The following is a 72089-nucleotide window of genomic DNA, read 5'->3' on the forward strand; positions in this document are numbered from 1 at the left end:
ACTGCATGTATTTCCATAAATATATAATTTCAAGATCAACATATTAATTAATACAATTTCCAGCGTGGACCACAACTCCCCAAATCAAAGCTCACAAGTAGAAATTAAATGAGCTCTAGAGTTAATCCTCACTGCTAAACACAAAATTGTATATCAATACATTTTAAATTTGGCACCAAATTGCTTGAGCAAATATTTCCCTACGCTGCACGCTGATAATCTGTGCCTCATGGATATAAATTAGATATGTGGAATTGTGTAAAGATCAGAGAATAATGTGGCACGTGCAGAACTGTGCTTTGTTGGAATACGTGTTATATTGCTCTAAAGTAGCATTCGTGATTTCTTGTTACTTGCAGTACATGCATACAGTGGGACCTAGATCCAGACATGTGTTTCAATTGAGGTGTTGGCCACCCCCAGCCCTTGTAAGGTCTGTGCGACCTTTTCCATTGATACCTGCACCATTCTTGATTTCTTCACTCTGGTCCAGCCTTGCATCATACTTTACCCCACTTATAAAGCGGCCCCGGATATAGTTGTGGAATTGATAGTCCATCCTATAGAATCCTCTGCATGTTTCATAGAGGTTATAGCCATCTCCATGTTAGCATTTGCTTGATTCTCCTCTCTCTCTAAAAGATGACAAAGGATGTGGAAAATTGTGGGACTTCACTTCCATTATATTGTGACATATACATTTTTTAAACTTCACAATCTTCGTAAACTTTACAAAGGTTGTAAAGGTTATTAGTTAAAAAATAAAAAAATACATTGTAAAAACCTAACAAAAGCGTTTTTGCTAGAAGAATCATACAGAAAAAATACTTTTTGTGGAAGATTGCAGAACTAGACACCCGCACCTTTTTGAGGGTAAAGCTCCAACCACAGTTGTACGAATGTGCCCAATTTCACAATAAAATCTGTCACCTCACACAACATCGCTGGAGAATTTTAAATTTGCACATGACAATGACGTCTCAAAAGTTAACAGGATTATTGGCTGTTCCTGTGCTGTGCAACAAACCCATGCTGTCAAACTTTCATTTGTGACCTTAAGTGCCACACCTTAATGTTTTTGTGGTAGATCACTGTTTATCAAATTATAAAAAGAGTGCATTCGAGGAACTGTAGGGGTGCATGCCTTCATGTCACCTGAGTATTTGACCCACTGAGGATGGAATTAGCTTATGTTTCTAGACAGAGTGGGAGATAAACTCTGCTACACCGGTGGAGTTGGCAGAATCTTGGCAACTCTGCATTATGCTTGTAACGAAGAGTTCCAGCCAAATTCTGCCAACCACCACTTTGTGTCATGAGCAATTCTCCAACTGTAAATTGGAAAACACAAATTAGTATCCCCTAGCGCAATTTTTAGGAGGTAGGAAGGCACCCTGTGAGATTTTCCCAACGCAGGCAGCCACGGGTAGTCACTACCATTCGTGGTGAGAAAGCTACTGCTTGAGTAGAAAATCTTCTTGAGCGGCAGCAAAATCAACTCGAACAACAGCGCCCTATAGTGCACTATGTGGTGCCGTTTGGGTTGACGGGATGAGCTTCTGGCACCAACAATCAGCCCAAGCAGCTTGACATGCCGATTTACTCCTGCTTGCAGAACCGCACAGAAACTCAGGGAGTTTTGCACCCCTCTAGTTTCTAGTAAGCACTGGCAAAGGCCATTGTACTGTACTGTACATGCATTTCATGACTTAAAGCTACAGTTGTGATTGTTCAGTCAGCTCATGGGAGCCAGAACGAGAGCCTGCCCTGGGTGATGGGGTCCATTCAGAAATAATATATACAGTTTCTGCCCAGACAACGCAGAAACATCACAACATTTACAACGCATGTTTCTGGCTCAAGGCTAAGGGGGAGCGATGTTGGGCTGGCAGGATTAGTTTTTTTGCAAGCCCCACACTGGTCTCCATGTCTCTGGTAGAAATGTGTAGTTCTATCACAGTTAGGGAAGTCGGTGTAAACTCAGTAACTCCAAGTAAAGTATTAAAGTATTTAGCCGCACTGAATAGACCTGGCAACACCTATGAAATATACACATAGAAATAAGAGGTACGTTTGGTTTTTAAAGCAAAAAGGCAATAATGTGCTTTTGTTACTTTGTGAGATGAAGTCTCCCTTTCTGCAGCCTCAAAAATTGCTTTTATTTGATCAATTACATCCTTTAAAGTATGCACATTTACAAACCTCAACAAGCTGGGGCTGTCTGCCCCGGGACTCTTTGCTCACAAAAGCCCAGCTTTGTACAGTATGCGGGTGCGCCTGCACCTCCCCGCCCACCTAATCAGTGGCGCGCAGGTTGCACAATGAGCAGTGTGTACCACAGCCCCGCACATGGTTGGGCCCACCACTTCCGTGGGAGCCGCTTCCATCCGCGGTAATTGACCCTATCATTTGCACGCGGCAAGCAGGAAATTGCAAAGAAGAAAATGCAATTGATATCGCAGTGACCTGTAGTCCGAGAGAGTTATCTGCCCCGTGCTCACGTGTATCCTGCTCTGGAAAAATGGTAGTTTGACAGATGAAATCAAGAACTGCTGGAGCGTTACTCCCGGTGTGTGATTACAGAAACAGTACTCAGTGGCGTAAATGAAACTTAAGGGGGCCCAGCTGCAAAGTACCTGTAGAGACCCCCCCGCCCCACCCTCTGGGCCCAGTCAGGGGCCTGCCGCCTGTACACTCTGTACTGTGCTGAGAGGGGGCTCCTGAGGCTCGGGGGCCCCACTGGGCTGCGGGGGCCTTTGTTACGCCACTGACACTACTAGCACGGAGGAATTGCAGGAGCTTCGGGCAGTCTGGGTCAGCTTGAAAGGGCAAGTGTGTGTGGTGTTTTTTTGGTCCTTGGCCCACCCGGGGGCTATTGTGCTTTCATTCTCAAACATATGCTGGTCATTCACTTGCAGCTGAGTTGTTACCAGGGCGTTTGCGGGTCGGCTGCTCAAGTAATGACCAATCTGTGCTAAGCAATGCATGTCTGTATGATGGTGTAATGGGCACAGGACACTGAATGCTTAACGTCTGAGGAGCAGCAGATGTGTTCTCTTAGGTAAACCAAAGGTACGTTTGTCTGGTAAATTAGAGACTAGGAAAATGATGGACTGCACATTTTGTTCTTAACCACTATACTCTTGATTAAACCTGACTACTGGTCCACGGTCCCTTTAAGACAAGGGCCCCTGCAGCTTGCAAAATTGCACATGTTCACGCATTGAAGTTTCACCGAACGGAAAAGCAGTTTAACATAAGGTGGAATGTGGTTTGGTAGTCTATTAGTTGGCCTTATTTTGTGTATTTCATGGCAGCTACCAACCTTCAAGCACTGCTACCAACCAGCACGCCAGCAACTGGCGATAAGAGATGCGTTTGTCAGCTTAAGATTGCGGCATAGTCGAAAACCATACCATTCCTGCTGCACAACTATCAGGCCTCAAACATACTTTGATGTAAACCATGGAGAGCGTTGTTCATTAATTATTTCCAGGTCTATTGGAATTATGCAGCAGTGGAGGACCAAATTGCATGAGATTGTTGACTAAATATGTGGCAAGAAAATGCAAATTATGTGGAGCAATATGGCACTATCTGTGGCAGTATTACTTGATTAATTAGTCCTTTTACGCATGTTAACCCTATTTCGGCAAAAAAATCCACCTAATTGGTATCAGTTAAATACTTAAATAGCAACTGAAAGATCAGCAGTTAACCTTTGCAAAGGGTCTTCCTTTGAGGGGCAACCCAAGTGGCAGCATTTCAAGAACATCCTTTGAGCTAGATTTATTTTGGTCATAATCTGCAAATTGGAAAGCAGAGGACGCATTATTAATCAAGTGTAGGAAATTCATAACCATGCAAGAAATGCTCCTGCTACACAATAGCATAATTCGAGTGGTCCAGATTATATCTCGGCCATAATGGAGACTGAAGAAGCAATGGTCCTGCTAAACGGGAAAACAGAACAGGTTCGAGATGTACGTGTGATGATTCCCAATCAAGTATAACAAATAATCATGCTGTGCACACAGCATCACACCTGTACTTCAGGCCAAAAGTAAACACTGATTATGAAACATTTGTATGTTGCTGTTTCGTCAAGGACTGCGTAAAACATTGAGGGCCTGATTTACTGTAATGATGCTCATCACTCATGATGCGCCAGTATGCTTGCGCTGCCCTGTGCCTCCCTAAAGACACCATGGTAGCGCTGTATTTACAATACAGTGCACCATGGTGCTCGTTAGCACAGCTATGTCAGAATTTCTGACGCAGTTGTGGTGCTATGCTGAACTAGCGTAAAAAATGTTGACGCTAGCTCAGCAAAGCCCGGGGAGGCCCATTGAACAAAACACAGTATCACTTTAATGACTGTCCTGAGCAGGTGTTAAAAAATTATGCTAGCATGATGCAGTGAAATCTTGTAGAAGGTCCTCCTTGCAGGGGAATGCCTCTCTTACATACATTATACCGGGCGCTGGTATAATGTGGTGCAAGGGTTTACAGACTTGCGCAATGGTACCATTGCGCCAGTTTGTAAATATGGCACAGGGTGGGGGACTGTTCTGTGCCGCCATAGCAGAGAAAAAATTATGCTACAGCGGCACAAGGGGCTTATAAATGAGCCCCTTAATCCCTTCAAAAATGGACCAGGTTAACTGACGAACACGTGCAAGAGGTCTTGCATCAACTAAGACAGGGTTGTCACATCCATATTACCAGAGTATTCTAAGAGAATCTAGAATTCCACACAGTGGTGAAAGAACAAGTGGTGTACATGGAGGTATTTGTACTCACTCCCACAACTGTAGAATGCATGAAACAGGTCAAACACAAAGGAATGAAATAGGATTGGAGGCCAGCTGTCAAAGGCAAAGCAAAATGCTCTGTGGACAAAAGTGCTCTATCTACTGTAATGCACAAGAATGTTCACAGATATGTCCATACCTGGCCACATGTGTGGACATGCAGGGAAAGACTACATTTGACATCACTGGGCAGACCTATTCCAGAAGATCCTGGCTGTAGGTATGATGAAGAAATGCTTTCCATATCCATCACATAAAGACACCCGACCAAGGAAAACACATTCAAAGTGAATGTCATGATCAGTGGCCTTGAATCACCCACCCTCATCATTAAAGGCCTTCAAGGCCCACATCATTACCTCAGCATAATACAGTCAGCAGAAACCTGCCATAAGCATAATCATACATTTCTTATGGGAGCCATTACCCATATCCTTATGATGTACATTTGAGAGCCAGACAGCAGAAGTAAGAAAGTGAAAATGCTGGCCACTGAAACCTTAACCAGAACACTACCTACCTATGCCACCATGATGAAATAAAAGGTATCTATTTTGTACTTAGCAGTGGAAGATAACCTTGATGAATAATGAGATCTGCACACTAGCATGGGGTACCACAAGAGAAAGGCTATAAAGTTTCACACAGATCCGGTCACAGTATGATCCTTTTAGCATCACCGGGCTAGTGGAATTTAGTTCCACAAAAGTAATAAATGTATGTCATTGCACCATTTTTATCCACGATAATGGCCTTTGACTGGCTTGCCACCATGACCACTAGCTCATCAGAAATCTTGATCTTCCTCGAGTCTTTGTCAGCATTGGTGGTGAAGTTTTGAAGAGTGTATATCGTTGGTTTTCCCACCTTCAGTTTTTTACGTGCATGCATTTTTTTGCTTAGAATCATGCCTCTTCTTTGTTTAGCTATATCCCAAATGTCGTCCTTCAAATGGAATGCAGTGTTTTACAGAAATCCTACATGGAACTAATATACTGATGAAATTGAATTAGATTATATTGGCCACAAATAAAACCAAAATCCACAAGGAGAGGTGTACTTCCATAGTAACATGCACTGCTCCAACAAGGCCGTACAGCAGGACTACAATGATCCGGCCACAATTGATGAAATCTTCGCAGACCAGAATGGAACTAATTGGTGTTGAAAGAGGGAACTTAACTCTGTAGTGCCACCACCTTAAACTCCATACAGCTGTGCCACTTCATAATATTCTCCAGATGTGAGGCCAAAAAAAACACAGAGGCCTCAATGTTGGTATATCATCAGCCTTTCAAGAGATCCAAGGCAAGGTTTTGGAATACTTAGCAGGAGTGATAAATATCAGTGAGACTGTCTTCAAAGAATAAACAGCATGAATCTGTGTTACAGTCTGGAGAGAGTAGAAAGATGCAGCCTGACACTTTCCTGAGAGAAATGAGAGTTCAAGAACTTAACTCTTGAAGTCTTCGGGCACAGCTTTTCACAAGAGGGTATCAAACCAGATCTCAGGAAGAGAAATGGCATTTAAGCATGTTCATCCCCTATGCACACCAAGGAATCCCACTGCTTCTCAGGGATGGTAACCTACTATGCTAGGTTCATCACAGACCTACACACGTTCAAGAACCTTTACAATTCCAGGTCACAAAGGGCCCCCCTAGAGAGTATAATCAGGTTGTATTGCTGGGGGAATTGCTAAATTTGTAAGAGGATGAGTCCTGATGCCAAAAGCTCTGCTCAGAAGCCTATGGCCTGCACCATTATATGTCAGCATGCCAAATAGCAAGTCTGCTTAGGCTTGAATCCACCCTAGGGCTCTTGACACTCCCTGTTTCTTTATCTCACTCTTGGGTTCTTGTTTACTCTGTGACGGGTTTTCCGTTGTTCTCTTTCTTCTTCTTTTCCCATTGTGTGTTTTACCCTTTCATGCTCTGGGGAAGTGTCTGAATAGGAAAAATAAATGCCAGCCCAGAGAAAAATGAGTGCTGGTGGCCCCCACTAGCAACCATCATCTCAAATGAAGCACTTCCTGAGGGACATTACTTCAGAAAACTTCAGGCTTTGTGGTGTGTTATGGCAATGTCTGCCTTACATGTTGAGCGTGTGATCTTTGTAGAGGTAGTCAGATGGCTGAAGAACCAAACATTGATCTCATCAGGTTTATACTTACATTTATTTCATCTATCATATTTTATTTTTTTGCTACATTTGTTGAATGCATTTATTGCATTACATAACTGCATTATTTCGAATGATGCACGATGTTGTATTTGGGTGTGTTGTTTAAAAGTAAAACTACTTGGTGTAACACTAGCCCTTTCACAGGAAGAAGGGCAGCCCAGAAGGCCTTACAACAATGGCTGCCTCATAGTCTATTGTTTGGTGGCTGTGAAAGACCTGCGAGCTCATGGGTCAGATGTGGAGAGTAACATATGCAAGCGATGGTGGGGCAAAGAAAAAAGTGAGAGAGCAGGACTATTAGTTACATATCACGAAGCCTGAAATTCAAAAAGTAGGGGGCAACATAAAGAGTCTCAAGAAAAAGAACCTGTCACCAAATCTATGCCCCCCAAAAAATGGCAGCACCAATAGACTGTGGTTCAAAGGACATAAGGACATCCTGAGGTGAAGCAGACGAGGGACTTCTTTAGCACTAGGGGGGATTTTTCCAAATAAGCATTTATGCACTATGTATTCTCACTAAACACAATGCGCGCCTATATTGAGAGCTAGTGAAGTGTTTTTGGAAGAACATGCAGAATGGACATCAGATAAAAACAGGGATTTACAATCCAATGTGTCTCGCATTTGCTCTTGTTCGAGCTGTTAACATTGTAAGTTCCTAACTGGACTTTTCTTGCCACTTAATTTGAAAATGAAAAGTAAAACAGTTGACATAAGAGAACCGATTCAAAATGCCATGGCCGCTATGAGCACGAAGGAGAGACACAAAAGGAAAAGAAGTTCGCTCGCAGTCAAACAGACCGGCAAACGAGCAATTATCCATGTAACAGGGTCCATGTCCAAGTCGGTAACTAAACCGCCCCAAGGAGGAACAAACATAAAGCATTTACAAATTATAAAAAAGGATTTTGAAAGGCAAGTCCACGAACGAGTGATAGTGATGGGCGTGTGGTGGGTTTGGTTAAAAGCCCACAGATAAATTACAACAGACATAATTTGATAATGGCTGCAGCAAGGGTCTGTTAGCGTCTACTGTCAAGTGAGGAATCATTTTCTGAAGTTGTTGAAGGTAGAAAATACACGCAGAGGAACCTGAGATGACTCAAGCAGATACGTACAGCTCAGAAGCATACCTGAGGCAAAGAGTTTCCACCCATTTAACTCTTTAAGACAAAGTTCTAAATTCAACTGGCCAGAGCTTAGATTTCCAGAGATGTTTTCACACATGCAACCAACACTCCGATTTTTTTGAAGTTAAGTTTTAAGTCCCTTTTACTATTTGACCTTCTTCAGGAAAAGTTGGAAGGACTTCCTCGCAGGATCAATACTGTCCAGGCATTTGGGGATTTGTCAGCATACACAAAATACAAGAAGTCATGGGATCATATGAGCCTCACCAGAAGCTTCACATAGTGGTAAAAAATGTGTGGTAACAGCATCGCTGCCAGAGAAACTCCAAATAAGATGGCTAGGTTGCAACACTAGAGGACCCAATAAATCATGACTGTTTCTGATTTAAATGATTTGGGTGCCCAGGGGTTCCTCTTTAAATACGCTTATATGTTTTCATGCAGTGAAAAATAAGAAAGGTGCAATGCCCCTATCATGTGAGCATCCCAATTAAAATAGGTGGTATTTCATACATACATTGGTTGGTGTTAGTAGCTATTGTGTTATTGTAGGATTGTGCACATAGAGGCTGGTAAGTTCAACAGTATCAATAACTGCGATGTCATCAAGGTAATGTGAAATCACGTCCAGGTAGAATAAAGTGTAGTGACATTGGAGCAAAGAGAGGGTCTGTGATTCCACTCCCACTCCCCCAGGCATTTTGGTGAATCAACATGCATGGAGTAGTCTGATAGGCAACAGCATAGCCAGCTAAGAGCTTTCTTTCTTCCACACCTATAACCGTAAGGCTGTACATTAGGATGACATGGTCTGCAGAATCAAATTCCTCCGGCTGATTTACCACTGGAAGGCAGATATAGCAATCAATTGCGAATGGGGAGCTTGTTTGAGCATCATCTAAATTCCAGGCATCTTCAAGAAAACCTCTAAGTTGGCTAGCCTCCTTAACTTTAGTTACATACTCCACCACTGGGACAATGACATACTGGCAATGCTGAACAGGTTCCAGAGGGTCCAGAAGAGATGTTTTGAGCAGAGACACCATCATCACTTCCTTTAAAGGACCAGGAAAATATTGATTTGATATAATTAAACAAAGTGCATGATTACCAAAGGGTGTCTTTGTGCTATCGAGGTAGGAGAAAGCATCCAACTTACTGCTGAAAAGATAAGTTTCTAACAACGTTTAAAAATGTAAGAGATTTGATTCGGCATGAATGGCTGGCAGAATATTGTTTTATGCCTGAGCAGCCAGAACAGAAAAGACACTGCCACCAGTACACATTCTGCTAAATCTTGGAATATTTACAAGATGTGAAAAGCTAGAACGAAGATATCTGACAGATACAAAGATGTCACATAGGTACTAGGCACAAAGCCATGCATAGCTTTAGGAAAAAAGCAAAGGGCTTTAAAAAGATGAAGAGCCTCATTTACAAGAAACTGATGCATCGTCATCAATGCATCAGATGTTTTGTGCCTGCCTCACATCCCCTAACGATGTCATGGATGTACTCTATTTACAATATAGAGCTCCATGGAGCTTGCTTTTACAGATGTGTCGTTAAGCTGATGCAACTCCAGCAATGCAAGGAGAGTCCCATTGGAAAACGTCCTGCGCCGATTGTACACCTGGTCTGAGCAGGTAGTAAAATTCGGATGCAGTGAAGTCATAGAGTGACGCAGAGAAAAGTTGTAAATTTCACTGTGTCAGTTCTACTTGGCGTTTTCCATGGGAACACCTACGTTTCATACATTATTCCTGGAGAAGGTATAATGTGACGGAGGCTTTGCAAACGGACGCATTGGGCCCAATGCGTCAGTTTGTAAATATAGAGCAGTGTAATGCACTGCTAGTGGCACCGCTGCATTAACAAAAAATGATAGAGCGGCAAAGCAAAGGGCTTGTAAATGAGGCCCGGAGTTTCTTAAAGGAAGCTAATGAAGTGTGAAAAGATGAGAAAGGATCCTGGTGTTATTTACAAAGACCTAAAATAAGCCAGCCCGCCGCATTCTATGTGAGTTCTACCCAGGGGAGAAGGTGGGTAGAAGGAATACAAACAGGAAGTTGCTATAGTGGTAACTGCTGGTAATGAGAGATTGAACCAGTGGGACTTTGAGTCAGAGATTCTTTCACAATGTTACTGATCATGGAGGGAATTACCAGGACTGTCTGGCTGCAGTGGTATGAGGGACCAGGACGTAAGGGAGAAGCACTGGAGCATCATTTTTTTTAGGTCCAGTGGCGCAGTGAGCCGGCCCATATTTACAAGGCCACGCAAAGGCACCTTACGTGGCTTTTCATGGCCTTGTAAATATGGACCCCTTTCATGCATAACACTGCATGAAAGGGGCATTCCATTGGTGTTGCTTAGGGTGTTTCCAAGCAACACCCATGGAACCCGAAGGAATCTGGTGCAATCCCATATTTACAAGTCTGGGAATGTGTTACATTCCTACGTCACCTCAGGAGTGGCGTAAGAGTGATGCAATGGGGAGAAATATTTTTTATTTTTCCCTCTTTCTGTGTGTGGTGCATTTTTCAGCATACTTAAAAAGAGGAAAACACCTCCAGTGATTGTTTTTTGTGCAAGAAGGTGTCCCTTCCTGCACAAAAACAATCATCCCCCCAAGGCAAGCATCCTTGCACGATGGTGCAAGGGTGCCTGTGTTGGTGCTAGGCACTGCTTACAGCACCACCACAGGTGGAAAGGACACAAATGCGCTGTATATTGTACATAAGGTGCATTTATACCCTTTCCAGGTGGTGCAAAGGAGACGCAGCAAGGTTCTTGTTGCTCCGCCCTGCGCCACCGGCCTCGTAAATGAGACCCTCAGGGCTGTATTTATACTTTTTGGCGCACAACTGCGCCAACGCAGTTGTGCGTCAAAAGATTTAACGCCGGCTAACGCCATTCCAAAGCGCCATGCGGGCGCCGTATTTATGGAATGACGTTAGCCGGCGGAGCTGCCTGGTGTGCGTCAAAAAAAATGACTTACACCAGGCAGCGCCGGCGTAGTGGAAAATGGAGCTTGGGCGCCAAAAAATGGGGCAAGTCAGGCTGAGGCAAAATTTTCGCCTCAACCTGATTAGCACCATTTTTTTTGACTCCCAACCCCCATTGAAATGACTCCTGTCTTAGCAAAGACAGGAGTCATGCCCCCTTGCCCAATGGCCATGCCCAGGGGACATGTGTCCCCTGGGCATGGTCATTGGGCATAGTGGCATGTAGGGGGGCACAAATCAGGCCCCCCTATGCCACAAAAAAAAAAAAAGAAAATACTTACCTGAACTTACCTTAAGTTCCCTGGAATGGGTCCCTCCATCCTTGGGTGTCCTCCTGGGGTGGGCAAGGGTGGCAGGGGGTGTCCCTGGGGGCATGGGAGGGCACCTCTGGGCTCCTTCCGAGCCCACAGGTCCCTTAACGCCTGCCCTGACCAGGCGTTAAAACATTACGCTAAAACGGCTGGACGTCATTTTTTTGGACCCGCCCACTCCCGGGCGTCATTTTTGCCCGGGAGTGTAAATACGGCGCACATGCCTCGGAGTCATTTTTTAGACGGGAACGCCTACCTTGAATCATCATTAACGCAAGGTAGGTGTCCACGCTAAAAAATGACGCAAACTCCAAGATCTTTGGCGCTAGACGGGTCTAACGCCAAAGTATAAATATGGAGTTAGTTTTGCGTCGGAATTGCGTCAAAAAAAACGACGCAATTCTGGCGCAAACAGAGTATAAATATGCCCCTCAGTTTTTTGTTTTATACCTCATACAAGTGTTTCACATTTCCCTCCCTCGCAGATGTCATGTCTGTCTGCGATATAACCCTGCGTATTTCTTCTTCCAAATATTTGCGGCCTTTATCTGACGATGCTCTTTTTAACTCCGGTTTGGTATCTGTAAATGGAAGCGAGGCAATCCTGTTCACCTGCTTCGGTGACTTGAATGAACCTTTGATTAGGATAAAGTTTGATGAGAATGTTTTCTGGCACCGATTGAAAGTGGTTGATATCAATAACCTTACCAGTGCCACACACGCTTCCTGTATAAAATCCCATTTAATGAAGGCGTATTACCGAGATCCGGAACCGAGCTCCTGAGGAGGGAAGGAGGAGGTTTTCCCTTTCAACAGGAATATCTCATGTGCCTCTCCGAAAATATTACAACCTCGGTCTATTTTCACTCCTACACCTAATGCGATGTAGCGCATTGAAAAAATGTAAAACAAAAATGAAATAATGAATATATTTACTGTAAGTAGACTTCTCCTAACATCATGTTTTAAATGCGTCCATCTAAACTCAAAGTTAAACAAATGTAATGTAAATGCTGAAAGTATCTTTGCATTTTTTAAATTAACATTTATTTATTTAAAACATTCACACCTACGAGAATCTATGTATATTCTACTGTAAATTACATCTTTGATTCATAGTCCGGTCAGCCATTCGGGATCTCAGCGAACAGGTCACTTCTCACCTTTATGAAGGATTAATCCAGATCTCAGATGGAGACTCCATGAGAGAGATCGTATTATAGTTTTTTTCCTTTTTGACCAATCCATCAATGCTGCCCATCATCCAGTCTGACATTTCCCTGGTGGGCTGAAAGAGCTAGGCGCTGCTTTCAGAGTGGGATGATCCAACCAGGCCCCCATGCCGATACTGCAGAGTGGTCCTGGATTGATCTATCAGGGGCCACCATTCCAAGGATTCGAACTCTTCGATTACTCTATCACAACAAAATGTGTTCATCTCAAGCGTAAATTCAAATCCACAATTCGCATTCCTTTGATATAACTTCCCCATAATATTAATCGTGTATTGGATTCCTTTCAGCCTTCGGATGTTATCACCAGACACGTTTGGGAATTTTTTATCCACCTAGAATGCTTGTTTCTTATTAATCATTTTGCTTCAGAACATGCTGATCACCTCTTTCTGTACACAGCACCTGGTCGCGATGAATGAGACCACGTGTAATTCGTATTGCTATTTGTGGTGCCCACCCAAGAAGGCACTCATCTTTTGCCATGTACACTCTGGCATATGCAAACCTTTCCTTAAATCCCAAAGTTATGTCAAAACTCCTAATAACTTTGATATATTCCTCACTATATGTCCTTAAAAATATTCCTACAACCTCTGGTAGTTAGACATACTTCCACTCCTCTCCAATAACTATATGGTTTGCTTCGTAATGCGCTATCATAATTTCCGCAACACATATACATTACAAAAAGGCATATCACCATCCTAGGTGACATCACAGACACATAGCACAATAAATTCTTTTCATTTAGTGACATCACAGACACATAACACAATAAATTCTTTTTATTTAACCTCTTCATCAGAGGGTTTCATTTTATAGGTTCCCGCTTGGACTCCAGAGGAAGAGCTTCCCCAGAAGAGTTTCACTTTATAGGTGTTCACCTCGGGCTCCTTAGGGAGAGCTTCCCCAGCACCCTGAGGTTTTTTTGTCCCTTTTGGTCCCTTCTTTTAATGTGCTTGGTGCTCAGGGGCAAGCAACTGGAGCGCAAATAGAGGAAATGTCAAGTAACCACAGATAAATATATCTTCAAATCAGTCCTGAGATGCTGCCACAAGCAGATACGGAATACTAAATACACAGAGTTTGCAGATCGGATTTACGCTGGCACTAACCACAGCAAGAAAATCTCCATTATCATCGAAGACTCCACTGCACACCCTGTCGCCTCCAGCAGCATCACCCCCTCACAAGTCCTTTACAAAAAGCTCTTTGAATTCTTCTGAAACACAATCACTTCCATATAGAGCAACTTCGATCCTCAACTGGGCCCCAACACCGTCACAGCTCAACTTCCCATCATGTCAAAAGAACAAACCCTGAACTCGTTGCCTGGCTTCACCAGCATCAAAATCAATGCTACCATGGAGACCATTCACTCAGAGACCCATCTAACCCTTGCCCCCACCACACCTTCATCAAAGGACTCCTACAGATCAGTGCAGCATTAACACCTTGTGGTGTATTATACAGAGTGTAATATACTCAAAATAGCATCTTACATCCAGTCAGTCGTATTTGTTAAATTTTAGCTCAACTCTAGATAGCTATGGCTTTGAGAAGTCAGGCCAAAATAAAGGAACAAGTGCTAATCATTTAGAAGTACCAAAACAACTGACTAAGAAAACACACAAAAGAAATCTGACACCAATTGATACAAATAGTCCTTATTTTTTGTGAATGTTTCCACACCAAAATGAACAAAATTGACCAGAGGGTTCCAGAGATACAGATTTTGAAATAAAAACCAAATCACACTTTTCAATCAAAATGTAAAGAAGCATTGCAACCTCTGTGGTTAGTTGAAACTTTGAAAACATCTATATTTCTGGCCCCTTTGGCATTGAGAAAGTCAAGGGGGCCAGTGAGGATTTGTAGGACTGTTAACTTGTCACCAAAACAACCTTCAGTCTAGTTCTCTGTGGGCAAACCGCCATAGACATCAAGGAAGTGGTCCTGATGCAAGGGATACAGGATGCTGAAGATGCTGTAGGATGCTGATGATACTGTGAGGTTGAAGGGGGCTTCCTGGCTTTACTACTTGGTCCATGGTCTTGCTGAGGCATCTTTTGCCACAGGGGTCGATGTCCCAGGGTTTGTCTTTAAAACGTTTGGTTGCTACTAGTCTCCAGTCACAAAGAAACCAGCGGTTCCTGTTGGTGGAAGCTCGTGTCCTTCTTGAGCAACCAAACTGCACTCCAATAACTCTCTTGGGTCTGTCATATTCAGGTGCAAATTTTGAGCATTGGGACTCGGTCTTCCGTGCTGCACATTGGTGGTCAGTGGCGATCTAGTGAGTATTGCTACTGCCTAATCAAGGTGGAGTTCTTTAGTTTATGTGGCCCTAAAGCTGTAACAGGAAGTCAGCCAACTGACCTTTGGATTTCACCTCTTCTGTCTGGAGCTTTAAAATGACTTTTCCTTCAGCTAGGCACCAGAGGCACAGTCCTTTCTTTATTAGCTCAGGAGCAGTAAGTGCAGTCCAGTCTTCGGTGCAGCCTCTCCTTGCTAGGTACAAGAAAAAGGAGGGCAATCCTTCTCTGGTCCTCTCTCCAGTGCAAACATTATCTGAGAGCTGGATGCCAAAGGTGCCATATTTATGCATAGAAAGTGCCCTCAGGGATGCAGTAGTTACTAGACAATGGGCTACTAGGTCCGCTTCCATCTGATGATGAGTTTCTGCGATGTGTGGCATCTAGCTATCCCAGAGTGCAATGTTCTTTCCACTTCCAAGTTGGCAGAACTCCTCCCTTGGTTTGTCGAGCTTGGTAGCCCACCCTAGATGTGTGGCTATATGAGGGCTACGTGCACATGGGAAAACAAGATGGGCAACTGTTTTCCCTTTTCTATCTCAACGCTAATCAGATCGCCCGCACATGGCCCTAACTTGTGCTGACGCTGCCTCCTGTGTTCCCGACCTTCCCAGCCTCCCTTCCCGTGATTGGTGGGACGATCGGCAGTGGCGGGATGCCGGGAGGTCAAAACTGTCAATGTCAGAACATGCGGGCGTCGGAGGTTGTGGAGAAGACGCTGGAGACGAAGAAGAAGATGGAAAAGGACCACCGGAGAAGGAAGACGGGGACAGACAGACGGACGAGGAAGACTGAGAGTGGAGCCCGAGCCGAACACGGAGATGGTGAAACCAGTGTTCTGCTCAAGGAGAAGGCTGGAGACGACAGACGGGATCACCTGCAACAGGCAACCGGGAGGACGGAATGCTGCATCCCGCCACGCTTCTGGAGAGGCGTGGCAGTTCCAGGTGCGTGTAACCACGTCCCTGAGAGTGAGAGAGAGAGAGAGAGAAGAAGGGGGGGGAGGGCACGGGCACTGAGAGGGGTGAGAGTTGGGGAAGCACTTACAACCAGCCACAATAGAGCACAGTATCCAGTGTAGACCGCACCCAAAGCACTGCGCACAGGACCGTACAGGCACAGAAAGAGGAGAAAAGAGGCATGAAACAAAAGATCTAGACCAAGAGGAAAGAGAAAAAGGAAAGCGCCTAGAAAAAGTAAAACAGTCAGATAAACGAGACCTTGAAGGGAAAAGAGAGACAGGAAAAGAGAATAAGTAAACCTTAAGGAGAAAACCCTGACCACTTACCGGTATTATTTTGTTCTCTCCACATACGCTTCCCGGGGAACCCTGTGAGACAAGGAGACAGAAAGAGAAGAGTGAAGAACAAACCACAAGAGCAACAACCACCCTGTCCGCTGTAGTTGAAGAAAGACTTATACGTACCTGAACCGTACCCCACCAAAATCTAACAATAAAAAACCCTTGTACATAGTACACGCGAGTCCTGAGTGATTCCTCCACACCAATACGGTTACAAGTGGTGTCAGAAGTGGGATTTTGAGAGACCGCCACCATGGAAGAGAAGGCAACAATGGCCGACGTAATAGCCCAGTTGGCAGAAGGGCAACGGCACCTCCAGTTGATATGGGAACAACAAATGAAAGAAGCCAAAGAGGAACGTGAGGCGTTGCAAACAGTACTTAAGAGCCAGGCCACAATTATGGCCAACAACCAGCTGGATCATGAAACAGCACTGGGTAAGCTTACCGATACCATCGCCCATACAAAAGTACACCCCAATGTACCAAGTAGTGTGCTGCAATGTTATCAGGAACAGGAAGATCCAGATTCTTTCTTCACAAACTTTGAGAGAGTGGCCAGCACAGCTAATTGGCCTGAGGACAAGTGGGGCCAGTATATCGCCCCCCTTCTCACCGGTCACTTGCAATCTACATACCAAGCCATCAATCCAAGTGGTACCCTTCCTTACAGGGAAATTAAGAAAACCATTTTAGAAAGAGTGGGGTTAGATAGTGAAAGTTACCGCACCAGGTTCCGACAAGTGAAATGGCAGCATCAGGAGAACCCCTGCACCTTATATTACAGAGTCCAACACGCAGCAGGGAGGTGGTTGCATCCCACGGAGAAATGTTTGACGTCATAGTCTTAGAACAGTACTTGGATGCCTTACCATCTACCACCCATAACTGGGTACGGCAAAATCCCGGACTCACTAATGAAACAGCAGTGGATCTTGCCTGCGCTTATCATAGGGGTTCGGACTTCCGTGCTACAGTTAGTCGAGCTCCTCCACCTCCTGTCCGACCGGTCATAACTAGAAATATTACTCATCGACCGGTATTGATCCATGGGCCTGACCGCTCCCAACCAGTGGGCCCGGTGGCTTCCGGATACTCAGGCACCAGACCACAGTGCTATAACTGCTCAGAGTGGGGACATATTGCTCGGTATTGCCCTCATAAAAAAGATGCAGAGGAACCCATGGAGATAGGTCTGACAAGGGGGAGAGTGTTCTGGACTGGAGGAGAGAAGCCAAAATATACCCTCCCCATCATCATCAATGAAGTGGAAAGAATAGCTCTAATTGATTCTGGTTGTAGCCAGAGCGTGATCAGGGGAGATCTGGTATTGCCAGGTCAAAAGGATACGGAAACCCAGGTCCTAATCGCCTGTGTGCATGGCGATCAACGGTATTACCCCCTTGCCACTATACGGTTGTAGTGGAGAGACCAATCCGAGACCCTACGTGTTGGGGTACTCTCCAAACTAGATGAGGACATAATCCTCGGTACGGATTATGAGGACTTTCCCTCCTTATTAGAGAAAGCCGGGCGAGAACACCTTTTGAGGGATTGGTGGAAGGAAGCACCCAGTGGATTGGTTATGGAGGAGCCCAAAAAAGTACAGGTTACCCTCAGTAGGAGACAAAAAAGGGAGCAACGACGTTCTTATGCACAGTACTTCCCAACCCAAGATGGTCATATTGTTACCGGGAAGGTTTGTACGGTCACAGGTGACTTCCGGCGGAATCAGAACGAGGACTCCTCTCTGAAACACGCATTGCAGCAGGCAGTATCCGGGGCGGCACAAGGGGTAGGTCTCAGATTCCTGATTTGTAATAACCTCTTATACCGGAATCCCACCACGACAAGGGGAAATGAACTACAGTTAGTTGTGCCTAGAGGTCACCGTCAACAGGTGTTACAATTGGCACATGGGATAACGGGGAAGGTCACTTGGGGAGGGAGAAAACCGAGGAAGTAGTACTTAGACGGTTCTATTGGCCTGGGATTTATGGAGAGATTTGCAAACATTGTTCCGAGTGTCCCAAATGCCAACTGTACAACTCCTCTCCACAAAAACCTGTTCCCCTCCAACCTCTTCCGGTTATAGATATTCCCTTTACCAGAGTTGGGATAGATATCATCGGTCCTCTCACCCCTTCCACTCGGGGTAGGCAATACGTCTTAGTGTTGGTGGATTATGCCACACGATGCCCGGAAGCCATTTGCCTCCCCAGTATGCACACTAAAGCCATTTCACAGGCAATGATAGAGTTCTTTTTGAGGGTGGGCTTCCCGAAAGAAATATTGACTGACCAAGGGACCCCTTTTATGTCCAGACTGATGGCTGAAGTATGTCGATTGCTAGGGGTGAAACAAATCCATACCTCAGTATATCACCCTCAAACAGATGGGCTGGTGGAAAGATACAATAAGACCATTAAATCCCTTCTAAGAAAAAGCATATCCGAGGCTGGTAAGGATTGGTAAAAGAAACGACCTTTAGTTTTATATGCTAAAACACATGTACAGGCCTCCTTAGGCCATAGCCCCTTTGAGATGTTGTTTGGCCGACAACCACATACACTATTGGATATGCTAGCCGAACAGTGGGAGGAAACTGAGGAGGAAGTAAAAGATCTATTAACATATACCCGAGATTTGAGAGAGAATCTTCATACCGTATGGGAAGAAGCCCACACTGCTTTACGTGAAGCTCAGAACAAGCAGAAGCAAATATATGATACCCAAAGCGCAGTTCGGACATTAGCAGTAGGAGACAAAGGCCTGGTCCTACTCCCTAGCACTGAAAATAAATTATTAGCCCGATGGCAGGGACCATTTGACGTGATTGCACAAATTAACCCCACCACCTATAGGCTGGCCATACCCCAAGGCAGTGGAAGGGAACAGATATACCATATCAACCTTCTTAAAAAATGGTTAGACCCCACCGGAGAGCATTCCATCCACTACATCAACTCCGATGTTACTGAAGACATCCCTTATCCCATACTCCCTACCCAGGAATCGTCCAACCTGGCCAAACCGTGGATCAATCCCGCTCTTACCTGGGTTGTGTCATAACCAATTAACCCACTTAGTAAATCTCAATCAAGATGTCTTTTCTAAATACCCGGGGAGAACCACCCTAGTCCAGCATCCCATCTGGCTTGAAATGAATACAGTGTCCCGACAAAGGCTGTAGTGAATCCTAGTTTGTTTTAATGGGATAACAGGAGTTAGCTTAGCCGTAGGCTTGTAAACTCGTGCCCCGTCACCTAGTGACTTTTAACCTACTTAGCTTGCTCTGTCTTAGCTCATTTAATTATTTATTTCCTCTAAGATGGCTGCCTTGTTTATAGTTAAGCCACTTGTTATGAGTTTTATTATCAGTGTCACTGCGCCAAGGCGTCAAGATCAAGCGCGAAAGACAAACAAACAGTAGGTGTTCACACTTAGGGATTTTCCCTCTCTATACTTTCGCGGGATTGTTGATATTAATTGCCGTCCCAAGCATGCCTGTTATCTATTATTTTGGAATACACCTACGTCAGGGGACGTTGTAGATCTGTATAAATACATCACACTTTTAGACAGATAATCAGAGGGATTCCGACCAGATGCTGCAGTCATCTTGACGCTGACCCAGTCTTCGTGTCCCTGCGGAGTCTGAGATAGAGACCTCATTCTAAGGTAACAAGGGTTGGGGGCTCCTCTCATGGACACGGCTTTGGCAGATTAGGTTTAGCAAACCCAGCTCTCCTTTAGGAAGGAGGTTAGGCCTATTCTCGTTAGGGTATTAGGGCATATTCCATCTTATACATACATATATATATATTTCTTTCATATATTGCAAAATGGTGGGGTCTTCATAACAATGACTCTCTTCTTCACAATACTGTTGCTTGGTATATTCATTATCCTAATCATTGCAGTTCATGCAACTTATCGCAAATTGCAGTTATGTTAAATAAAAACTATTATAACTTCACTGCATCTGTGTTATTGCCTTTGTTTGTATGAGACATAATATATCTGTGAGAAAAGGGTCATTTCCGTTTAACCACGACAACCCTGAGATATCTTACTTTGAGTCCATGCGTAAGAGACTACCACAAATCACCTTTTACTATTGTGTTTCTGGTGAGGTGCTGCTAGTGAGCCGGTAAGTTTGGGATAACAGTTGCGACTTGTTGTAGGAAAGACTCAGTCGCCTATAAACAAAAGTACTGTTATCTTTAAACCAGCAGTCTTGCTCAGAGCAAGAGTCCAAACTACGACATGGCGCCACCAACGATGGTGTTTAGGCACTAATCTACGGATACCCTGACTATCACTGTCTCACAGACAACAGGTACCCTAAGTACCATTATACGGAGACGTCCGTGGTCTTTGGGATAATCCTCCTCAGCTGAACAGGTAACACCTAATTAAGCTGTAGGTTGTTCGAGCTCGAACTCAGAAAAAGGAAAAAACTTCCCCTATTTGGTGTTCTGTTTCTCTAAACGACTATGGCTAATACCATAGACATTCCTGCAAATGCTAGACATGCACTTACACAACATTTATTAGCGCATGGCCTTACAGAAGAGGGCGGGATGTTACTCTGACAATAGAGGCAACTGAAGCATACCAAACAGAAACATTTTACTGTTGGGTCACTGTAAGGAAATGCCTCCTTGGCATGGTTGCCCCCTGACTTTTTGCCTTTGCTGATGCTATGTTTACAATTGAAAGTGTGCTGAGGCCTGCTAACCAGGCCCCAGCACCAGTGTTCTTTCCCTAACCTGTACTTTTGTATCCACAATTGGCAGACCCTGGCATCCAGATAAGTCCCTTGTAACTGGTACTTCTAGTACCAAGGGCCCTGATGCCAAGGAAGGTCTCTAAGGGCTGCAGCATGTCTTATGCCACCCTGGAGACCTCTCACTCAGCACAGACACCCTGCTTGCCAGCTTGTGTGTGCTAGTGAGGACAAAACGAGTAAGTCGACATGGCACTCCCCTCAGGGTGCCATGCCAGCCTCTCACTGCCTATGCAGTATAGGTAAGACACCCCTCTAGCAGGCCTTACAGCCCTAAGGCAGGGTGCACTATACCATAGGTGAGGGTACCAGTGCATGAGCATGGTACCCCTACAGTGTCTACACAAAACCTTAGACATTGTAAGTGCAGGGTAGCCATAAGAGTATATGGTCTGGGAGTTTGTCAAACACGAACTCCACAGCACCATAATGGCTACACTGAAAACTGGGAAGTTTGGTATCAAACTTCTCAGCACAATAAATGCACACTGATGCCAGTGTACATTTTATTGTAAAATACACCCCAGAGGGCACCTTAGAGGTGCCCCCTGAAACTTAACCGACTATCTGTGTAGGCTGACTAGTTTTAACAGCCTGCCACCAACCGAGACATGTTGCTGGCCCCATGGGGAGAGTGCCTTTGTCACTCTGAGGCCAGTAACAAAGCCTGCACTGGGTGGAGATGCTAACACCTCCCCCAGGCAGGAATTGTCACACCTGGCGGTGAGCCTCAAAGGCTCACCTCCTTTGTGCCAACCCAGCAGGACACTCCAGCTAGTGGAGTTGCCCGCCCCCTCCGGCCAGGCCCCACTTTTGGCGGCAAGGCCGGAGAAAATAATGAGAAAAACAAGGAGGAGTCACTGGCCAGTCAGGACAGCCCCTAAGGTGTCCTTAGCTGAAGTGACTCTAACTTTTAGAAATCCTCCATCTTGCAGATGGAGGATTCCCCCAATAGGGTTAGGATTGTGACCCCCTCCCCTTGGGAGGAGGCACAAAGAGGGTGTACCCACCCTCAGGGCTAGTAGCCATTGGCTACTAACCCCCCAGACCTAAACACGCCCTTAAATTTAGTATTTAAGGGCTACCCTGAACCCTAGAAAATTAGATTCCTGCAACTACAAGAAGAAGGACTGCCCAGCTGAAAACCCCTGCAGCGGAAGACCAGAAGACGACAACTGCCTTGGCTCCAGAAACTCACCGGCCTGTCTCCTGCCTTCCAAAGATCCTGCTCCAGCGACGCCTTCCAAAGGGACCAGCGACCTCGACATCCTCTGAGGACTGCCCCTGCTTCGAAAAGACAAGAAACTCCCGAGGACAGCGGACCTGCTCCAAGAAAAGCTGCAACTTTGTTTCCAGCAGCCTTAAAGAACCCTGCAAGCTCCCCGCAAGAAGCGTGAGACTTGCAACACTGCACCCAGCGACCCCGACTCGGCTGGTGGCGATCCAACACCTCAGGAGGGACCCCAGGACTACTCTAAGACTGTGAGTACCAAAACCTGTCCCCCCTGAGCCCCCACAGCGCCGCCTGCAGAGGGAATCCCGAGGCTTCCCCTGACCGCGACTCTTTGAATCCTAAGTCCCGACACCTGGGAGAGACCCTGCACCCGCAGCCCCCAGGACCTGAAGGACCGGACTTTCACTGGAGGAGTGACCCCCAGGAGTCCCTCTCCCTTGATCAAGTGGAGGTTTCCCCGAGGAACCCCCCCCTTGCCTGCCTGCAGCACTGAAGAGATCCCTAGATCTCCCATTGACTTCCATTACAAACCCGACGCCTGTTTCTACACTGCACCCGGCCGCCCCCGCGCTGCTGAGGGTGAAATTTCTGTGTGGGCTTGTGTCCCCCCCGGTGCCCTACAAAACCCCCCTGGTCTGCCCTCCGAAGACGCGGGTACTTACCTGCAAGCAGACCGGAACCGGGGCACCCCCTTCTCTCCATTCTAGCCTATGTGTTTTGGGCACCACTTTGAACTCTGCACCTGACCGGCCCTGAGCTGCTGGTGTGGTGACTTTGGGGTTGCTCTGAACCCCCAACGGTGGGCTACCTTGGACCAAGAACTGAACCCTGTAAGTGTCTTACTTACCTGGTAAAACTAACAAAAACTTACCTCCCCCAGGAACTGTGAAAATTGCACTGTGTCCACTTTTAAAACAGCTATTTGTCAATAACTTGAAAAGTATACATGCAATTTTTATGATTTGAAGTTCCTAAAGTACTTACCTGCAATACCTTTCGAATAAGATATTACATGTAGAATTTGAACCTGTGGTTCTTAAAATAAACTAAGAAAAGATATTTTTCTATACAAAAAACCTATTGGCTGGATTTGTCTCTGAGTGTGTGTACCTCATTTATTGTCTATGTGTATGTACAACAAATGCTTAACACTACTCCTTGGATAAGCCTACTGCTCGACCACACTACCACAAAATAGAGCATTAGTATTATCTCTTTTTACCACTATCTTACCTCTAAGGGGAACCCTTGGACTCTGTGCATGCTATTCCTTACTTTGAAATAGCACATATAGAGCCAACTTCCTACAGTCACCTTTCCTGAGGCTGACCAAAGAACGCACACATTCCAGACCTATGAAATTGCGAACGTACCTGTACGGTACGAAGCATACCAGTATCAGGAAATATCGCTCACATATCAAGAGCATCAGAACTGGTTTGAAGGCGCCCTACCACATGTACTACGAAGAGTGAGGCTAGGTCCTTTAAGTAATGAGGGACCTACATGGCCTATGTTTGCCACATATACACCTCACCCAGGCATACAGAATATGCCGATCGCAGATTTACGAGTTTTATATAATGAATTAGTGGCATTATATAGACGATTGGTTCAGTTCGTAATGCCAACATTGAACACTACACCAGCGCGTCCAGCACCGCCAATAGCTGGTGGTTATCAATTGGCTACTGGGATTAATCCTCAAACAGTGCATACTATTATGGGTAAAGTGCCCACGGAACGGGAAAAAATACCATTCTGGATAGCCCAGAAAACTAATCAGCTGAAAGCTGTGTTTCCCCATGCGGGACCACAGGAAAAACATAGGCTGCTCACTATGTGCTTGCCGTTTGGGATGGTTCCCTCGGTGGATGACTGCGCCACATGGGGTACAGTCTTCGCTGCCGTTTATACTACCACACATGGTACCCCGACATTTGCCAATTTACCGGAGGTGTTAAAACAAATACAAAATGAACATGGGGCTGCACCGGCCCTGGATCTGGGGATGAAATTGATGCGTAACTTTGACGCCGTCACCTCGAGTAATACTGAGTAATATTAAAGGGGAAGTGGTGGCACTGCCAATACGCCAGCGTCCCCGGGAAACTCCAAATGTGGAACAAGAGAGACAGCTACCGAAAATAATTTCCGATACCTATACTAGTATAGGACGGGATAGTTTGGGAGCCAAACCTAAAAAATTTGAATTACCAAGTACCACCCATAAGGAAGGTACGAAGCAGGCACAAGAGGGCTCTAAAAAGCACTGGGACAGACAAAAAGATTTCAAAGAAAGGAGAAATAAGAGAGCTGATTCTCCACATCCGGAGTACTCTGAGAGGAGGTATAATCTCAGAAATAGGGAGCACATTAGAACTCCAGACAGATATACTGATTCACGTCCCTCTCGTTCCTTTCAGGACGCACCGGATAAACGTAGCGAGAGAGGGGGGCCGTCAAGATCGACATCCGGAATACGTGAAAGAGAAGAAAGACTCACCACACTATACCATTAAAAAAGAAGAAAAAACTCCTCAGCAAAAGCCGCAGTTTAAAAAGAAGAAGGTGGTAGCACTGACAGTTAAAAATGCCAGTAGTATTGAGAACACTGTTGAGGAACAAGAAGTGGGCTGTGACTCTGTTGGACAGCGCGGCAGAGGTCACGATATGTCGCCAGAGTCTGAAAGATCATCTGGATGCGACAGCAACTAGCGATTACATCGCAGTTAAGACAGCGGATGGCCGCGTTCTCCCACCCGATCGGGTTTATGATTTAACAATTCAAATAGAGGGAGACGTGGAACGCATTATTAGTGTAATATTTTGGGATGAACTTACTAGTGATATCATGTTGGCGAGAGAGACTGGCCACCTGAACACGTCCGCAAGCTCCCGCATGGGGAAGATGTCATTTTGCCTTCTTTTTCCGATCTTGTTCCAGAAGCAGACAAAAAAGTCGATGCTGCTGAATGGGCTTTAGCGCAGGCACCCGCACTATACCGTAATCATGTAGGTTGGGACAAGGACTCTCCTTGTCATGTTATTCCCTTTAGGTCTACACCCCAACCACAGTCACAATACCCTGTTAAACATGAAGTGAAAGCTCCGGTGACAGAGATACTGTCACAACTTGAGTACCAGGGAGTGATTGAGCCCTGTACATCGGCAATGAATAATCCACTATTCCCCGTTGCAAAGCCAGATCATTCATATAGAATAGTGGTTGATTATAGACACTTAAATAGTCATACACGCACGTATGCTATACAAAATTCACACAGCACAGCACTGATAAACTATATAGTGCGTAAGAAATATAAAACTACATTGGATATATCTAATGGATTTTTCTGCCAGACTTTAGCACATGAAAGTAGGGACCTAAGTGCATTTTCGTTTGGCTCTAAGAAACGCTTTTGTCGTTGACCTCAAGGCTACAAAAATAGCCCAGGTCTGTTTTCAGCCCGTGTAACATCAATTTTGCACGAGCTTGATTCCGATGCATTGTCCTATGTGGATGATATCTATCTCACTGACGACACCCTCGACATTCATCTTGCGAGGGTCGATCGGATCATTTTGGGATTTGCAGACCTCGGTTATAAATTTAATTTTAAGAAAAGCAAGATAGCCTTTCTTAGTGTATTGTTCCTGGGATATGAGCTATCAAACGGGGGGAAGAACCTGGCCCGCACTTCCTAGAAAAGTGTGCTCAACTGCAGTCTCCAAACATACTTAAGAAATTACAGTCATTACTGGGTTTCTTCAATTTTGGCAGAACATACATTCCAGATTATGCAGAATGCATCAAACCACTTTATGACTTAATTCAGCCAAATTTTTCTAGCAGACGATGGACGATTGAACACACACACATCCTTAGGGACATGCAACAGGACATGCTAGAAGCTACACACTTACACACATGTGACAATAAAACAAATTTGGTCATCAGAATAATTGCTGGTGCCCTTGGGTTTACTTATGTCACCTTTAATGAGGGTGACACGGTGTCGATAGCATATAAATCACACTTATACTCAAATGCTGAATTTTTTTTTGCACCTACAGAAAAGATTCTGACAGCAGTTCAGATGGCCGTCATAAAGGAGAGGCCACTTGCCCAGGGGAAATGCATTATTGTTGTCTCCCCGGTGCCGGCCTTAGAGGCTGTCACTAAAGCGAGCGTTCCGAACGCTAAGGCATTACATCCACGCTGGATTCAATGGGCAAAGTCTCTGACCGCCACTGATGTTGATTATGTATTTGACCCCAGACTTCAGATACAAGAATTTCTCCAGTATGAACAGGAGTACCCCGCTCCTCTACATCTCTTGCCACTAGACAGTTATAATACTATCATTTATACTGACGGATCGGCACAACCGGCTGTAGGTACTAAACATCAATACTCAGCAGCTTGTGCAGCCGTGTGCGGGGTACTGGAAGACGGAGTTTTCCATCCTCACAATACCTACACGCAGACCTTAGGGGACTGCACAGCCCAGTTGGCCGAGCTTAAGGCTCTTCTTCTAGCGCTTAAACATACGGAGGCAGGAAGCCAGACTTTGATAGTCTGTGATTCATATTACTGCATCCAGTCATACAGTGAATATCTCAATCATTGGAAACTGAACGGGTTTAGGGATTCTAAAGGGAACACCATTAAACACAAAATGTTGTGGCGAAGGGTGGCTGATCTTAAGGATAAGCAACCATGTGTCCATGTAGTTCATACATTAGGACACCAACGTGTAGGAATACACGTTGCCGACAATACATTGGCTGATGAAGCGGCCAAAGCATCAGTAGCTACGGCTTTTGTGGCTGCAGTGACTCGTTCTCGAACGAGGTTGGATAATGAAATACTGATTGCCGTTAAAGCTTCGGCTGCAGGCAAGACCCTTCCGAAAGGATACCCTACAAACTATACTTACCATATCAGTGCACAGAATGTTGCTTATACAACAATTCCTGGGGTTGGAGATCGAGTGATCCCCAATGAAGACCAGAGATTAGAGCTGATTACAGCCGCACATGAGGGTGTCGCTTCTGCACATGCTGGTATACAAGCCACGATAACAATTCTACAGCAACGATACTGGTGGCCTGGTCTATGCAGATGGACTAAACAGTATGTCCTTTGTTATGACGTTTTTCAGCAGATTAAGGGCTCTAATATCAAACGTCCTCCGCAGACATCCCTCTTAGTGTCAGACAAGCCACTCCAGTGTGTGTACCTAGACCATTGTGGTCCCTTCCAGCCTGATGGTGCATACAAATACATTTTAGTGGCTGTGGATTCCTGTTCTAGATTCCTGTGGGTGTGGCCACAGCGGTCGGCTGACGCCCTGACTGTTATAAAAGATTTGCTGATCTTTATCGGTACATATGCGGTTGCAGCATTCCATTCGGACCAGGGCCCTGCATTTGCCTCTAAAGCATTCAGGGACACCATGGGGACAATGGGTGTTGAACTCCATTACTCCTCACCATACCATCCCGAGGGAAATTCGGTCATGGAGAGGCGGAATCGTGATCTAAAGCAGTCCTTAACAGCTCGAGTATTAGGTTCAGGCCGCAGTTGGTTACATCACCTATATGGGGTCCAGAGAGCACTGAATAATCTGCCAAGACGGTCCTTGGGGGGAATGTTTCCATATGAGGTTCTCTTTGGGATACCTATGTATGTCCCCGATCTTGATGCCCCTGGTATGGTGGCAGCAGAAACACCATTTGACATAAAAGAACGTCTCACTGTTTTACAGGAGCTTCAACAATTTTGTGATGATAAATCATCTGCAAGTGCTGCCACTTTAGGAATAAGGGACTTGGCGAAAACTTCAACTGGCTGGATTCCTAACATTGGGGATCTGGTTCGTGAGAAGATCGCTGTGAAAAAGGAGTTTGGTCCATCATACAGAGCGCCTGTATCGGTCTTGGGAATAAAAGGCACCAGGACTGTCATCCTGCCACCATTGTCCGGTTCTAAATCGAATAGATTCATCTCCATTGATGAAATCAAATTACACCATGTGGCCGATTCTTCACAGTAGACCAGGAGGTCCCTTAGGTGGTTCCTGATCCCCTCTCACTACCCAACAGGACATCCAACTACATAGTAGGATGAACATCACTGCTACTGACTATGCAACTATGTCAACTGCTGTTTCAGACACTTCCTCGACAATGGGGAGGGCGGAAAATGAACTTTTGTTGGTACCAGTCACATCTTCGGTGACCACCCCACTTCAAGATTTGGCTGTATTTTATACGAACACTTCCACGACTAATGACGTTGTCTATCAAGAACCTCCACGAGCGGTGGATCAGAATTCATCGGGTCCTGTGTTTGCAGAGACTTCCTCTGGCTATTTCGTAGACATTGATGATTTTTCTTCGGATTCATCCTCAACTGTGACTAACGAACTTTCAAAGAGTAGTAAGCTGTATCGATGGCTTAAAAGGAACTATTTGATCTACCCATGGAACTATCTATGGTTCTGTTTGACATTTATTGCATTATTTTTATGGATTGGCTTTGTGACTGTTTTCTTTTTGCTGATTAATGGTCACTATATTCCTGATCGCTCCTCTGTGGAGCCTGTTGATGAAATTTTAACACCACATCATTCTTCCCATAAGGGCCGACGAGATTTGTCCCCTGTAAATATTACAGCTATACCAATTACTGATGGAATTGTGTGGGACAAAGTTCCATTCGATATATATGGGCCTACAGAGATTATTCAAATACCATACGTGTTCAAAATTTCAATGTCTGATGTTATTACACCTAATGTTGTCTCTGAGGATTGGGATGTCCAAACAGTTGATTCCATGCTAACTGAAATGAAGGACTATTCCACTTTTGGAAGTGATGATGTATACCATTATACAATGAATTATGGGGAAATGTTCTGCTATAACAATTGGGGACATCACTACCTACACCGTGCAACTAGATATAGGCCTCTCTTGAACTACACACAGTGGGAACACTGTTCAACACCACAGGTGGGGAGTCCAAAGTATTACAGCTATAAATGTACATACTTTTCCGGGCATGATACAAAAAAAGCAGAGTCGTATTATTTTAAAATACCTCCGGCTCAAATTAGAAAACTTTTGCTAACAGATACGAAACTGATTTATTCAGATCCCTTTGTTTCCCGGCTCTCGCTTGAGGCTTACAAATATTGGAAAGATACTATTGATTTGAAAAGTGTATGGGGGACACAAGATTGGCAGATACAGGGTAGGGAGGCTTTGTTTCGAGCATGCCTGATTCCTGTGCAAATGATTTTCTTAAATGACACTATTGAGCAGACATCCTGTCAGGGGTTAGCAAAAATTAAAGACCTGAACACGCCCAGTATCCCTACTCCGATGAAATTTAGAGATTGGCAACAGTTTCTTAATGTCTCAGAAGACAGGCTAGATGCAATCGTTAAGGCTGGTACCTATAATTCTTAATTTTCCCGTCCCGGCGGGTGGTTGGTATGGCCCACCGACACTGATGAGTGTCAAAAGCGTTTCTTGAACTCTTCATGGGGTTTTTCCATTCACAGGCCTGACCCTCGCTTTCTATCAGGTCAACATACAGGTATAATTACAACATACATTGTGGGTAAGCTGTGCCAGCAATGGGTGCAGACAAACACGTTGACAGCGGTTAAAAAACACCTGAACACTCTTTCTGACAGTATAGACTTACAGGATTTCCTGTTAGGTCCTAGGAAACAGCGCTCGAAACGGTTTTTATATGCTATGTACAATGAAATTTGGAAGCTTTCTCAGATTGAGGCTGCTGCACGTTTAAGGCAACTAGACAGGGAAAATTTCGTAAAAACATTAGCTGTTGTCGACAATGGCATGAACACGCTGTCCAACAGGATTTGTTCACTATCAAATATAGTGTCGTCTGCTATTGATATCACTCAGACAGACTTGTCCCGGTTATATCATGGGCAAACACAGCTACGTTCCATCATGCAGCTGGGTTGGACTTTACAGACACTGAAAAGTGGCCACATTCCATGGAGGTACATTAATGGGAGTGAACTATTCACTGCTTTGAATTTTTCCAGGGAATAAGAGACAATGGCTAAAAGGGAGGCTCGTTTCACCCTGCTTCAAGTAGAGAAATTAGATAAGTTGCCCTTCACGGTAGCAGAGAGTCCTTCAACTATCTGGCTCTTGCACTGCATTATTAATTTACCGATTTCGACCTTTTGTTTCTCGAGCTGCCTGAAACATCTTGCGGTGGGACGATATGAGCAGCTAGGAGATAGCTTTATTAAGGAAGAGTGGGAGTTGCCCTTTGACTATAGATGTCTGAATGGTGAACAGGAGGTCTTTCTTAGCGGAAGTGAATGTGAGACTGCTGTTCATCATTCTATGATATGCAAACAGGTGTCTCTTCACGGTCTATGCAATGCGGGGGTCGCGAATTTGGCCTGTTTTCTGAAGGGTACTCCCGTCCCCTTGATTCGTCCTATGTTTCATGTACTTTCCAATGGCAATTATGTGGTACTGAACGATGAAAGCTGTTGCAGCTTGCAACCTGGAATTGCCTACGCAATCTCAGTCACGAAGGTCGTTACGTGTTGTGGACATGTTTTGTTTACCCCCACACGAGAGATAAAAGTATCTGAAATGTGGCCCCACATAGATACTATTAATGTGAACTATGACAAGTTGAGTAGACTAAAGGCGCTATTGTTTCAGAAACAGGTCACCTTGACATCCGCAAAAGAGACGTATGCTCTCCAGATTGCGACATCATCAGCCGAGATACAATCCCTTTTAAATACCGATTTCCCCAAACACTTTGGAGAGCTGGTATCCAGAATATTCAATGCTTCAAGCACCACTGGGATTGTTCATTTCTTTAAGGCTGTCGGGTCTGGTTTCGTGTCCATCTTCCAGACTGTCTTTGGAGTCATCCCATCAGCCATCCATTCTCTCTTTTTAAGTGTGTTTGGTGGCTTTCCAATTATTTTGGCTTTGATTGGCAGACTACTACTGCTATTTCTTCTGATTCGCGGTGGTTGTTTCTTTCCAGCAACACAGAGCAATGGAGCCGCTCCCGCCAACTCCACTGTGCCGTGAGCGCATGGTTCGGATCTTTGGTACACCTTTGCTGGTGGAACTGGAGCTTGACTGGTCGTTGTCATTCCAGCCACTTCTCTGGTGTGTACAACCGGTCTTCCGCTGCATATGGTGTCTCTTTGAGCATCTGCCTATGGTCTGTCTTGCTGTTGCACCAACATCTCCTGTGGACCACGAACTGCTGATGTCCCCGATGAGGTTTCATACACGGTCATGCCCCTTGAGACTGAGGTTGCTCGGCGAGGCCACCTATGAGCCTTCCGTTATAAGATCTAACATGGATGAGGACACTGCAGCAAGTATCGATGCACCGGTGAATATGGCTCACTTCTGCTCTGTGGATCCGTTTGTCCGCCCAGCACTAGACTTCACTTCGGACGATGTTGACTCATTTTTGAGGTCCTTGACTGGTAACTTCGATGACATCCTTCAAGATCCTGCGTATAACACATAATTTGATGAATTTGCTTACCATTCCCGATTCCAAATTGTGCAATTATAATAGACGTTGGCTGTACTTATCATAGTTGATATTAACATCTCTGTATGTGTTTTTTAGACAGCCTTGTTTTACTGTGTTTTTACACACAGCGATTTGTATTATTAGCTTCTTTTATTAGCTTTTTTTTTTTTTTTCCTTTGGCTTTTTTAGTTCAGAAGCAGCTTTTTAGCGTTTTGGGTTCCTGTACCTTCATCATACCTGTTACGGCAATGGGGAGGGTGTAGTGAATCCTAGTTTGTTTTAATGGGATAACAGGAGTTAGCTTAGCCGTAGGCTTGTAAACTCGTGCCCCCGTCACCTAGTGACTTTTAACCTACTTAGCTTACTCTGTCTTAGCTCATTTAATTGTTTATTTCCTCTAAGATGGCTGCCTTGTTTATAGTTAAGCCACTTGTTATGAGTTTTATTATCAGTGTCACTGCGCCAAGGCGTCAAGATCAAGCGTGAAAGACAAACAAACAGTAGGTGTTCACACTTAGGGATTTTCCTTCTCTATACTTTCGACGGATTGCTGATATTAATTGCCGTCCCAAGCATGCCTGTTATCTATTGTTTTGGGATACACCTACGTCAGAGGACCTTGTAGATCTGTATAAATACATCACACTTTTAGACAGATAATCAGTGGGATTCCGACCAGAGGGCATCGCCACCATCGCTGATACCGATGCTGCAGTCATCTTGACGCTGACCCAGTCTTCGTGTCCCTGCGGGGTCTGAGATAGAGACCTCATTCCAAGGTAACAAGGGTTGGGGGCTCCTCTCATGGACACGGCTTTGGCAGATTAGGTTTAGCAAACCCAGCTCTCCTTTAGGTAGGAGGTTAGGCCTATTCTCGTTAGGGTATTAGGGCATATTCCATCTTATACATACATATATATCTATTTCTTTCATATATTGCAAAATGGTGGGGGTATTCATAACAATGACTCTCTTCTTCACAATACTGTTGCTTGGTATATTCATTATCCTAATCATTGCAGTTCATGCAACTTATCGCAAATTGCAGTTATGTTCAATAAAAACTATTATAACTTCACTGTATCTGTGTTATTGCCTTTGTTTGTATGAGACATAATATATCTGTGAGAAAAGGGTAATTTCCGTTTAACCACAACAACCCTGAGATATCTTACTTTGAGTCCATGCGTAAGCGACTGCCACAAATCACCTTTTACTATTGTGTTTCTGGTGAGGTGCTGCTAGTGAGCCGGTAAGGTTGGGATTACAGTTGCGACTTGTTGTAGGAAAGACTCAGTCGCCTACAAACAAAAGTACTGTTATCTTTAAACCAGCAGTCTTGCTCAGAACAAGAGTCCAAACTACGACAAAGCTATACCGCATCCCAGAAGCCAAACAGAAGATTATAGAAGAAGAAGTTCAGACCATGTTAGTAGCCAGTATTATAGAACCTTCAGCCAGTCCTTGGTACTCGCCAGTTGTGTTGGTTCCCAAGCCAGATGGCAGTACCAGGTTTTGTGTAGACTACAGGGGGGTCAATAACTTAACCTACTTTGATGCCTATCCCATGCCTAGAATTGACAAGCTTATTGAGAGATTGGGTCAAGCCAAATACTTATCAACCCTGGATCTTACGAAGGTTTTTTGGCAAATACCCTTGAGAGGGGAGGACAAAGAAAAAACAGCATTTGCCACCCCTTTGGGATTATACCACTTCACCGTCCTACCTTTTGGGCTCCACGGGGCCCATGCCACATTTCAAAGACTCATGGATGAAATCTTACGACCATACAGGCAGTATGCTGCTGCCTATCTCAATGACATTGTTATATATAGCAAAACATGGGAGGATCATATGTCTCACCTTAATGCCATATTACAAGCCCTGAGAAAAGCCCAGTTAACCGCAAATCCAGAGAAATGTCGACTAGGACAGACTAGTATCAAATACCTGGGTTACATTGTAGGGGGTGGTCAGATTAGCCCACAAGTGGAAAAAATAGAAGCCATCACGCAAATGACATTCCCTAAAAAATAAAAGATGTCTGGGATTTCTTGGGATTAATCGGCTACTATAGCCACTTTATTCCCCATTTCTCCACGGTGGCAGAACCCCTTACTAACTTGCTACAGAAGACCTGTCCAAATACCCTTGGTCCACCTTCATAGTCTGAATTACGTAGCTTTGACAGTCTAAAGGCCGCTCTCACTTCTGAACCAGTGTTATGTTGCCCTGATTTCCATAAACCCTTTGTTTTATTAACTGATGCCTCCGAAGTGGGCCTTGGGGCTGTCCTATCCCAGCCACAGCATGATGGAACCCTCCACCCCATATTGTATATCAGCAGGAAACTTTTACCACGAGAAAAACATTCGGCTATAGAGAAGGAGTGTTTAGCGATTAAATGGGCTGTTGAATCTCTCAGATATTATCTGTCTGGCAGGACTTTTACCTTGGTTACTGATCACGCTCCTCTTACCTGGCTCGCCCATAATAAGCACACTAATTCCCGTATCCTCCGCTGGTTCCTTTCCTTACAGCCTTTCTCGTTTCAGATTCAGCATCTCCCAGGAAAGCAAATGGTGACTGCGGATTTTCTATCCCGTTATCCGGTCTCTAAGCGTCCCGACCGGCCGCTCTCTAGGGGGAGTGTATGTGACGGGCTGGAATCAGATCGCCCGCACATGGCCCTAACTTGTGCTGACGCTGCCTCCTGTGTTCCCGACTTTCCCTGCCTCCCTTCCGGTGATTGGTGGGACGATCGGCAGTGGCGGGATGCCGGGAGGTCAAAACTGCCAATGTCAGAACATGCGGGCGTCGGAGGTTGTGGAGAAGAGGCTGGAGACGAGGAAGAAGACAGAAAAGGACCACCAGAGAAGGAAGACGGGGAAAGACAGACGGACGAGGAAGACTGAGAGTGGAGCCCGAGCCGAACCCAGAGACGGCGAAACCAGTGTTCTGCTCAAGGAGAAGGCTGGAGACGACAGACGGGATCACCTGCAACAGGCAACCGGGAAGACGGAACGCTGCATCCCGCCACGCTTCTGGAGAACCATGGCAGTTCCAGGTGCGTGTAACCACGTCCCTGAGAGTGAGCGAGAGAGAGAGAGAAGAAGGGGGGGGAAGGGCACGGACACTAAGAGGGGTGAGAGTTGGGGAAGCACTTACAACCGGGCACAATAGAGCACAGTATCCAGTGTAGACCGCACCCAAGGCACTGCGCACAGGACCGTACGGGCACAGAAAGAGGAGAAAATAGGCATGAAACAAAAGATCTAGACCAAGAGGAAAGAGAAAAAGGAAAGCGCCTAGAAAAAGTAAAACAGTCAGATAAACGAGACCCTGAAGGGAAAAGAGAGACAGGAAAAGAGAATAAGTAAACCTTAAGGAGAAAACCCTGACCACTTACCGTTATTATTTTGTTCTCTCCACATACGCTTCCCGGGGAACCCTGTGAGACAAGGAGACAGAAAGAGAAGAGTGAAGAACAAACCACGAGAGCAACAACCACCCTGTCCGCTGCAGTTGAAGAAAGACTTATACGTACCTGAACCGTACCCCACCAAAATCTAACAATAAAAAACTCTTGTACATAGTACACGCGAGTCCTGAGTGATTCCTCCGCACCAATACGGTTACAGGCTGCTTTCCCTTTGAAGCTCACCATTTGTGCTCATACCATGTAGGGCTTACTGCCAAGGAGACACAGCACCTCTTCCAACAGCAGGCTTCTATTGTTCCCTTCCCTTGTTTCCTTTCCTGGGAGTCAGTCACACTTTTCTCCAGGAGGACAGAAGGCTGTCTTGTGGCCAGCATCTGCGGATGGCCACTGGAACTTTGGGCAACAGACTGTCAACTTTCTAAAAGCTGCATGTACTCAAAAGTTATATTACATTCAACTTGGGTATTAAATTGGGTTTAATGTAAAAATTATTTTGATACCTTGAAATGCCAACTTTAGTAGTCTGATTCAGAAGGTAGCAGAGCTGAGTTGTCAGTGTGTATCCCTGAACTGGCTAATGGGGCTAATAGCCTGCCCATAGTAAAACAAGCATTTGCAAAGCAACGGGTCTTGTATTGCATCGATTTAGAGCTATTAGCGTTGTAAACTCTTAACCAGACTTTTCTTGCCATATTAAATGAAAAAAGAAAATGAGCGTGATCGCGCAGTGTAAAACACAAGCGCGATCGCGCTGCGAAATAAAGAGCAAAAGCAGTCCAGAAACCATACAAAAAACATGGAGCCTCGTACGTTTACAGTAGTTTACCAGTGCTCTTGAGGAGGGCTAAACACCGGAAAAGGCATGACATATGCATGCCTTTCACGAATGAAAACAAGAGGATTTTAAAAGGAAAGCCCACTAACCAATGAAAGTGAGTGACGTAATATGGGCGTGGTTAAATTCCCCCTAGAGATTAGAAGAGGGACGGAGCACTTTGCGCTCGCCCCTAAACAACAGTTTCAGGTTTTTATTGTTAGGACATATAAAATTACATGTCTTACTTTTTAATATACAGCACCCTTCCTTAGGACTTGAGAGGCCTACAGTAGGGGTGACTGATTTAGAGTTTGGCAGATGGGTTACTCACCGCTGGCATGACTGCAGTAACTAATTGGAAAAAATGCCAACTGTCTCAAACTCAACACCAACAAGACAGAAGAATTGTCTTCAGAAAGAACACCTTACCAGGGGACTCCAATTTGTGGTCTACCGAACTTGGACCCACTCCAGCACTCATGCCAGGAACCTCAAAATAATCATGGACAGCAAGCAAAGTCAACGCAGTCCCTGCATCCTGTTTCCACACACTGAGGATGATGAGGAAGATCTTCTAATGGCCCAGGCAACACTGGATAAAACAAACTGCCCTAGTAACCAGCAAGTCAGACTGCGGGAATACCTTGTACCAAGCAACTCACTATAATATTACAAACCATGCAAAACTTGGCGGCCAGACTCATCATGAACCCCCCCACATAGAACTCACATCACACCACACCTCAGGGAGCTCCAGTGGCTACTGATGCACAAATGTGCTAATTTTAAACTTCTCATACACATTCAAGGCACTGCACTTAGGCCCCAGGTCCCTGATCAATAGCATCTCCTTCCCCATTCACCCAGACACCTCCACTCTACTGGACTCCTACTCGCACACATCCAACACAGACACAGAACTAGATCAGTAGGATAGCTGTTCTCTTCCATTGCTCCCAAAGCATGCAATGGCTTCCCAGTCCATATCAGAGCCCCCTTCTCTCTTCTGCATTCCACAAAAAGCTGAGGACCTGGCTTGTCAAAAACCAACCTACCAAAGACAGGGCTAGTCACAAAGACGTGCTCAGTACCAGGAAACCCTTGCAGGTGTTCTGTTTAAAAAGAATAAAAAGAATGGGGTGTGATCAGCTGTGGCATCATGCCACCTCTACCACCCCTAGAGCCCAAACAATCTTACAGCCCCTTAATGAGGGGCAGGTTGATTAATCTATCCCATTCTGCATTCCTCAGGAGGCAAATAGCACACTAGACACTAGAGATTGTGTTTAAAAGAACAGAATGCGATGGAGCTGGCGCATCCTAGCATTGGGCCACATCCCCAGGTCCTTAAACCCAAACAGTCTTTCTGCCACCTGGTGAATGCTGGTAGAAAGGGCTATTCACCCCTAATCCGCCATCTCCTGAGGGGAGGTCAGACGGTACACTAGACAGCAGTGTTTTTTTAAAGTATGAGATGAGGGCTGGCCTGGCCTGGCACCTGGCATCAACCCCCTGCAACTCAAAAAGTATTTCTGTCCCTCGGGGGGGGGGGGTGGAGAGATTAAAGTAAACACTAGACACCACAGCCGTAGCACAGAAAGTGCACTGCAAATGCAGTGGGAGTTTGAGCCCGTCACATGTGCACCTAGATTATGTTGGTTTTATAGAAAAGGTTGCAGATGAACATTTTCTTCCCCATAATGCCTTATGAATGTCAGAAATGTGCCTAAGACACCCAATTTCATCTCCATGTCCCCATGGGATGGCTGTAACCAAGGGACATAAAGCATCAAGGAAACCTTTCCAACCCTATGAATAAAAGCAGCCCATGGGAATTCAGTGTGGCGTTGTTTGCATAGGTTCAAGCACATTTTCTTACCCAGAATGCCCTGAGAGCGTCAAGGTATGGGTCAAAAAGCACTATTTACCCATAATTATCGTGCAGAAATCACAGGCACCTCCAGCCAATAGCCAAAGTCTAACCATCCTACATTCCAAATCTTCTCTCAATAAACACGTTTGTTTTAATGTCCTCTTGATTGGATGTCCCCTTACCCAATCTCTGGGAACTCTGCTTGTCTGTGCCCTGGAGGGTCGTCCATTGCCTAATATGCCCCCAGCTGCCATATACCAATCCCCATATACCAATCCCCCACACCTTCCAACCAACATGTCTCTGCCTTACTATTTCCTGGTTCTTGCACCAATCCCGATATAAGCTCTATAAGAATGTCTACATAGATAAACTGTGAAGTTTAAGTACATCTTCAGAGTAAGAAGGTCATGAGACAGGGTTCACACTTGATTAGTTTCTGTACAGTCTTGAATGGACCAGAAAATTGCTATGCATTTCCAAAAAATCAGTTTCTCATTTTTTCAATATTCCTATATATTCAAAATGATGGACGCCGTCTTGTTCATGGGCAAGTCCTACATAGCAATTCTCTCTGATTCTGGAATCTCCAAATACCATTTGGGATGACTCACAAATATTTAGTGATTTAGGCACAATCGGAAAAAAATCAACTGCAATCGGTTCGACCAAATCTTTAACAGTTTCTGCATAACTGGGAAACAACCAGTCTGCAAAGAGATCCAACACACGTGTGGGAGAGAGTTATAAGCCACTAATCCCACAAAGGATGATCAGGACTCCAGTACTAATCCAGTTTTATCAGTGTAACTCTGAATAATTTATGCTTCCTTCGTTAATTTTGTGGGTTAGGGAAAGGGCAGACATGTCCCACAATAGAACTAAATAGGAGAGATGAGGGACTCAAGGGGGGCACAGGAGGAGCGAAAACTAAATTGCATTCGATCTGCAGTTTCCCAGACACCAGTGCATTGGCCTCGACCAGTGCACCAATGCACATGTTTCACAAAGACAAAGTCCAATGACAAAAACGACATCAAAGTATTTGATTTACTGTAAACGCCTCACCCTTCCAGCTTTATGAACTTATTATAGAGAATGTTTTCACAGATGGTACAAATACTGCAATTTTACTTTAAATTGATTATGTAGACTATTTCAATTCCTACTGTGCAAAACTACAGCGAGCAAAAGGAATGTTTAATTTTTATTACATTCATTTGAAAAACAAAGTACTCACACACCATCAAAAGTGACGCTGTACGAAACGGATAAACAAATACAAAATCCAATAAATCACACCAAAAAATAACAAAAATTAAAAAAATTGATGTTCAAGTAAATATGGCACTGATGAAAACATCAGGAATCCAGCTGCTTAAAAAGTAGGGAAAAGCAAGCAATGTCTGGGACATTTGGTCCACTCGTCTATAATTATTAATTCTAGTACTTTCCTAAAGCCACGAAGAGGCTTAAAAGCTACTGCACTGAAAAATGAGCCCGCTTTGCCTATAAAGCTTAGGGAAAAAAAGAAACAAGCTATGAGCTTGCACTATTGACCTAACCTCTTCAATGTGTCCTATTTATACATTTCATCTGAAACAGTTTTGGACTGGCAAGCCATTAAAGTGGAAGAAATGTATACTAAGATTCGCCTGACTGCAGTTCAGGATGCAGCATAGCTTCCACTGGCTTTTCCCAAAGTCCCATAAAGGCTAATAAATCGGAATATTTCTCCTGCACAACTTAGCAGGGTATAAAGTTACTTTACTATTCCTCTGGCTCAGAATCCTTTATGGTACTGGTTGGGAGCCAAGCTCTGGACAGAGCTGAGAAAGCTGGGAATCATAAAAAAGGCACTAAAAGGAAGTGGCTTTTTACAACAAGCATTGGCAACGACAATAGGTCTTGCCTCTGCAAGAGTTACCGGATTTGGCAATGTGTTTTAGCCATGGTGCTCATCAGCATGGCTGCTGTTCAGCATGGCTAAAAGTTAGTGGCGTAGAGGAGAGTTAGATTGGATTGAAGTGTCTTAGAGAGGAATGGCAGAATGAAGTAGTGTTTTGTAGAGTGGAGTGGTAGAGAGTGTTGTGTACTGAAGTGGCATAGTGTGGCGTGACATACACTGGATTGGCATAGAGTAGAGTCGACAGGTGTAGAGTGCATTAGCGTAGACTGTTGCAGAGTATAGGTGCGTAGAGTGCAGTGGTATTGAGTCCAGTGGCATTTAATTCAGTGGCATACCATGAAGTGTCATACAATACAGTGGCATAGATTAGAATGGCGCATGTTAGAGTGTAGTGGTGTAGAGTGGAGTGGCACAAAGTGGAGTGGCACAGAGTGGTGTGGCGCAGAGTGGAGTGTCACAGGGTAGAAAGAGTGTCGCAGAGTAGAGTAGCGTAGAGTGCAGTGGTGCAGAGTTCAGTAATGCATCTGGCAGTGACACACAGTAAAGCTGAGTGGCATAGAATGCAGTGGCAAAGAGTGCAGTGCAGAGTCGGGTGGCATAGAGTGCAGAGGCATAGAGTAGAGTAGCATAAAGTGGTGCAGAGTAGAGTAGCGTGCCAAAGAGTGCAATGATGTAGAGTGGAGTAGTGCCCATGCTGGGGAGGATGCTACAGCTGATGATGAGATAGGGGTTAAGTAACCCTAAAATCAACAGTGCTTTCCCAGAGTTTGCCGCGGTCCAAGTAAACTGCTTGTGCATGCCACGTGTGTTTTTGTCAAGGTGCAGAAGATAGACATTTGGCATATGTGGAGTCAAACCGCAACTCCAGTCAGTGTAAGGAATTTGAAGATCAGAAAGCTTCACTCAAAAGTCTATGCATTGTTGGTCTAGAAACTACTAGCAAGAAGATACAGAAAGGTACTGCGTTATTACACAATTTAAAGCTATACATTATACGTGTGCTGCTGCTGTAGGCAGATGCAACAGGTTTTGAAAGAGCAACAAGTAGCAACAGCAAATTACATGATAACATTGTGATCAGAAGTGCTGCGAGGTAGAGCTCAACCATGTATCAATAGCTCAAATGAACACCTGAAAAAGCAGCAAACCAGATACAAGGAAAGGTCATCTGCTTACCAGAACCGATTAAAGAGAGTCATCATACTACTGCTGAAAGTGGCCCCAGGAGAAGTGCTTGGGGTTGTGATTACAGAGCTGTCCATACCTGCAGCGTCGAGGGGTTCAGTAGAAAGCCATTCTTCCAATGAAGACCAAGAAAGAGGCCACATTTCCTGCAGGCATAAAAGATGGCCCGAGGCCAGCATGTCACAGGGCGAGGTAGATGGTATGCATGGAACACTCCTGATGAATGGTTGTTGGCATAGGAGAGAGCTCCAGTGACAGTGTCAGCCAATCCTGTGAACAGTTATAATGCTGCCGCCTTCCTGAAACCACCACCACCCTTCGATCTGCCAAAAGCAAAATATTGGCAATAGATGTACTGCCTGGCGAGAGACGTTTGATGATTTAATTGATGCATTACAAGAGACTTATAACAAAAAGATTTTGAAATGCCTCAATAATCTTTTTTTTTTGTCCTTGTTTATAACAAAATACAGGAGGTATCCAGTTTGTATCCAGACTCTGGCTAAAACTCCAACCTGGTGGACTTTCACCTACTTAATTGTCAAAGCAGAATTAAGTATCCCCCAGGCTAGAAGCAGGAAGACTAGATGAATAAAACGATAAGAAGGGTTCCCACATTCCAAGGCATTTCTCTAAACCATTACTGCAATTTAGGTTGGCTATTCTCTTATAGCCTTATAGCTGACAAAAGCCAATCCACCTGAGTCTCAGGAAATTGAAATGGCCATTTAATGCAGAATTCCCTGTGGGCTATGAACACCAAATAAAAGATCTGATGTGCCTGAAGCTTCCCTACCTCATTGTGTGGACTCATCCCAGGCTCCTCATGCAGACCAAGTATAACCATTGGTAGGCTTACCTTTATTCATCTGTTCATTATGGCTGAAACTGTCTTACCCACTTTTTGCCAGAAGATTTGGATATCCGGGCACTGCCACCAATGATGAACTTCGTCTGCATCTTCCAGGGCAGACTTTGAACGGGAGCTCTTCCTCGGGGCTCCAATTTTAGCCAACTTTCTAGGCGTCCAGTAGGCCCTGTGTACGGTAAACAAATGGTTCCTTCTAATGGGTGCAGACTTCACAACAGAACAAAGTGTACGCATTGATACTTGCCAAAGATGTGAAAGATTAAGGGTCGGCAGGTGTGGTTTCCAAAAATCCAGTAGTGAGAGAGAGGCATCTTCTGCTTGAACTAGTGACCAGTACCATCTTGATATCTCCTTTAATTACAGCATGTCTATTATTTTATTTTCCCATTCCGTTATGAGTCCTACCTCAGATTTTCCTTGTATCCAGCTTGTAATTTGTAGGTATTTGAACCTGGATAGTCTGGCAATGGTCCCGCTGGATAAAGAGTTCTACGAGATCACAGAGCCCCTGTGGCTAGTTGTCCCCATCGTGTAAATCCCGCATCTATGAATGGAATTGCCAGCGTGTCCTGCAGACATACCGGAGTGCCAGGAGAATTCCAAATTGGAGCCATTTCACTATAGTATGGGATTCCTACTTTCTTCTCACTTGAAACCATATCCTACAGGCCGCATTAAGGACTTTTAACATTACTTTTTTGAAATACCTTGAATGTCCAAATTTATAGGGAAAGTATGAACCTTGCTCTCGGAAGTCTTGTGTTAATGCCTGTAATCTGGGGGATGTGTAATGCTTCGACAATAGTAGGCTAATGTTTTTCAATTGAAAAGCCCAACAGTATAACTGGAAGTCTGGCAACGCAATTCCCCCATCTAGCTTCACTTTCCTCAGTGTTTTCCAAGCAATTCTTGGGTTTTTATGTCACCAGACAAAGCTAATTATTTCCCCCTGAAGTCTTTGCAGCCAGTCAGTCTTAAAATGTAGGGGCAAAGGGTCGAAAATGAAAGTAAATTTGGGCAAGATCATAATTTTTATTAGAGTGAGCTGGTCTTTCTTGCAGGCAGTAATCAAACAGAGTAACTTAGGAGATAACTTCCTTAAAGCCATTTAGGCAACCTACAAATTGCCTACCGCTAGGATCATTGCTGCACTTTCAAATAGGAATAGGAGCACGGCAGGGATGTCCACTTTCTCCACTCCTCTTTAACTTATGTATTGAACCACTAGCCAGGAGAATCAGGCAAAATCAGAGAATATTATCCTTTTATAATCAAAGCGGGGTTAAGAAGGAAGCCATTTATGCGGATGACTTGCTGATCTACATACAAGACTTCCAAAGGTTCTTTCCAGCAATCTTAGAAATCATAACATATTTTGGGAAAATCTCCAGTTACCTAGTCAGAACTGATGACTTGGAATGGACCACAGGATAACCCACTACAGAAAGACGAAATTAGTTATCTAGGGGTGAAGGTGGCGAAGGACTTGGGGGATATGGCCCAGGTAAACGTTTCAAGCCTTATGATGGGAACGAAGAGGCTCCTTCAGCAATGTTCACATCTACAACTTACTATTTTAGGAATGCCTCAATAATCTTGCTGCTGATGGTGTAAAAGAAGTCATAATGAAAATGTTGTGAGCTGATGAAGTTATCTACTGTCAAATTAAAGAAGCCTTGAATCGCAAGTTCAATCCAGTGCCTAATGTCAATTATGAAAGAAACCTGTCAGTCAAGAACGACAAAGAATTGGTGAAACCACAGATGAGTTTGTTGAGAGACTGAATATACTTATAAAACACGGCAGATACAATTAATATAATGACAGGGAAGCAACACGTCACAGAGTTATTGACAAATGCCTGTACACTTCATTCAGACGATGTATGCTGGGAGAAACTCTTATTCTGGAGCAAGTTCTCATGGCTGCTAGAACTGAAAAGCATGCCAATCAACAAACTGCTGATTTGGTGCCCAGAGTAAGTCAGTCATGAACATGAAAAGCTAGCAAAAACACATAGCTGAAGGACACAAGGTGATAAATCCATAGAAAAACAAGTTGTTCCAGATGTGAATTGTAGTTTCCACATGAAGATAAATGGCCTGCCATTGGATAAAAAAAGGCTATGGCAAAGAGAACCATTTTATGACGGTTTGCAAGGTGAAGGAAAAAGTAAGTGTGTCACAATGAGAAGACAAAACGACAAATCGGCTGACCAAACATTGCTGAAGTGACACTTGACGCACACCCACAAGTCCAAGCGACAACATCAGTTGAGAAAAATCAACACCACATGAAGTGGATCATCATCTAAATCATAGTTAAAAAGTTTGTGTCAATATCAAGTGAAAGTGAAAAAGATGATAGTGCAGTGTCGCTGTTTACCTCTGGAAAATGTGCAAGTTAGACTGGCTGCATGTGAAGAAAAATGCTAGACAAAGAAAAGTCGACCTGAAAAAGCACCAAAGTCATTCAAACATTGTCCGAAGATTACACTGAACATAAACAGCTGTACCATACCTTTCATCATCGACAGTGGTGCAACAATAAATATTATGCCTGAGGAGAAATATAATGAGCTACCTCCATTACCATGACTGATGCTATCAAAAACCAAAGTGTACACATGGCCTGCATAAGCACCCTTGAAAAGTAAAGGTTCATTCGTAGCAACAATGAAACACAAGAAAATAAAAGTACAAATGCCTATTATCATACTTCAAGGTATGGCATCAAGTGCCTGTTTACTCAGCATCCGCACAGCTGCTGATATGGTTTACTCAGCATCAGCACAACTGCTGATATGGGACTGATGTCAGTGAACTACAGTCTGAATGCTCAAGATGAAATAGTAAGTAATTTCTACTAATTATTTCATGGATTAGGAAGATTTAAGACTATGAAAGTACAATTGCATATTAATGAGGATGCCCATCCTGTTGCTCAATAACACAGAAAAATTGCACTTCATTTACGAGAAGCTGTTGAAAAGGAACTCAAATCATTACTTAAGCATGATATCATTGAGTGTTCTACTGGTCCACCGCCATGGGTTTCTCTCATAGTGGTGGTGCCCAGAAAATACAGTAAAGGAGATGTATGCATCTGCGTGGATATGTGTCTAGCGGACAGGGCAATTGAAAGAGAATAACATCCAGATCTGCACATTGATGCCATGATAACACAATTGAATGGTGCAAAAGTCTTCTCTCACCTTGATTTAAATAACGGATATCATCATTTGGAACTCAAACATAATTACCCAACTTTTTCTATACATATCGGTCTGCTTCGATACAAAAGACTACGTTTTGTGTGTCATCAGCTGCAGACATTTTTCCAGATATCATTAGACTTATCATACAGCCTCTCAGAAATGCTTTCAACTATAGTGATGACATTTTAGTTTTTGGAGCTATGGAGAAGGAACACGACAAATCTCTCAGGCAAGTGAGTTGTTTACTTGGTGATTCCGGCTTAAATGCTGAGGAATGTGTATTTAACGCAGACTAATAAAGACATGTAGTACAAAGCTCCATGTGTGGCTTATTCATTGGTGGGTACCCAAGCTGGGAAGGACACTTCAGAGTGCAGGGTGTAGAGTGTAGTGACATAGAGTGCAGTTGTGTAGAGTGCATTGGCGTAGAGTGCAGTGGTTACGAGTATAGTGGAGTAGAGTGCAGTAGCATAGAGTGGAGCAGAACAGAGTGGAGTAGAGTGGCATAGATTGCAGTACATTGTTTCAGAGTAGAGTGAAGTGATATAGAGGGGATTGGTGCAGGGTGGAGTGCAGTCATGTAGAGTGGCATAGAGTGTAATTTCATAGAGTAAAGTGGTGTAGAGTGCAGTGGCATAGAGTGCAATGGTGCAGACTAGATTAGAGTGGCATACAGTGCATTGAGGTAGAGTGCAGGTGCATAGATATGAGCATTACAGAGCAAAGTCCATTGGCATAGAGTGTACTGGCACATAATAAAGTGGCATAGAGTGCAGTGTTGCAGAGTGGTGTAGAGTACAGTGGTGTAGAGTGGAGTTGTGCAGAGTAGACTGGAAGGGTGTAGAGTGCAGTAGCGAAGAGTGCAGTGGTGTAGAGTGGTGAAAAGTGCATTGGCATAGAGTAGAATGGTACAGGGTAGAGTAGAGAGGTGGCGCATGAAGTAGTGTGGAGTGCAGTGTCATAGAGTGGAGTGGTGTAGAGTGCAGTGGTGTGGAGTGGTGCAGAATCGAGTGGATTGTGAAGAGTGAAGTGTTTATGCTGTGATAATACACTGCCATTACAGACAACATATTTTCAATTGAAATGACCTCTACATTTGCACAGACATACAGTTTTACCAATAAAACTATATAGTGCACAAATGGAAATGTGTGAAAATTGCATCACCTAGTTCAATAATTCGTTTTCATCATATTAAATTATTTGTTTCAAACAGAAATAACAAAAAACATGCTTCATTTGTGTGTTCATAATTCTGGTATATTCTGAAGTAATTACACAATTAATTTAAACATTGTCATGTGCTAGAAAAAGCTCCTTCCCCAGTATCCAGCAAGATTGTCACATAAATCCTCTCACTTTGAAGTCAGAGACAGAAAAGTAAAGAAGCACCCTTCAAAGGCAGTGCCTGGCATTTGCCCTCGATCTTTGTATGCACAGAAAATGTGACGAGATAAGAAAAAGATTTAAAGGCCTGTTAACAGAAAGTGAGTTTGTTGAAGGATACAGAAAAAAAACAGTTTAGGCAAGGGGAGAGACAAACTGAACCTGGCGAGCCTAAAGCAAATAAAGACAGAAAATGGAAAGTCAGAAAGTGTGAGTTACCAACCACAAACCCAGTGGTAATCAAAGAGCAGAATGCATTCCTAGGTCAACTTTCTGAAAGTCCCCAAGATGTCTGGTAGGCTGTGATCTATGAAAGTAAAATAGCTGAAGGTAACCATTGAAGAGGTGTTATAATGTGCAAGACCTAGAGTTTCCTTGTTAAGACTTGTAAATGCCAATACTGGTGACATGAGGCCTCATTCTGAGTGCATCTGGTAATCCCAATGGGCTGGTAAAAGGAATACAAATTTACAGGTTTAATCCAGGGATTCTAGCTGTTGAAAGCACTCCGAATGGCCATTGAAATATCGAGGAAAAAGCATGCAAAAATTCAGTAAGGTAACAATTATTCTTGCACGTTATTCCCCAAACAATATGTAATGGGGATTATTTTGGTGGACCTGGTATACCAATGCATGATTATTGATAAATCCAAAGTCTTTTTCAGGCCTCAACCTCCCCAGCTTGTAATACTGCCCATGGTTTTTATTTCTATATACCTCATTTAGCACTAACTTTGAGTGTCCTGTAATTCCTCCCAGGAGCTCCACTCCACAGGAGTTACTGATTTGGGGGTACTGGTAGGGCCCTGGGACAGAGTTAATGGGTGATTACAAGTGGAAACCTGAAGATTCCCATGGAACTGAGGAATTGTCAGAGGAATTCCTAATTCCGGGTCCAGCTACGTAGCAATTTCTCATTTCTCCACATAGTTTCACTGGAAGCTTTCGCCTTTCAGGAGCCAATTTCAACTTTCAGCAGCTGAAATTTCTAGGTGAAACAAAGGGGATCTGGGTTTTTTCTGCTGATATCATAATTCCTCTGGAACTGGTAATTCCAGTTATACGTCCCATTGGAATTACCAAGGCAGTATGATCAGGTTCCCCTAGCTTACGAGTGTTTAAAATAAACTACAAGGCAAATTTATCAAGATATTATGCTGCCGCAAGGCCAGGCAAAGTGATGAAAAGCCTTGATATGACACTTATTTTCTAGCGCTAAACTTTTGTTTTTGCTGGAAAGGTACCCTTTTTGCAGTGGTTTGCCCTCTTTTGCGTTAATGGGGCATACCATGGGCGGTACTTGAGTACCGAGACCAATCACCCATAGTTTTTGATGGAAAACCATATCTACTAAAATTGTTAGATCTTGCTGTGCATAAAAATACCTTGAGGCAGTCACAATGTATGAGAAATGTTTTTTCTCCTTAAATTTCGCACGTTGCATGCGTGCCGCACCCTACTCTACACATCCCATGAGTGAAATGTTTTCCACATGTCTAGGCAGTGCTTGAAATGGAAAAATTAAAGTGCAGGTACTCTGTGCCAGAGTATCTGCTTGTTTCTGAGAAGTGCCGGTACTCTCCAATTAAAAGTATTACGGTTTTCTCGAGATGTGCCGGTACTCCCCCTCTCAAAATAAAAAAGTGCCGGTACTCAGTACCGGACAGTACCGGCCCATTTAAAGCACTGTGTCTAGGAATAGGATTTTGCACTGGAGGATACACTTTCAGTAGAAAACCTAGGCAAGCGCACACACCTTTGCACTATAGTGCAGTGGTTACATGTGTCACCCTAGGCTGCTTTAACAAGCGCCAGTGCAAGGGAACACAGCAGCAGCAGGACATATTCAGTGAATATGGCTAGGCGCTACTCTCTCCCTCTAGCACAGAGGTCTTCAAACTGGGGGGCGGGCCCCCCTAGGGCGGCCTCACGTGATCCCAGGGGGGGCGCCAGACTCTGGCTATAAGAAGCATTATACAGATAACAGGCCATTATTTTCAGCAGAAGCATGTTATTGCATGTTTAAAAAGGTAACCCTACTTAAATGCAATGTTTAAATAGGTCTAGACATATTTAAACACAGCACAGTGCAGCACAGAAACGTTGCATGCAACTCTGCATTACACTATTTAAAAAAAATATGACCCTTGAGTTGAAAGAAAGTAACATTTTCGATTATACAAAATTGCTTTCATTTTCAGTCTTCATAATAGATGATTTGAACGGTATTTTTATTACCTAATTGTCTCAGAAACCCCATACTAAATGCAAAATTTATATAACAAACAACGATAAATAAACTTAGAGTGAAAAAAAAAAAGAAAGAAAATGTTACCAGTACGGCGCGGAGGCAGACAAAGCAGACGTAGAAGTGCAATGGAGAAGCCCATCATAGCAGCATTCACATTATAAAAGTCACTCCGTTGCAGGGGCGCTACAAACGTTCCATGAATTGTCACAAAAGGAGTGTGAATGTTGTTTCACCTCCTTGACGCCTTGGTGCCGTGATTATGCTTTCACATGACATGCTTTTTTGTGTCAAACCCTGAAAGGCAGCATTTTTTGTTCCGTTTGAAGTATTTTGTCAGCTTGTTTAATTACTCAACCATCAGATTTCTCTCCTGGTGTCTGCCACTAAATGCATTCATCTGACTGTTCCTTTGAAGTAGTGGCGTTAATATTTTACTATCTGACGTGTCCAGTTATAAAAACACAAGAACACGTAATGTTCTGTAAGGCAAATATTTAGATTCAATTGTCTGTGCTATAAAAGAAACAAAGTATTCCATATCAACAACAGTGAAACAATTTCTAATTCTACTCTTCAACCTTTGCTCTGTCTAGCTTTAGGATTGCACTCCAAATAAAAAACAAGCATTTGCAATGCAACGGGTCTCGCATTTCTCCGAGTTAGAGCTCTTAGCAGTTGTATACTCCCAACCGGGCTTTTCCTGCATCATTAAATGGAAAAAAAAGAGCGCAATCGCGGTGCTACAGTTCACTCGTAGTGAAACCTATCAGCAAAAGTGCAATTATCTACACAACCGGCAAAAGTGCAATTAACTATGTAACAGGGTCGATGTCATGCAAAGCGCTTGACTTCTGCCCAGCGAGATCGTTCAGCGAAAAAAGAGAAAAAGTAGTCCAGAAACCGGACCAAAAACAGCGAGCCTCATATGTTTTCAGTACTTGGTCGTTGCACTCGAGGAGGGCTAACCATCGGAAAAGGCATGACGTATGCATGCCTTCCGCTAATGAAAACAGGCAGATTTTAAAAGGCAAGCCCACAAACCAATGAAAGACACTGACGTGACATGGACGGGGTCCGAGACCTTTTCTAACTACTACAGCGTCTCGCAAGTGATACGCAAGCACATGCTAGCGCAGGCTTGACCCTTTAAATGAAACCTCCATACTATGCCAATTGCACAGGAATAATCATTAGTGCATGCCGGGATATGTGTCCTGTTTACATCTTCTCACATTATAAAAAAATTGTAAGGACATGTTAAAATTTCTCCTGAATTACATAGCAATCCTGAGGGTAGACTCGCGGTTCTCACACTTTCATTAGTAACTCTCAGGATACACTATGTTTTAGTACCCATCATTTAATAATCCTTAGGGACTGCTCTAGTGTGCCATCCATCACTTACTAGTTGCAGATGAGCTGCAGAGTTGAAAGTCCCTACACTTTGGCCATGTGACAGCCTGCTACTCATGTTATGAATTTGTGTGACCGATATGTTTTCTTGCCAGGAGACCTGTATCATGATGAGTCTCCTAACAAGAGCACTCTATAATTCACTATACTGCTTTACCAATATAGTGCTGTACCGACTTAGTCTAACACCACTTTGATCTTTGAACACCTTGTGTGCTTCACCACAGCACCACTAATATCCAGATTGTGGAGGAACCATGAAGAACAACTGTTGCTAACACGATTAGTGCCTGAAAGCTTCTACCCTGTACAATCAAGATTGTGTAAGATATCTTGCTGCATTCTGACGGCTGCCAGCACCCAAAGCTTTGCTTGTATGGACTGTTACAGTGTTCCATTTTGTAACAGTATCTCTGCACATAGACACAGAGTTAGTCACACGTTAAATGCAAAATTTACTTACAAGATTGTGTCCCATTTGATAAGAATTCCTGATGTATTCATGTTTCTAAGCATATTTCTTTAAGTGTAAATAAGGTATTACATCTTTTGTGGAAATAATAACACTGCTTCAACAATATATTTTATGAGAGGTGCATGTGCTTGCTGAACAAAAGGGTCTACCACCACACTCCAAGAGTAAGTCTGGACTGTTTGACTTTGCTTCCACTGGAAAGTCAAGATCTAAAGAGGAGGTACCGTTAGGGGGGTAGCTTCAGGGAGGGTGTTTAGAGCGTGACACCACCAAAATAAAAACATTCTTGACTCAGAAGTTAGGTCTGGGTGCTGTGAGTTGAGTCTGCTACGCATTTGTTGATTTTTCTTGTCATCCTCTTGTCGTGGGTGCATTTTAACTCTCCTTAGGCACACCTATTTTAGCTTCGCTTATGTATGCGGCCTGTGCTCTTTTACCTAAGAATGTGCTCTGTTTCATTTATTCCATTTAATGAATTTTTAGTTAGCCTGCTTTCAGTGGAGATGTTTTTATTTTTCAATCAGCTATAACTTTGAGATTCTGCCAAAGCAACCTTGGACAGGAGTACTTTTCACCATGTACCTCTGTCCAAGGTTGACGAATCTGAGTACATGATAATACAGCTAGCAATTGTTGCCACAAGAGTTTGGAAACAGTCCTACAATTAGGCACTTGCCACATCAGGCCTTTTCACTGAGCAAAAATATGTTTCTTATAAAAACACTGAACAGGCCAAGGGACAAGAGGGAGATCATTCCAGCCAGGATTTCATCCACATGGCATACCATTTCATTGTTTACCTCAGCCCTGTTTCTACTTTTAACCCCCAGAGACGACAAGCGTTCAGATAATGGGGGCGGGTGCTCCTCTCATTGACTAAGTACAGACATATTGGGCTATCACTGCTATGCTCTCGCTTAGAAGTTAGAGACTAGGGAGAATTAATCTATGTATGTTATTCCAATATGTTAGGGCTGTTTATTTTCTTTTCGCTGGTCCCCACCATTCCAATACTGTTATGCCTCATTGCCCTAATAATTGCAGCTCATATATTTTATAGATTACAGTCTTTTCAATAAATTTATTGAAAACCATCCTACATCTTTCTTTGCCTATGTGTGTGTAAAAGACCTTTTGCTAATGCGAGAAAGGGATGAGACTTGTCGACCACAACTCCCTCTGAGAGGTCATAGTGTCATGTTTCAGGCTGCCACAAATCACCTTCTCTTTCAGGTTTGGATGAGGTGCTGATAGCTAGCCAAAAGGGTTGGGCCGAAGGCTGCCAGGAAAGTGTGGGATTGACTCAGGCACCCACCAATGGTGGTGCTCTCGCACCTAATTCAGCAGTCTTGTTCTAACAATGGGAGTCCTATGACATGGCGCTGCCAACAATAGTTAGGCACTAATTATACAGGTTCCATGAGTATCTCTGTCTTAGTAAGTCTAAGTACCAATTTATGGAGACGTCTGTGGTTTTAGGGAAAATCTTCCTCAGCAAGGAGCACCTATTTAGACCTATGTAGGTTGTTAAAGCTTGAACCTTAAAAGGTTTCCTCCATTGGTGTTCTGAACTGTGAATCATGTTCCTTAATATGGCACAATCAGTAAATATTCAAGAGAACTGTAGACAACCTGTTACACAGTTTCTTTTAGCTAATGGTTTAAAAATTGAGGGTGGGGATGTCACGTTCGTAGTTGAAGCTCAAGACACCTGCAGAACAGAAATATTCCTCTCATGGGTTACCTTCTCAGAAATAAACACTTACTCCAACACATTTCATACATACAGAGTAGCGATTGTACCCTTTCAGTACCAGTTATTTAGAAATACCTCTAAATTATAAAGAACACCAACATAGATTTGATGGCACCCTTCCACATGTAATACAACCCATTCGGTTAGGTCCTTTTAGCAAAGACGGTCCTACGTGGCCAACATTGCCCACATACACACCACATCCCAATGTACAAGCCCTGCCAGTAGTAGAGGTTCATACGTTATACAATGAGCTAGTAGCAATTTACAGACAATTAATACAATTTGTAATGCAGACTTTGCACACTGCCCCAGCGAGGGCTGCTCCAGCTATAAATCAATTGGCCATTACAGGTTTTAATCCACAAACTGTCCACTCAATAATGGGAAAGGCACTCACTGAGCGGGATGAGATTCCATTCTGGGTTGCGCAAAAACAATCAGCTAGAAGCAGTATTTCCCCATACGGGACCTCAAGAAAAACATAGAATTCTCACAATGTGTTTGCCATTTGAAATAGTTCCCTCAATAGAAGACTGCAGCACTTGGGGTACAGTCTTTCCCGTAATATATACCACCACACATAGTATACTGACAGTTGCGAATCTACCGGATGTGTCGAAGCAAATTCAAAATGAACACGAGGCAGCCCCAGCCCTGGATTTGTGTATGAAACTTGTTGGAAAATGGGTTATTGGTAGGGCAGGTAGGTACCTACACCTAGCAACAAGCCACTAACCTCCACATAGGTACAGTTAGGTCTCAGTAAATTAATCCCAGCTCAACCCTTGGTAGCTTGGCAACGAGCGTCAAGGCTTAATTTAGGAGACAAAGTGTAAAGCATTCAAATATCACAAAACAGTAATTAAATAAAACACAGGAAACAGTTTAAAAATCCAAAACCAATTTATAAAAATAGTTTATATTTTTATCTTTAAAATGACACAAAAACAATTAAAATCGGTTCAGGGGAACCGGAGATATGAATTTTTAAAGAATTATTACTTTTCTAGCGCTTAGAAACAAAAAGCGCCAATCGGGTCATCTGGTTGCACCTCGACCGGGGCAAAGTCAAACTTTCAGGCCGACCGCGATGGAGCCCTGCTCGGCTACAGGTCGCGGGAGGCCTCGGTTAAAAAGTTACCTTCTGACTTAGTCTTTATTTTGAAGTTTTTCTTCACCGGGACGAACCTTCCAGTTGAATCCGACCTCCTGGAGCCCTTGTCCGGATACGCGATGTGGGTTTCCTCGGTGGAGACTTTTACCTTCGGACTTAGTCGTTTTTTCGAGATGAAAATCCTTCGACCGGGGTAAACCTGGATCTTGATCCGACGTCCATGGAGCCCTTCTCGGATACGATGGCTGGGAGGTCCCGGTCAACTTTTTACGTTCGGACTTAGTCTCTTTTTTGGATGTTTTTCTTTACCGGGACGAACCACGAAGTCAGGCCGGGTCGCGGTTGAGGCAAGCCGGCTAGAATTTCCGTGGCGGGTCGGTCCCTCTCTGGAGCTTTTTTCCAAAAATTCTCAAATCTTTTCCAAACTTCTGGGGCTTCACCCAGATGTTCTTTTAAGGTTCTTTTGGGGTCCACAGCTCACCCCAAGGGTCCAGAAGTTCTGTGATGGTCCTTGGGGGGTGCGGACTTCAACTCCCAGAATGCACCTGGCGCAAACTCCTTTTTGGCCACTGGACAGTGGTCAGCTGGTCGCTTTCTTCAGGAGTTGGTGCAGGGGACTCTGGTTAGCAATTTTTCACCTGTAGCAAACAGGGAGTCCCTCCTTGAACCAGTTGAAGCCAGGCAAAGTCCTTCTTGTGGTGAAGCCCAAGTGTGCAGCTGGTGCAGTCCTTCTGAGTGCAGGGTCCAGGTGCAGGCCTGGGGTCCAGCAGGGCAGTCCTTCTTCTCCTTAAGTTCCTTTCTTGTTGAATTCTGGAGGGGATCTGAGGCGTGGGTGCAGGTCTGCCAGTTTTATCCTTGACCTGGGTGAAAAGCAGGGGGGCCCTGGTTCTCCAATCAGGGACAGGGTCGTCCCCCTGTGATGACCACTTCCTGGGAAGTGTGGCAAAAATCCATCCCAGAAGGCAACAGTCTCTAAAAATCCAACATGGATGAATCTGATTTTTGGAGGTTACATCTGGCTGAGCCCATCCACTGGTGTGGCTAAAAATCATAAACACACCCCTCTCCTGCCCTCTCCTAATCTAATCAAGGGGGCACCTAATTGTCTGGGGTTGCAGGATGTGGGGGTGTTGCTGGGTGCTCCAAATGTCCTTCTCTGCCTTTGAAGACCAGTTTGGCAGCCCTCCCCCTTCCTGCCTCACCATCTGCTGAGGGGAGATTCTCTCCCCCAAGCACATTCCTTTGTGTGAAGCTAGGCCACTTCACACCTCATCAAGGCAGCCTGGCAGAAGCTGCTGCAGGCTGGCCAATCAGAGCACAGCAGCAAAAACAATGCAGAGCTGAAATTGGCAACTTTTTAGGTAAAGTCTAAACTTTTTACCTGGACAAGTTATATTAAATCCCACAACTGGAAGTTGTGGGATTTATCACAACAATCAATTTGATACCAAATTCTTGGTATGTAACATTTAAGGAGACTTTAAAATTTAAAATAAAGTCTGCCCATTCTAGCCTATGAAGGCCATTTACTTCAATGAGGGAAAAACGAATTTGGCTGTTTTTACCTCACCAGGGCTTATAAATCTATTTTTATAAAGTCCCTTCTTATAGTTACATGGCACCCAGCCCTAGGGGCACATAGGGCACACCTTAGGGGTGACTTATATGTAAAAATAAGGTAGTTTAAGACTTTGGAAGTACCTTTAATTCCAAAGTCGAATTTGCATATAACTTTAATTTAAAAGCAGCCAGCAAAGCCGGCCTGCCTTTAAAATGACACTGGGCACCTCAGCAGTGCACCTAGGTGTGCACCACCTATGCTGTGGTCCCTAAACCTACATGCCCTACCATATACTAGGGACTTATAGGTAGGTTAACTTAGCCAATTATAATTAGCCTAATTTGCATATCCATTTTACTCAGAGCACAGGCCCTGGGACTGGTTAGCAGTACCCAGGGCACCATCAAAGTCAGGAAAACACCAGCAAAAAGAGGAAAATGGGGGCAAAAAGTTATGGGGCCTCTGCAATCAGCCCTGTTTTCTCACAAAACTGATGCGCAATTCTGACACAGTGTCCTCAATAATTTTAAGCAATATTAAAGGAGAAGCAGCGGCACTGCTGATTTGCCAGCAGCTCCAGGAGGTCCCTCAGCAGAACGAAGAGCGCGTGCTAACAAAGATTATTTCCAAAACCTATACTTGTATAGTTCGGGATAGTCTAGGGGCCAGACAAGCTAAACCTCAACTCCAAAGTAGCACCAATAAGGAAGGTACTAAGCAAGCACAAGAGAGTTCTACAAAACGCTTGGATAAACCCAAAAAAATAAATATAGAAGACCACAAAGTGTAGAATCTCCACCACCAGAGACCTCAGAAAAAATATACAATCTTAGAAATATGGATGCTTTAAAAACACCATATAAATATCAATATACTGTCAGTCGCCAATCCTGTTCTTTCTAGGACACACTGAATAAATGGAGTGACAGAGGAGAATGGTCAGAACACTGAATCAACTACGTGAAGCTTAAAAAGGGCTCACAAATCTCCTCAGCGACTTTTAGAAAAAAGGAAGGGAAACTTCCGCAACAAAAGCCCCAATTTAAATAGAAAAAGATGGCAGCAATTTCAATTATAGATGCCACTCATACTGAGAACATTGTTGAAGAACAGGACGTGGGCAGTGACTCTGCTAGACAGTGCGGCAGAGTCTTATAGATCTTCTGGATGTGACAATGACTAAAGACTTCCTTGAAGTTGAGACAGTGGACAGGCACATCTCCCTACCCGACAGGGTCTATAGATTAAACATTCAGATTGAGGGAGACATTGAGCAAACTGTCAAAGTAATCTTCTGGAGAAGACTAACACTAAATTATGATATTTCATTGGCAGCAAAAGATTGGCCACCTAAATTTGTCCACGTGCTCCCACTAGGGGAAGATGTCATTTTGCCTTCTTTCTAATTCCTAGTTCCAGACGTAGTAAAGGAAGCCTACGCTGCTGATTGGGCTTTGGCACAAGCTCCTGCACTGTATTGCAACCACGGAGGGAGGGATAGGAATTCATCCTACCATGTAATACAAATTAGATCTACTCTACAGATCTAGCCTCAATATCCAATTAAACATGAAGCTAAAGCACCAGTGAGAGAGATTCTCACATAACTTGAGTACCAGGGAATAATTGAACCCTGCGTCTCTGCAATGAATAACCCATTTCTTCCCATATCAAAACCCAACCATTCATATTGAATAGTTTGAGATTACAGACACGAAAATAGTCATACATGCACATTTGCAACCCAAAGTGCACACAGCACAGTATTCATTAACAATATAGTTTGGAAAAAATACAAAACAACCTTGTACATTTCAAATGTTTTTCTGCCAAAATCTAGTGCCTAAAAGCTGGTATCTAAGCACCTTTAGCTCATTAGGCTATCAGTTGTGCTTTTGTTGATTGCCCCAAGGGTACAAGAACAGCTCTGGGGTATTTTCTGCCCGTGTAACATCAATATTACATGATATTGATTCCGAGGCATTGTCATATATCAATGGCATTTACCTAACAGATGACGACTTCAATGAACATTTTGCCCAGGTGGATCACATAATTTTAGTATTCACTGCCCAAGGCTACAACTTTAATTTTAAGAAAACTAAAATTGCATCCCTAAGAATCCTATTTCTGGGAAACAAACTATCTGATGGAGACAAAAGCCTAGCTCCACACTTTCTTGAAAAGTGTGCTCAACTTCAACCACCGAACAGAATCGAGAAACTGCAGTCATTACTGGGTTTCTTTAATTTGGGCAGAACATACATTCCAGATTAAGCACAATGTTTGAACTCACTTTATGATTTAATTCATCCAGATTTTTCAAGCAATCCCTGGACACTAGAAGATGCATGCATACTTAGAGATTTGCAACAAGGCATGCTAGAAGCACATCCCTTACACACATGTGTCAAAAAAACAAATATGGTCATCAGAATAATTCCTGGTGCCATTGGGTTGACCTATGACACATTCATTGAGGGTATCCATAGCCTATAAATCACATTGTACGCCAAAGCAGAACAATATTTTGCCTTAACAGAAAAATACTGACTGCTGTACAGATGGCTGGAGAGGCTGGAGAGGCCACATGCCCAAGGGAAACATATCATTGTTGTTACACTGGTGCCAGCCCTCAAGGCAGTTACCAAAGCTAGCATCCCAAATGCAAAAGCATTACATCCATGCTGGTTTCAATGGGCAACCTCCCTGACTGCCACTGATGTTGATTATAATTTCGACCCTAAACTACAGAACCAAGAATTCCTACATTATGAACTTGAGTACCTCATATCCTTTAACATCCTGCCTCCTGATCAATACAGAATAATAATTTACACTGATGGTTCAGCACAACCAGCAGTAGGTACAAAACATCAGAACTCCGCTGCTTGCACAGCAATTAGCAGAGTCATGGGGGATGTTGCTTTCCACCTTCAACATACCTACATGCAGACCCTAGGGGACTGCACTGCACAACTTGCAGAGCTCAATGCTATAATCGTGGCACTGGAACATACGGATCCTGAACAATCCACCTCAATTGTGTGTGATTCGTATTACTGTGTCCAGTCCTACAATGATTACTTACATCATTGGCGCCTGAACAGGTTCATAGATGCAAAAGGGAGCACCATCAAACACAATACCTTTTGGGGGAGGGTAGCTTATCTTAGGGACAGACTATCGAGGGCTCATGCAGTCCATACATTGGGCTTCCAACATGTAGGAGTACACATTGTAGGAAACACTTTAGCTGACAAAGCTGCCAAATCCGCAGTAGCTACGGCTTCTGTTGCTGCAATTACCCATTCTCACGCAAGACTAGACTATGAGACAATGGCTGCAGTCAAAACCAAGGCTGCAGGCAAGCCCCCACCAAAGGCATACCATTCTAAATATTCCTACCACCTCAGTGTGCAAAATATTGCATTTGTGGCAATTCCAAGGGTGGGTGATCATGTGATCCCCAACCAAGATCAGAGAAAGCTCATTAAAGCAGCGCATGAGGGTGTTGCTTCTGCCCATGCTGGTGTGGCGGGTTCTAATTTCCTGTTACAAAAATGCTATTGGTGGCCGGGTCTATATAAACAGACCAATCAGTAGGCCCTTTGCTGTAACATCTGTCAACAATTTGAGGGATCCACCATCAAACACCCACCACAGACAACCCTCCTAGTGTCCAACAGACCACTACAATGTGTGTCCCTGGACCATTGCGGTCCCTTACAAATAGATGGTGCATACAAATACATCCTAGTCACAGATACCTCTGGGTATGGACACAACAATCCGCTGATACCCAAACTGTTATAAAAGATTTGCAAGTCTTCATCGAGACATATGCAGTTGCTGCATTTCACTCAGATCAGACCAGGACCCTGTTTTTGTCTCCAGGCCATTCAGGGACACCATGGCAACAATGGGTGTTCAACTCCATTATTCCTGAGGGAAATTCTGTTGTAAAGAGGAAAAACCTACACTTAAAGCAATACTTAACTGCCAGGGTATTGGGTTCTGGTTGTAGTTGGCTTCATCACATATATGGGGTTCAGAGACCACTAAATATTCTGCCCAGAAGGTCCTTGGAAAGACGCACTCCTTACGAGATCTTGTTTGGAATACCTATATATGTCCCAGGTCTTGATGGCCCTGTTGCGGCAGAAACCTCATCTTTATTTAAAGCATGCCTTATTCCCTTACAAATAATATTTCTGAATGACACAATTCAAAAAACAAAGTGACTGGGGTTAGCAAAAATAAAAGAATTGCATGCACCCAGTATCCCAACACATGCAAAATCTCACAATTGACAGACATTTTTAAATGCCACTGAACACTAACTTACTAGTTGGGATCAGAATAGTACTTTTAGTACATCAATTTCACATCCCGGTGGGTGGTTATTGTAGCCAGTGGACACAAATGGTTGTCAGACATGCTTTGTTAATTCCACATGGGGTTTCAGAGCAAGCCTATCAGACCCTTGCTATGTCATAGTTCAAAACTCAGGTATCATTACTACATATAGTGTGGGTAAACTTTTCCAACAGTGGTTATGTTCCTCCTCATTAGCAGCTGTCAAAGAACACCTTCTCATTTCAGAAGAGTCAGCATCAAGATTTCTTGGTGAGTCCTAGAAAATCACACTCAAAATGTTTTCTATATGCCGTATGCAATGGAATTTGGAAGCTTTCGCAAATGGAAGCTCCTGCACGTTTAAGGCAGATTGATAAAGAAAACATGGAGAAGGCTTTAGCCGTTGTCGATAATGGTATGAACACATTGTCCAACCACATTTACACACTAAATAACATTTTGTCATCTGCAATAGACATCATTCAAAATATCAACTTAGGTCCATTATGCAGCTGGGTTGGACACTGCAGGTTCTCAAAAGTGGCTGTGTGCCCTGGCAGCATGTCAACTCTACTGAGGTATTTGCCACCTTTCATCATCATCAACACAAGCTTTATTCGATCAATAGACCATCAAAGCGATACAACAATAAATATCATCATCATGAATAAATAAATAATGTAGTGCAATTCCATCCTAAAACCAATATCTAGCTATAATAATACTCCGATCACCCAATCTATAAAACCCATTAAAAATCATTTTTTACATAAGAATTGCGTATGCGCCATGCTGCCACTAAAAATTTGCTAACAGCGCAAATTAAAACATTAGAGCAGTGGCTTTATAGGAGCCTCAGGGCTAAGACATATTTCCTTATCTTCATTTCCCGGCAGATTTTGCGGATCCATTTAGACCTAGGGAATGAATATGCAGGGCAAAAAAACATAAAGTGTTCGACTGTTTCTGGGGTGTTACCACACACAGGGCAAATATAGGATGTGGCATTTGGTCCCCATCTGCTTGTCAAGGTCATCAATGGCAATGTTCCACAACGAAATCTAGCATATAGTCCTTTGCCTAGTAAATCGGGTATTATATCTAAGTATGGTTCAAAATGTGGATACCATTTGAAGTCAATAAAAAGATTAGTTAAGCGGCCATGTGATTTACAGCTAATATAGTTGTTTCGTACATAGGACCAATAGGCACACTTCAAAACTTTTGCTTGGGATTTCTCAAGTTTATGTGGGTTCTCCCAGAAGTCTCCTAAGCCCAAGCTACAGAATCAGCTAGATACGTGCTTAACCCATGGAATAGAAGTAGAATTTGGGCATTTTAACAGTTCAAGGAGTGAATTCTTATATACAACCAATTCAGAAACGATCTATAGCCTTAACCAATATAACAAGGTCTTAAAAGAATTAAGTCAGCTATCCGTTTTAATCCCAGATCTAAAAACAGTGGCATCAATGGGGTGCTGGGAGGGCACGCGCATAATGACCTCGCAAAATTGTTCTCACCAATAGTTATCCTATTGCTGTTAGAAAAGCCCCATATCTCCACGCCATAGACAGCAGCTCCCTGTGCCTTTGCAACATAGATCTTGATTGCTGGAGATACAGCTTTGGTCGTCGTGCTCCTATAAAAGCACAATATAGATGCTGCATTATGTTGCAGGAGCCCAGCACTTTTGCTAACCTGTTCTTCCCAATGTAATGCATCTGTGAGCCTCACACCCAGATAATCGATAGAACTAACCTTATCCAGAAGATCGCCATCTAAACTAATGGTACATTTCTTCCGTGGCCCAGAGTGGAATACCATTAGTTTCCTTTTCTTAAAATTCAACTCCAGACCGTAGTTCCGACAAAATAGATAGAATCTATCAACAAGGATTTGTAACCCCATAGGAGTCTTTGAGATGAGTAGTGAGTGTGAGAAAGTAGCCTCTTTCTAGCCTTGTTACCCCCACTTTGGGCCTGTTTGTGAGTGTATGTCAGGGTGTTTTCACTGTCTCACTGGTATCCTGCTTGCCAGGGCCCAGTGCTCATAGTGAAAACCCTATGTTCTCAGTATGTTTGTTATGTGTCACTGGGACCCTGCTAGTCAGGACCCCAGTGCTCATAAGTTTGTGACCTAAAGGTATGTGTTCCCTGTGTGATGCCTAACTGTCTCACTGAGGCTCTGCTAACCAGAACCTCAGTGGTTATGCTCTCTCTTTACAAATTGCCACTAACAGGCTAGTGACCAATTTTACCAATTTACATTGGCTTACTGGAACACACTTATAATTCCCTAGTATATGGTACTGAGGTACCCAGGGTATTGGGGTTCCAGGAGATCCCTATGGGCTGCAGCATTTTTTTTGCCACCCATAGGGAGCTCTGACAATTCTTACACAGGCCTGCCACTGCAGCCTGAGTGAAATAATGTCCACGTTATTTCACAGCCATTTTACACTGCACTTAAGTAACTTATAAGTCACCTATATGTCTAACCTTTACCTGGTAAAGGTTGGGTGCTAAGTTACTTAGTGTGAGGGCACCCTGGCACTAGCCAAGGTGCCCCCACATTGTTCAGGGCCAATTCCCCGGACTTTGTGAGTGCGGGGACACCATTACACGCGTGCACTACATATAGGTCACTACCTATATAGCTTCACAATGGTAACTCCGAATATGGCCATGTAATATGTCTATGATCATGGAATTTCCCCCTCTATACCATCCTGGCATAGTTGGCACAATCCCATGATCCCAGTGGTCTGTAGCACAGACCCTGGTACTGCCAAACTGCCTTTCCCGGGGTTTCACTGCAGCTGCTGCTGCTGCCAACCCCTCAGACAGGCATCTGCCCTCCTGGGGTCCAGCCAGGCCTGGCCCAGGATGGCAGAACAAAGGACTTCCTCTGAGAGAGGGTGTTACACCCTCTCCCTTTGGAAAATGGTGTGAAGGCAGGGGAGGAGTAGCCTCCCCCAGCCTCTGGAAATGCTTTCATGGGCACATTTGGTGCCCATTTCTGCATAAGCCAGTCTACACCGGTTCAGGGACCCCTTAGCCCTGCTCTGGCACGAAACTGGACATAGGAAAGGGGAGTGAATACTCCCCTGACCTGTACCTCCCCTGGGAGGTGCCCAGAGCTCCTCCAGTGTGCTCCAGACCTCTGCCATCTTGGAAACAGAGGTGCTGCTGGCACACTGGACTGCTCTGAGTGGCCAGTGCCACCAGGTGACGTCAGAGACTCCTTGTGATAGGCTCCTTCAGGTGTTGCTAGCCTATCCTCTCTCCTAGGTAGCCAAAACCTCTTTTCTGGCTATTTAGGGTCTCTGTCTCTTGGGATTCCTTAGATAACGAATGCAAGAGCTCATCCGAGTTCCTCTGCATCTCTCTCTTCACCTTCTGCCAAGGAATCGACTGCTGACCGCGCTGGAAGCCTGCAAAACTGCAACATAGTAGCAAAGACGACTACTGCAACTCTGTAACGCTGATCCTGCCGCCTTCTCGACTGTTTTCCTGGTGGTGCATGCTGTGGGGATAGTCTGCCTCCTCTCTGCACTAGAAGCTCCGAAGAAATCTCCCGTGGGTCGACGGAATCGTCCCCCTGCAACCGCAGGCACCAAAGAACTGCATCACCGGTACCTTGGGTCTCCTCTCAGCACAACGAGCGGGGTCCCTTGAATCCAGCAACTCTGTCCAAGTGACTCCCACAGTCCAGTGACTCTTCAGTCCAAGTTTGGTGGAGGTAAGTCCTTGCCTCCCCACGCCAGACTGCATTGTTGGAAACCGCGACTTTTGCAGCTACTCCGGCCTCTGTGCACTTCCGGCGGAAATCCTTTGTGCACAGTCCAGCCTGGGTCCATGGCACTCTAACCTGCATTGCACGATCTCCTAAGTTGTTCTCCGGCGACGTGGGACTCCTTTGTGCGACTTCGGGTGAGCACCGTTTCACGCATCCTCGTAGTGCCTGTTTCTGGCACTTCTCCAGGTGCTACCTGCTGCTGAGAGAGCTCTTTGTCTTGCTCGACGTCCCCTCTGTCCCCTGACGCAATTTGCGACATCCTGGTCCCTCCTGGGCTACAGCAGCATCCAAAAACCATTACAGCATGATTTGCAGCTAGCAAGGCTTGTTGGCGGTCTTTCAGCGGGAAAACACTTCTGCACGACTTTCCATGGCGTGAGAGATCCGTCCTCCAAAGGGGAAGTCTCTAGCCCTTGTCGTTCTTGCAGAAACCTACGCTTCTACTGTCCAGTAGCAGCATCTTTGCACCCACAGCTGTCATTTCCTGGGCATCTGCCCATCTCCGACTTGCTTGTGACTTTTGGACTTGGTCCCCTTGTTCCACAGGTACCCTCGACTGGAAATCCATCATTGTTGCATTGTTGGTTTGTGTCTTTCCTGCAGAATTCCCCTATCACGACTTCTATGTCCTTTGGGGAACTTTAGTGCACTTTGCACTCACTTTTCAGGGTCTTGGGGTGGGCTATTTTTCTAACCCTTACTATTTTCTAATAGTCCCAGCGACCCTCTACAAGGTCACATAGGTTTGGGGTCCATTAGTGGTTCGCATTCCACTTTTGGAGTATATGGTTTGTGTTGCCCCTATCCCTATGTGCCTCCATTGCATCCTATTGTAACTATACATTGTTTGCACTGTTTTCTAATACTATTACTGCATATTTTGGTATTGTGTACATATATCTTGTGTATATTTGCTATCCTCATACTGAGGGTACTCACTGAGATACTTTTGGCATATTGTCATAAAAATAAAGTACCTTTATTTTTAGTATATCTGTGTATTGTGTTTTCTTATGATATTGTGCATATGACACTAAGTGGTACTGTAGGAGCTTCACTCGTCTCCTAGTTCAGCCTAAGCTGCTCTGCTAAGCTACCATTATCTATCAGCCTATGCTGCTAGACACCCTATACACTAATAAGGGATAACTGGGCCTGGTGCAAGGTGCAAGTACCCCTAGGTACTCACTACAAGCCAGTCCAGCCTCCTACAGTGAGTCATCTGCAAAGAGGAGGATGGGGATTTTCTGGGCATCTAGAGAGGGAGCATCATTCTGACATGCCATTAATACCTGTACCACATCATTGATAAAAAGAGAAAACAGGAGCGGAGCTAACACATATCCCTGGCAGACGCCCCTATTTATGGGGAATTTATCAGTTAACTCGCCTTTATTGCCCCATCTCACTTGCGCATATGTATCTACATGCATTCATTCCAATAATTTAATTATGCTAGCTGGGGTCCCTATTCTATGTAGCACTTCCCACAGCTTCTCTCTTGGGACCAAATCAAAAGTAGATCGTAAGTCAACGAAGACAACATATAAAGGTTGCTTTGCCAAAACTACATATTTCCAGTATAGCACGGCCAGCCTAAAAACTTGATCCACTTGATCCACCGTGCTAATTCTTGGTCGACACCCCGCCTGAAGGGGAGAGAGAATCTGATGTTCCATGAAGTTGTTTGGCGAAGATTTTTTGCAGATTATCTATAAAACTAATCGATCTATAGTTTGATGGAAGGTTCGCATTGCCCTTTTTGTAGATGGGAATAATTTCAGCACCCTTCCATGTAGTGGGAATCTGTCCTCCTTCGGTGATTTTATTTGAAAGTAGATTAATGTACCAGGTCCATATAGCTGGCTCTGATCTAAAGAGGTCACCTGGGATCTTATCTGGTCCTGGAGCTTTGCCAGGTTTTAAGGAATAAATTGCATCAGCAGTTTCTTTTAGGGAAAAACTGATATGGTCCTCAGTATCATGTAGGCTCCCGTCTATGGGGGCATTGGGAGAGTTCAAAACTAACATGGAGTATGTGCCAAAGGCCACATGAGTATCAATTTTGTCATAGAGGCAAGAGAAATGTTCCACCCAACATTCGGGTTGGATGTGATTCCTTAGGCTAGATCTGCCCCCTCTCTCTCGTTTGGCCAGCAATTCCCAAAACAATGAATTGTTGTTGGATTTCGTGGCATCCAGCAACTCCTGCCAAATGGAGTCTTCCCAATATTTCTTTGCTCATAAGGTTGTCTCCTTGTAGGTACGTCTAGCTTGTTGAATTACCCCTAAGGGCCCATTTATAATAGCTTTTTTTAGCCCAGATTTTGCCCTGGAACATGATTTGTCGAACCATCTATTGTTTGATGGTACCCCATCTTGCGATCTCACCCCAGTCTTTTTGTAAAAAATACTTTGCAATGTTACAGTCATGGTTTCTTGTATGCAGAGAAGTGGGATATCCATAGAATCAAGGTCTTCATAAATTTCCAATTTATCTATAAGCGTTTGATAAATCTCACGTAACAGATAGGGGTTCGACATCACCTTTGGCCACCCAACCTTCGTATATGAGTTATTTAAAGTGGGAAGGGGAACCAATGTAGATTGTGTGTTCTAGGTTCTACCAAATGCATCCCCCGAAAGGGAAAGTAACAGAGGGAAGTGATCACTCTCGCATCTCAAGTCCACCCTCATGTCTCTCAACAGGGGCCATAGGCGCACATCCACTAAGAAATAATCAATAACACTTGTCGTTGTGCCTCGTTTGAATGTGGGTGCGAGATTTATGTCAGAGGGTGTACGACCATTGCAGGCCCTAAGGCCATATTTTAAACATAGGGAGGCCAACTGGACAGCTACTCGTGAGCGTGGGCACAGGGATCGCTATCCAATTGTGCGATCCCCCATAGTTTGTCCTCCTCCACTGTTAGGCCACTGAGCTGCGCAGAAGGTTCAAAGGTACAATTTACATCCCCAGCCACAATTAAGTAAAATTTAGTTTGTAAGGTATCTAAAAAATCAGAGAGCAAGGTTAGGGTCTGAAACTCTGATCCTCGCGGAACGGATCGCGCATAGACATTAATAAGAATTACATTGAAACTCTGTTTAAAGGAAATTTGCAAACCCATCAAATCAACACAATCAAATTTTAAAATCTTGTAATCACATTGCAATTTTGTGTTTAAAAGAATTAAAAGCCCCCCTTTTGCACAACCTGTCACTTTTTCTGATGGCTGGGCAGGGATATTAAATGAAAGAAACCTGTCTATATTGATTCTATCCTTGGCGCAAGTTTCTTGGAAAAGACACACATCTTGAGTCTTTATATACGTAAGCCAATCTGTATCATCCAATTTCCTGGCGAGGCCAGCTAAGTTCCAAGTCATTATTGAGAGGCCAGTGTTGTCTGACTCAGTACCATGGAGTTGGGGGCAAACATCCTCTGGAGTCAACTCGTTCATTGTGGGTCCATTAAGTCTATTCATTTGTGGTTCCTCTGGTCTGTCCCTAGGGAGTGCTAACTGTCTTGGGGATAGTCATACAAATTCGGACTGCATAGATTCAGCTGGTTTCAGAGATCCCTCCTATTGATGTGAGCCAACTGTCCATACAGGGGCCAGACTTACATCATCTAATTCTGACACTAAGGAAATATCTTCCCCTTTTTGCCCCCTGTGCTGACATGTTCGTTCATAAAAGGCAATAAGTTGGTCCACCAAGGTCTTGTCAAAGAACTCAATTGAAATTACATCATAATTTGACCCCAAAGGGCTCCATCTCTTGACTTTAGAGATGTCCGAGCGTATAACCGAAAGGCAGTTCCGTCGGAAGCGTAACCAGTGGGTAACCTTGTAGATCCGGGAATCATGATTCTCGACGGACCCTGGCAACAACTTCGGGACATTAGTCAGAAAGAGGGTATTGTTCCTACTCTTGGAACCTAAACTTTTGGTTGAGATAGCTGGGTCACTATAGACTCTATATAAGGAAGTAGCACAATTTTGGTCACAGGTAGGGGGAGGTACAAACGGCCTACTAACATTGAGGGAGGTACGATCACCCTTACCTAGTGTGTTAGCAATAGTATTACACCTCCCAGGTGTCTGGCTACTCAGAGAAACAAAAGGACTGCCAATATTGACGGTGCAAGTCACCATGGGGACCCCGTCCACTGTAATGTTATTAATACCCGAGCACTCATTTGTAGAGTTATTCGCAAAGGGAGTTTGAATGGCCTCTGTGTCACCTATGTATATCCCATTGCTTTGGGAATGAATGGCTGGTCCCCCATGTGCAGTTGCGGTCGGTGGAATTGGCCCAACCGCCAAAGTTCCTCCTTTTCCAGCCACCTCTACCACTTGGCATTTACAACTCAATGGATTTACCATTTTCCCCTGAAGAAATTTAGCTAGCTGCAGTACCAGGTTCCTAACTTCATCGATTCTTTGCAGAATAGAGGACAGATTAACTTCGCTAACGGGTGGCTCAGACAGAATAGTAGGAGTAGGAATTGGCGGGGAGATGACATCCTCAATATCCAGCTCAGCCTTAGAGTTTTCATGGTCCCTAGACCAATCGCCCTCCTCAGCCAAAGGCCCAAATCGATTTCTACATAGTAGGTTGGGAACCAGCCTTATCTCGGGGCTAAGTGGAAGGGGTATACTTTCTACTTCCTCTACTTGAGATATCCCCTGACTAGGTGGGGGCTTAGTGACACTAGTATTAGGCAAGTTCCCTGCTTCTTCAATCTGAATAACAGAGTCAGTAGTTTGGGCCTTCTTCTTCTTGTTGGATCCTTTTAGGTTGAGGCAGGGCCTTCTTGGGGGTAGGGCTCCATTAATATCCATTTCACTGTTCAAAATAGCCTCCACCTCCTCAAATAGCAGGTCTATCTCCCTGAGTGATTTGGGGCCACATCCTAAGACCTTATTGGCTGATTTCCTGAGACGCTTTTTCTGTTTTTTGGTGTCATTCATAGATGCCGGCAGATCAACAGCCTTCCTTTTCCCCAGGGTTTGATAGTGAAAAAGTGGTGACCCAATTTATAATAAAGTACTAATCTTACTTGTTGTCGAGTCTCCTGGAAAGAGACTACGCCCGGCCCGGCCTCAATCGGGCGATGAAAGGCGAAGACGGGCCCGTCTTGGCCCGGTCTTGGCCTGGGTTTCGCCCTGACATTTGTTTGTTACTGTTTGGTTTCCTTTCGGAAACATTAGAGGGAGGAGGAAGATCCTCTTGCCAGGAGCACCGTGCTATAATAATGTTCTAACTTTGATGTGATGATTCACTGTGAGCGCATCAACATCAGAATGACATTACACACAGAAAAACGCGTAAGCTCAGACGTGATGAGTTAGACTGCAAGAATGGCAGGATATTCACATTTTCTCACAAATATGACCATCTAGTCAAAAGGAATGAACATGTACCAACTCAGGATGTGGGTTCCTCATCCTCTTTAAATAGTGTGTCAACTAGCAATAGTGAAATGAGTGGGATATCTAACATATCCAGACAGGATGTTACAACACAGCAGGGTACTCCTTCTTTTTTAGCGGAGGTTCAAAGGATAAGACAAGGACAATGGGAAACAAATCGATGAAAGGTAGACCCAGGAAAACAAGGAGGGGCAGGAGAGGAGGAACACACAGAGGTAAGAAAGGGAATGAAGACCAGGTCATCGAACAAGGAAAAATAGGCAGTAGTAGTAATGGTTCTATTAGTATTATCAACCTTTCTAGTATGGAACTTACAACTCATGATCTTACATTGTTAAGCAGAGGCCTTGGATTTTGTCCAGGTGATTTTGGTGATTTTCAAAAGACTAAGATTGATTTTTTTAAATTCATCAGACACTTAAAACTAAAAAAACATTTTGCTTATCAGACTAACAATAGGGAAATCAATATCCTCTCTGACAGCAATAATGATTACCACTCTTTGTCCATTAAGGACATTTATGATACGGCTACCTTATTGTCGATTACAGACTGCGAGCAAGATCCTACTACTATATCTCAGATTTTAGCAGACCTAGATGTTCCATCAGATACACTTTATAGTGGTCTAAAGAAAAAATAGAGGTGGACGCCAACCCTCGTAAGTGGGAATTGCATTGATACATTCTTTAAATTAGTATGGCGTGACTTGAATGTATTAGAGTTGAAGAAAAGTACTCAGCAACATCTTAGATATCATAATTTGAGCTATGAGGAGAGGACTAATTTGAGGCAATTACAAACGAGGACAGATATAATGATCAGGGAGGCTGATAAAGGTGGCAACATCGTGATCATGAATACCCCAGACTACGAAAAAGAGATTTATAGCCAACCTGATGATGCCACTTGTTATGAGAAGATTTTTGTGGACCCTATTCCTGCACTTGCAAATAGGATCAATAGATTGTTGCAGGAATGCTTGGATCAATCACTATTAAGAGAGGAAGAATACATGTACCTTCGTGCTCTCAGACCTAGAAACCCTTGTATCTATACATTACCAAAAATACACAAAAATCCTATTTCTCCAACGGGGAGGCCTATTGTCTCAGGTATGGGTGGCCCCACAGAGAGACTTTCGGAATATGTAGATATCTTTTTGCAGCCATTTGTGGCTAATTTGCCTTCCTACATAAAGGACACCAAGCACATATTAAGCATATTGGCAGACATTACTTGGGAATCAGGGATGACTTTAGTGACATTAGATGTTACTTCCCTTTATACAAGCATAAACCATGAGCTAGGAATGATAGCCTTCCGTCATTTCCTGTACAGAAGACCAGCTAGTCTATATGGTCATACTGACATGTTACTGAAAATGGTGGAGTTAATTTTGAATAACAATGTTTTTTTATTCAAGAATGATTGGTACCGCTAGAAACAGGGCGTGGCCATGGGATCCAGATTCTCACCAGCCTATGCTAACCTCTTTATGGGATTTTTTGAACAGAATGTTATTTGGAGCAAAGAGGGAAGCACTTGGACACTGATATACTTTTTTGGGGCATATACATAGTTTAATGATCTGGACGGGTGACATACAAAAACCTAATGATTTCATAGCCTATTTGAACACTAATGATTTTAATATACGGTTCACCTCTGAACACAGTGCGACCAGCATTGCTTTTCTAGATGTGGAAATTTTTATCCATGACAAGAAAGTGGAGAGCCGTCTGTATAGAAAGAGCACGGCATGCAATTCTATTCTACATGCGCAGAGTGCACATCCAATACATCAAATAAACTCGATACCATATGGCGAAATGGTACGGGCGAGGAGGAACTGTAGTCTAGAGAGGGACTTTGTACAATGTATATAGGACATGAGATCTAGATTTAAATCACGAGGCTATCCTCCTCAAGTGATTGACAAAGCACGAGATAGGGCAATGCGCTTGAAAAGGTCTGTCACGTTAAATCAGAAATCTAGACCAAGAGATAATAACATCCGTTGCATAGTCAATTACACAAGAACAGCACTATTGCGCAAATGTATGAATAAACACTGGGATGTATTAACAGCAGACCCTACTCTGAAGAATGTGATTCCTGACACCCCGATTTTCACGTTTCGGAAAGGTAGGACCCTTAAGAATATGTTATGCCCCAGCTATCGCATGAGACATCATCAAGAGAATTGGCTTACGAGCCGTAATAAAGGTTTTTATAAATGTGGACACTGCAATATGTGCAGATGGGCTAAATCAGGTATCTCTACATTTATGAGTTCTACCGGTGTTCAGTTTGATATTAGACATAACATCACATGTGACAGTAATTTTGTCATTTACATGATTATTTGCAAATGTGGTCTTTACTATGGAGGCAGCACCATTAGGCCACTTAGGGTAAGAGCGAGTGAACACTTTAGGGCCCTAAGACAAGATGATGATCGATACCCTATAGTGAGTCACATGAGACATTGTTCAAAACAGGGTCACACACAAGGTTTTGAATTCTTTGGATTCGATCAGGTTATTTGGGATCCCAGAGGTGGGAATAGAGAACTGGCCCTTAGGAAAAGGGAATGCTACTGGATCCTTAAACTTAGAGCGGTTGAGGAGGGTCTCAACACTAACTTCGAAATGGAATACTATTTAGGGGATTAATGTGACAATTATATTACTCATTTACCATGAGATAGCTTTGATCTGCAGTAGTGATCATTATATGTTTATATAGGGTACTTACTTTGAGTATCTGACTCAGTATATAAATAGGGGAATCACATATACCATTATTGTATCATGTACCTTGATATATGGGTTTTGTCTACAGACATTGACTTTAGGTTGATGGATTATGTATGCCTTTGATATTCCACGTGTTTGTATTTTTTTTTTTGCTGTCTGTAAATTTCGACTACGAATATTACACTTGGATAGAGATTTACTTTTATGTAGTTATAAGATAGTCATGACATAAGGGTGACGTGTCCTCCTTTTAACCATATATTTTAATTTAGAATTTAGTTTGTTATTGCTTCTGTTATTAGTTTCTTTCTTGGTCCAATGACTTGTTTTGTCAACCTTTTTATGGGTTTTATTTTTATATGGTCAGGATGCGCCCATTATCTTCGGCAGACTTATCTTATGCAATTTGATCATTCTTTCTCAATTTAGGTTGCGTTAATATTTCCGTTTTGACTGTAATCCCGAGGGGCTAAGGCAATAGTTTTATCCTTGTACGTCTTTGCTATTGATTCTATAAGAATGTTGCAGCCCGTGATTGGCCA

Source organism: Pleurodeles waltl, chromosome 1_2 (assembly GCF_031143425.1).
Source record: "Pleurodeles waltl isolate 20211129_DDA chromosome 1_2, aPleWal1.hap1.20221129, whole genome shotgun sequence".
Lineage (NCBI taxonomy): Eukaryota > Metazoa > Chordata > Amphibia > Caudata > Salamandridae > Pleurodeles > Pleurodeles waltl.